Source organism: Schistocerca nitens, chromosome 9 (assembly GCF_023898315.1).
Source record: "Schistocerca nitens isolate TAMUIC-IGC-003100 chromosome 9, iqSchNite1.1, whole genome shotgun sequence".
NCBI classification, from domain to species: Eukaryota; Metazoa; Arthropoda; class Insecta; order Orthoptera; family Acrididae; genus Schistocerca; species Schistocerca nitens.
The window spans coordinates 464,556,376-464,627,924 of NC_064622.1; the positions used below are offsets into that span (position 1 = coordinate 464,556,376).

The window sequence follows — 71,549 nt, forward strand, 5'->3', positions numbered from 1 at the left end:
AGAGCCCTCATAGCTGGTTCCACGAGGCGGAGCAGCTGGTGGGTCGTGGAGTGACCTCCACGAAAACCAAACTGCTCGTCTGGCAGTATGCGTTCCTGGTCCACGTGTTGTAGAAGTCGCCTCACGTAAAGTCTCTCGAAAACCTTCGAGAGACATGGGAGGAGGCTGATTGGCCTGTAGCTGGATGGCAACCGGGGATCCTTGTCCTGTTTCGGGATGGCCACCACCTCGGCATGTTTCCACACCGAGGGGTAGACACCCGAGGCAAGGATTTCGTTAAAGACTGTGGCCAGGTATTGCTCATACTCCTGAGGAAGATTCCTAAGGAGTGAGTTCGGGATGCCGTCGATGCCACCTGCCCTCCGGGCGTTGAGCGATCGGAGTTGCAGTGCGACTTCTTCGGCGGTGATGGGCTGTATGCTGTCACCCTCCTCTCGTGCGTCGAGGAAGACTGGGAGACGTTCTTCCACTAGACGGACGTGGGCCACGTCAATGTCATCTACCACGGGTCGGAAGTTTGCCTCAAAGGTGTCCGCTAGGACACTTGCCTTGGCGTCCGGCTCGCAGAAGTGGTCCTGACCGAGTTTCAGGGGAGGAATGCGCTGCCTGCGGCGCAGAAAACCTCTGACGACGCGCCATGCACTGCCGTCGTCCGGGTCGAGGGACTCGACAAGGTCGGCCCATGCTTGGTTGCGGTGTTCGCGGACGGCCGCAGTGATGGCACGACGCATGCGGTTTACGCGGCGTTTCGTTTCTGGCTGCCGCGTTATTTGCCACTCGCGGAAGAGGTGGTTTTTCGCCACTATAAGCTCCCGTATTTCTTGCGGGAGGCGTCGCGACCTATCTTGCGGCTGACGAGTGCGACCAGGTGTGGCAGTCTCTGCAGCTCGCAGGAGCGCCTGATTTAGGGAGGTGATGGCGGCTTCCGCCCCCACCTCCTCCGGATCAGGGGCCTCTGTGAGGTACTCCCGTACCTCGGTTTGGAAGTGCTCGACGTTGATCTTTTTGAAGGATGGACGACCGGCCCGCACCGCCGCGCCGACGACGTCTATGTCAAAGATCACTGGCAGGTGATCTGATGACAAAGCCGTCCTCGTCTCGGCAGTCGTAAACCGATCGACCCCCCTCAGTATAGCAACGTCGAGAACGTCTGGTTGTCCGCGCACTGGGATGTGGGTTGGGTCGTAGGGCCCTAGAATGATGGCGCCGTGTCTGAGGGCGGCGCGTTCAAGTCGGCGCCCGCTGACGTTTGTGAGGCGGGAGTTCCAGTGGGCGGACTTTGCATTAAAGTCCCCCCCGATGAACAGCCTCCCCTCCATGTCCAGTAGGGTGTCGAAATCGGCCTCTTGCAGAACACCCCGCGGCGGCCGGTATGCCGCCACGAAGGTGATCTTGCCGACAGACGTGTTGACGGTCACGCCGGTGGCTTCAATGTGCTCGAGTTGTGGCAGTTGCACTGGGTAGTGCCGCAAAGACGACCTGACATACGCCGCCGTTCCGCCGCCGTGGGTCGGGCGGTCGGTGCGGTAGCAGCTGTAATTTGCGACCCTGACGTGCACACCGGGTTTTAGGAATGTTTCACAGACGAGGCAGATGTCTACTGCCTCGTTGTGTAGAAATTCCCTAAATTCACCCTGCTGCGGTACAAGACTGTTTGCGTTGAAAACGCAGATAGTCAGGCCATGGGTATGGTCGTTATCCATGACTGGGGGGCTGGGCGATGGCCTGGAGGGCCGTCGCAGCTGCGGTGACTAGCTTGGGCAGTTGTGTCATGATTCCGTTTAATGTTTGCAGTAGCGTCTGCAGATCCTCGGTGATAGCGCTCGCGGCCGCAGGGGCGGGTGGCGCTGGGGCTGTACTAGGCTGGCACTGTTTTGCGACGGGTGTCTGCGCAGCAGGGGCAGCCTGTCCATTTTCGGCGCGGGTCGGGGGGGGCGGTGGGGGCAGCCCAGCAGCACTGGGTTCCGGCTGTGGGATGGTAGGTGGTTGCAGGTTGCGGGTGGGTAGGCGGCGTTCACCGCGAGGCGGGGCCTGCTGTTCAGCAGCCCGTCTCCCGGCAACGGACGCAAAACTGACTCCTGGCTGCACTTTTTTGGCAGCCTTGCCACGCTTGCGTGGTTTGAAAGCGTTACAGCCCCTGTAGCTGGCAACATGCGGTTCACTGCAGTTGCAGCATTTGGGCTGTTCGTCGCGCTTTTTTGCGCAATCACGGCTTTGGTGTGCACCTGCGCACTTCACGCAACGCGCGGGCATGGTGCAGTTGTGTGCAACATGGTCTAGGCCTTGGCAAGAGTAACACTGAAGCCTCTTGCCTTTGGCCTTGAGTAGTTCGACTGAAACGTCGATGTCCGCAATTTTGTCGAGTTGGAAGATTTTCCTGTTGTCCTCGTTGTCCACTAGGACGACAAGGAACAACGGCATCTTTTTGTGCGTGCGCGGCGATGTCATTAATTCTACCGTGCGCGCGGAGAAACCCGACTCCGCGAGTTCGTGTTTAAGGTGGGTGGGGTCCATCTTGATTGGCAGGTGACGTATAACCACCTTTAGTAGCTTCAGGGACTCGGTGTTGTGGGTATAGCAATGGAGTCCCTGTCCCCTAACAAAGTCCATGAGCTTTTTGTGCTCGTCTATGGATGTTGGAAACACCTTATAGACGTCATTCGCTTGCACTTTGAATGTCTTTATTTCCGCCACTCCTTTAATCATGCGGCGGAAGTCCATGAATTCATCGTCCCACTTCATGACTACTGGAGGGGGGCGAGTCTGTTTACGTGCTGGGGCGGCGGGTTCCGCTTCCATGACATCTTCGGTTGCCTCTGCGAACCGATTTGATGTGGCTGGAGGTGGGGGGAGCACCTTTTCAAGCCTTTTGGGCTTGGCAGTGTGCCGCCGGTTTGGTACGACAAAGCCGTCTTCCTCAGCTGCAGGGGGCGCTGTGGGGGCGTCTGCAGCAGCAGCCTTCTTTTTTGTTTGGCGCCCTTCAGGCGCGGTTGCTGTGGTTTGTTCCTCGGAGTCAGAGGTAGCCGGACGTTTCCGTGATGCCTGTTGCACTTCCATCGGCATTTCTGCCGATAGAAGTGTCCCCAGGTTGGCTTCGGGGATATCTAGAAGAACTGGCGTTGTTGGGTGCCGTGAAGGGTTTGGGTGGTCGCTGTCAGTCAGTCCCTGCACGGCGGGGACTGGCGCACTAACGGCCTCTTCACTGGAATTGTCCGTTGGGGCGTTCAGCAGCTCTCTGCCGCCGCCCCCCTATATAGACTCTGGCCCGCCCTCCCCCCACCACGCGCACCGAGGGCATATAAGCGCGGCGCGGGGCCGCGCGGGCCCCCCGGATACCGAGTTAGTATTCCGCTGCTCGACTCGCTGCGACACACTTGCTACTGTCACCGCGCACGTAACGCTATGGCTGTGGAACAGTTTGCCGCCGCACTAGAAGCTCTCCTCCAAGCGATGGGGTTCTCCGGCCGCCGCCAACGTCAGCTACAGCGCAGGCGACCGCAGCGGACCAGGAAGGGCCTCCAGTGCTACAATTGCCAGCAACTGGGGCATACCGCGCGGGAGTGCACGAATGCCGTCGCGTGCTTGAAGTGCGCGGCGGCTCACGACACCCGCTGTTGTACGAAGCCTCGTGGAGTGGCCGGCAGATGCGCGAACTGCGGCGGGTCCCACGCCGCCAATTCGCGTAGCTGCGGCTACCTTCGAACGTCACGCCGTCTGTCCGCCGCACCACGTCCTGCGGCGGCGTCCAGCGCCACGCCGGCCGACCCGCCCTCCCGCTCCGGCGAGGGGTGCGAGCCGCGCCGTCTTGAAGCCGCCACCGACCACGCTATGGCCGGCTTCCAAGCCGCCTTTGCGGCCGAACGGGCCGCGCTGAAGGCGGAGCTCGCGGCCGTGCATCGCCAGCTCCAGCGGCTGGGCGATGAGCTGCGCGCCATCAAGAAGACGTCGGCGGTTCCCGCCGCCGCCCCCCCCGTGCCACGGCCGGTTGGGGTCGATGCGGCCACGCAGACACCCGTCGCCTCGTCCCCTGTCGCGACGCAAGTGGTTGCGCCCATGGACACCGACGATGTGCCGCCACGGACGTCCCAGTCAATTACGCCGTCTGCGAGCCACCGTGCTGTAGCAACGTCCGACTCCTCCCCTGTGGAGCAGTCGCTCGTCACGAGGCTGCAGCGCCCCACGCAGACGTCGGCGGTTCCCGCCGCCGCCCCCCCCGTGCGTCGTCCGGAGGGGGTCGCCGCGGCCCCGCCGCCATCCACCGCTCCCCCTCCCGCATCAATGCAGGAGGTGGCGCCCATGGACACGGAGGATGTACCGTCTCGGCTGCCCCCCTCTCAGGTGGCGGCCGCAAGCCAGGGCCCTCAGGCGCCTCCTGTCTCCTCGCACGCCGAGAAGCCCATGAAGAAGAGGAGGATTAGCCTACCATTCCCCGACGTGCGCAACGTCCAGGTCATCCTGAAAAACACCGCCGCCGCACTGAAGTCTGGGTCCTACCCCTATTCCGACAATCCTTACCCCTTCACCCCGCCGGACCAGCCGATACCTCCCCTTCCCCATCGACCGCTCCACCTTCGCACGTACAGAGACCGTGACATGTTGATGGAAGCGATCACAAGGAAAGAACTCGCCTTGCTCAATTCACACCCCATCTTCACGCCTTCTCAATGGGACAACTTAGTGAACATCATCAGCCTCTGGGTGAACGAAGAGTACCGGTCTGGTAGGAGGAAGATGGATGCCGACACTCTGGAAGCCATGGACGACATAGCCCGTCAACGACGACAGTTCCAGTAACGACCACCTGCGCGGCCGTCGCCCCTGTAGCGGAGCCCCGTGCTCAACCCCACCGGCCAGTCACTTAGGCCGTTCGTTTTCCGTTTCTCTTACTGTCCCTCTTACTATCCTTTCATCTTTCTATCCAAAAAAAAAAAAAAAAAAAAAAAAAAAAAAAAAGCAACATGCACACCGCCACGCCGTTCTCACCGTCAAGACTCCATTCACCACACCGCCATGAGGAAGGCGAAGCGCTCCAGCGCTAGAACTTCCTACTCAAGCCGAGGGTCCACCCTCACCTGTGCAGCGTCTGCGTCTGCGCGCGGGCCCGTTGTCAAGGCAGCACCTGACGCTTCGTGTACCGCACGCACCTCCACGCCGCTCTTCCGCTAACCGCTATGGCCCGCACAAAGCAAACGGCCCGCAAGTCCACCGGCGGAAAGGCGCCGCGCAAACAGCTCGCCACCAAGGCGGCGAGGAAGAGCGCGCCCGCCACCGGCGGCGTCAAGAAGCCCCACCGCTACAGGCCGGGCACCGTCGCCCTGCGGGAAATCAGGCGCTACCAGAAGAGCACAGAGCTGCTCATCCGCAAGCTGCCGTTCCAGCGCCTAGTGCGCGAGATCGCCCAGGACTTCAAGACCGACCTGCGCTTCCAGAGCTCCGCAGTCATGGCCCTGCAGGAGGCCAGCGAGGCCTACCTCGTCGGCCTCTTCGAAGACACCAACCTGTGCGCAATCCACGCCAAGCGCGTCACCATCATGCCCAAGGACATCCAGCTCGCGCGCCGCATCCGCGGCGAGCGCGCCTAGAAACCGCGCCGCGCACGCGCGCCCGCCCAACAAAAACGGCCCTTTTCAGGGCCACTAACATCTCTCCGTCGCGAGCAAAACTTTTGTCGGTCTTGCCGCCCCGCAAAACAACAACAACCAATTCCCCTCCCGTCCACAGCCGCTCTCGCCAACAATCGACGTCGTCCCATCCCTTCACAATACACACACAACAGCCGGACGACGTCACCACACACCACGGGTGGCTGGCCGCCGCCGTCGTCTCCGAGGCGCGCGCACGCTACGCTACACTACACTACAACGTCAACGCCACCGCGCCTTCCCAATTCCCGCCGGCCACTTCCACGTCTCACGTCCCCCCGCCGCTTTCAAAGAGAGAGAGACAAACACACACACAAAAGACACGACATCCGCAAAGCAAGCAAACACACACACAAACAAACAAGAGTCTCCAGAAACATACGCGAGCAACCAAACGTCGGCCGCCGCAAAAAAACAACAACAAACAAAAAAAAAGACCAACAAACGGCCACAACCGCTCCGCTACCGCGCGCCGCCGCCTACCGCCACCGGCACCACAATCCAACCACCACGGCACGCAAACAGTACCCACAAGGGTCACACACAAAACCAACCACACCGGCGCATGCACGACAATCAACGCCTTCCCGACGTCCTTTGATGGCCCTGAGAAGGGCCGTTTTGGGCCGCGCGACAGCCGCAGCCGTGCCATCGCGCGCCACTAAGACGACGCGGGGGAGGGGGGTGGGGAACGACGGCGTCAAGCGCCAACCCCTTTCCCTTGCCTTTCTTTAACTTTACTACTTTACTTCTTCTTCTTGGGCGACGCCTTCGCCTTAGACGGCGTCGTCGCCTTCTTCGGGCGCGGCGCCTTCGGCTTCTTCGTCGGAACCTTGGCGGCCTTCTTCGCCTTCGACGGCGACTTGGCCTTGGCCGGCTTGGCCGCAGCCGCCTTCTTCGCACCCGCGGGAGCCGCCGACGCCGCAGACGCCTTCTTGGCGGCGCCCGCCTTCCGACCGGTCGCCGCCTTCACGCCACCAGCCTTCTTTGCGCCGGCCGCGCGGCCGCCCTTCTTCTCCTTGCTGGCCGGAGCGGCGCGCTTCTTCTTCGCACCGCCGGCACGAGCCTTGCCGCCCTCGGCCGCCCCGCCGCCGGCGCCGGCAAGCTTGAAAGAGCCGGACGCGCCCTTCCCCTTCGTCTGCACCAGCTCGCCAGCCACGACGGCCGACTTGAGGTACTTCTTGATAAAGGGCGCCAGCTTCTCCGCGTCCAGCTTGTAGTGCGCGGCAATGTACTTCTTGATCGCCTGCAGCGACGAGCCGCCGCGCTCCTTCAGACTCTTGATGGCGGCCGTCACCATCTCAGAGGTGCGCGGGTGCGCAGGCTTGGCGCGCGGCTTCTTCGCAGACGCCGCAGACTTGGCCTTCTTCGTCGTGCCGGTGGCGGCGGGTGCCGCAGCAGTCTCGTTCGTAGCCGCCTGATCTGCCATTATTTCGACGGACGACGCGCGTACACACAACAACAGAACAGCGAGAGAGCGGCAAGGCGGCAAGCACGGCAGAGAATAGCCGCCGCGGACAGGCTTTCTGTTTGCACTCTTGTAATGAAGTACCACTGGGCTGTGCCCGTCTGACTTCTAGGATTGCGCTAGGGGGTTCATGAAGATGGTGGTTTGGTTTGTGTGCGTGTTTTTGAGTAACTGTTTGTTTTGGGTGTTTGTTTGTGTGTTTTAAATGTCCCTAAAGCGGCGCGTAAGGGTTAGTTTAGGTCTCTTATGTTGAAGGTCTGGATGTTCGCAGCCTAAATTTCTAATGAGGTGATGGGGCGATGTTTGTGTCCTCTCATAAAGTTTGGAAGATTTTTCCTTTATGAGGGAATAGATGTTGGGGTGTTCTAAGAAGTCTCTGATTTGTGTGTTGCGGACGTATCTGTCAGCACCTGTGATTACCCGAAAGGTTTTATTTTGTAGCCGTTGTAGTCTTGAAAGTGAGGTGTCTGACGCCATTGACCACACTTCCGAACCATACAAGATGACCGGAAGCATGAGTTGGCGCCAGAGAAGCATTTTGCACTTCAAGGTGAGTCCTTCACCCTTCAGAAGAGGGTATAGTTGGCCCAGGAGCGCGCACCCCTTGTTTGCCGCTTTCTTTATGTGTTGTCTCCATGTGAGGCGGTTGTCGATCTCCATCCCGAGGTAGGTGATGCAATTTCGCCAGGCTAGGTCCCGACCACCAATTGTCAGTTGTTGGTCTGGGAGTTTTAGCCTGGTTGTGAAAAATATGGCCTGGGTTTTACTAGGATTGATTTTAATTTTCCATAAATTGCACCACTGCGTTATGGAGTCGAGGTGGGCTTGAAGCTTTCGTCGTATGAAATCAAGGCTGCGGCAGCTCCTGTAAATGGCAGTGTCATCGGCGTAGAGAGCGATCTCTCCGCCGACCTGCTTCGGTATGTCGTTCGTGTAAATGGAGTATAGGACGGGACCTAAAACCGAACCTTGCGGGACTCCGGCCGCAATCGGTCGTATCTGGCTCGATACTGTCCCATTTCTTACGAAGAAGTGACGCTCCGCAAGAAATGAGTCAATGATCTTTATGATATGTTCTGGGCACCCTATGTGATCTAGTTTGAATATTAGGCCATCGTGCCAGACGCGGTCGAATGCTTTCTCTATGTCCAGGAATACTGCTCCAGTGGATTCTCTCTTTGCCCTGGCCAGACAAGCGTGCTCTACCAAGCGCAGGCATTGTTGGACTGTGGAGTGCTCAGCGCGGAATCCAAACTGTTCAGGCAACAGGATGTTGTTGTCAGTAAGGAATTTCTGGAGGGTTGTGAGTATTAGCAGCTCAAGGATTTTACTCATGCCAGTGAGTAAGGAAATTGGTCTGTAACTTTCGGGTAGGAGAAGGTTTTTGTTAGGTTTGGGGAGGGTGATTACCTTAGCAGTTTTCCACGCTGAGGGGAAGTAGGTGAGTTTTAGGCAAGCGTTGAAGACGCTTGCCAGAAATGTTATGGCGGGAGGTGGAAGGTGCTTTAGGAGTGGGGTGCGGATACGGTCAGGGCCAGGAGCCTTGTGGTTTCCCTGTCGCTTGATGAGTGCACTTATTGTCGGCTCGTTAACGGGCACGAATTCTGTGTTTGGGCGCGAATTTCTTATCTGAGTCACTCGTCCGATGACTATTCTTTCCTGCCTCTTACTCTCGTCATCATCGATGACGTGAGTTCGGAATTGTGACTCTAGTGATTTTGCCATTATTTCCGCTTTTTCTTGGTCTTCATAAGCTAGACCGTTCTCGCCGTGGAGTGGCCTGTTCTCTCTGGTGGGGGCTTTCCGCTGCCGGGCTACTTGCCAGATCTTGCGTTTGCTGTTTTCTGCTTCGGCGGTTTGTAACATCTCCTCCCAGCAGCGGCTCCTGTGCTCCTGCAGTCGGAGTTTTACCTGGTCCTCAAGCCTCCGCAGCTGGCGGCGGTCAGCAGGGTCGCGGTGACGCTGCCACTGCTTCCGCAGCCTGCGTTTGGCGACTATGAGGTCCCAGATGTCAGGGGGCAGGTCCCTGGCGCCTGGCTCTGTGGTGAGCCTGACGCTTGTAGCGCGAGCACAGGCGTGGAGGACGTCTGTGAAGTTCGCTATAGCGTCGTCTATTTCTCCTGTTGTCTCCATCTGCGGGATTTCCTCCACGTGCTCACCCACCAGGTATTTATATCGGTCCCAGTTTGTTATCACTTCTGTTTTTGCCATCCTCCCGGCATCGTCTTCGACACTGGCTATGTCCAGAACGACCGGATTATGATCGGAGTTCAGCTCGTGGTGCACAGTGACCGTCGCGTCGAGAGCGAAGTTTTTTACGACAAAAATATCCAGGACGTCTGGATTGCTTGTCGGGTCTGCGGGGATGTGCGTAGGCTCGTCGGGTGCGATGACGCTGAGGGCAGCACGCCGCTCGACGAGTCCATGCAACCTCACGCCACTTCTGTTCTCGGCGCGGCAGCCAAAGGCCCTATGTTTCGAGTTGAGGTCCCCTCCCACAATTACACGAGCGCCAGTACCTAGCAGAGCCTGAAGGTCCTGTTGCAGTATAGTGGTGGCTGGGGAGTGGTATGCGGAAATTACTATATATGTTGAGTTTTTAATTTTGATCTCTATACCGGCCGCCTCGATGCTGGGTGTCTGAGGTAAGTCCACGGTGCGAAAACACCGTCTGCCTTTCACGAGGATCGCCACTCCGCCACGTGGGCGGCCTACGCGGTCGGCTCTATGTATGGCATAGTTACGGACGGAGAAGCGGTCCTCAGGCTTAAGGTGGGTCTCCGTCAGGCACACAACATCGATGTCATGCCGGTCGAGAAACTCTTCTAGCATCTGTTTTTGGGGTTTTACGCCATTTGCGTTAAAGTTTAATATTGACATTTTTCTGGATCTAGGGGGATCCATTAAAAGAATCAAATAATGACATTGCACCCTCAGCGAGGGCCATGAATTTGCTGAGGCCATCAGGCGCCGCCCGCACGCGCACCATGGTGTCCCTAATTGTTAACATAACATTTGCTAGGCTGAAGCCCGCAAACAGTTGGCGCAGCTCGTCAAAGACGCCGAGCGGCGTCCCTGGCTGCTGGCCAGCAGCCGACTGAGGCGGCGCGGCAGCTGCGGGCGCCTCAGTGCGCTGGTGGCGTGGTGGGGGGGGGCCAGGCGGCGGCAGCCGTCGGGGCGCGGGGTGGGGGAAGCGAGGGAAAGGCCTCTCGCCCCAGCGCAGTCGCTCCGCGGCTGCTGGCGGCGGCAGAACTAGCTGCCGGCGCCTTGGCCGCAGGGGCAGGCTGCGTCGACCCCGCAGGAGCGGGAGCGCCTCGCGGCAGCGCCGCGCCGTTTGCCGACCGGGGTGGACGGGTAGACATTAACTGTATGCGCATTGGACAGCGGCTGTAGTTCGCCGGGTGATCGCCCTCACACAGCGCGCATTTTGCCGGAGTTTTGCGACTCTTCTTACATGCGTTCGTCAAGTGCGGTCCGGCGCATTTGACGCATTTTGGGGGGTGGTGGCATTGTTCCGCAGTGTGGAACAGCTGTTGGCATTGGTGGCACTGTACAGGGCCTTCAGGCTGTTGGTACCGTTCAATGGTGACTTTACAATTCATGAAAAGCTCGGTTCTTAGGAGCTCTCGATTCTTTTCATCTGGGTGAAGGATCACCTTGAATTGCGCACGCTTTCTGCGTCCCTCACCGGGGTTGTTGGGGTCAGAGGCGCGCGTTTCTTGCTTCACCTCTATAACTCTGTACTTGCGCTCAATGAGCAGCTCTTTTATTTCGGGGGGATCAGTGTCTCGCGGGAGACCCTTAATCACCGCCTTATATGTGTGCTTTTCCGTTAGCGGATACGTGTGGAAAGGGATTTTTTTTTGAGAAAAGTACTCAACTAAAAACCTGTAGTCAGGGGGTGTCGATGGCTGAAACTTCACCGACGACCCCCTACATGACGTGTTAAGTCCCCCTTTAAGGTGTGGGGCGACCTCTTTTATGATCTTCATTGTCCCATTTTGGATGGTAGCAATGACGGGAGGCACTTTCTCCCGTCTCTGTTTTTGTTGCGCTTGCGCGCCAGAGGTCGAGGGACGAACAGGCGTCGCTTCGACCGCTTCCGCGCCGTCGGAAGCGATCGGCGCGAAGCTGTTTGAAGTGGGGATGTTGGCTACAACGGTTTCCCCCCCTATTTCCATGTTATCACTGTCTGGGCTTTCGAGTTCCTCAGCGAGCCGGCTTGGGGCCGGACGCTTAGGTGCTGGCATCACGTCCGTTTCCTGTAAGCGTGTTTTTGCCTTGGTTATGCCTGTTGTGGATTGGCCGCGGGTACCCAGGGACTGGGTGCCGCAGCGGGCTGGGACTTTGGGCTTACCCAATATGTCTGATCTAGCGGTCCTAGAAGCCTGACATTCACTGCCAAGGGGCACTGGTTGCTCGCTCGTTGGCACCGTTAGGTTTCCCTGAGCAGTGCCAGTCCTAGCATTGACTACGCGCGGGTTACCGGGTAGCACCACGGGCCCTGACGTAGGAATTTCCCTACTCTCGGGGGAGCAGGGAGGATGCCCTGCGGCAGTGTCTGAACGAATCACTACGGAGGCAGATCAGACAACGACTGAACAAGAAAACCACGGCCCTCGCCGCCACCGCGCCGCCAGTAGACCGGCAGCAGCTGCACGACAAAGGGACCAGGCCCGCGTCACCACACGACAATAATGCGGCGCAATCGCAAAGCGTGCGCACCCACACACACGACAATTTTGCTTGCGTTGCGCATGCGCAACACACACAACAATTTTGCCCCGCTACGGCAAGCGTAGCGCGCTCGAAGTATCGTCCGGTAGCGTGCAGCAGCAGCGCGTCCGCACTCGACCGGTCGTCCCCCTCGAATGCGCCGCCGCGCCTACCTACCGTGTGACTCGCGTGCAATCCCTGCACGATTCAAAGCAGGTTAAGCAGGTCCACTGCTGTTCCTGCGTGGAGTATTCTTCGGATCGATGTGTTCCTCTCTTTATGGTAGGTCTTCTCGTTTCACAGTGGTGGTCGTCCTCACTGGGTGCTTGGAATTATTCCAGCAACCGGTCCGGCCATCTGGTCGCTGGGCGCCAGTGGACTTGGTTTCCCAGTCCACTGACCAGCGGGTTCCTCGACGTCCTCGCCGACTCGTAGAAGTTCCGTGCGAGCGCGCGGAAGCGGCGCTTCAGCATCGGAACTCCCGCGATGTCGTGCAGCATACGGGTGTCGTAGTCCCTTGGCAGGTGGAGCGCCAGCCGAAGGGCTTTGTTCTGCACCCGTTGCAGCGTCTGTACGTGAGTGTCGGCGGCATTTCCCCACACCACGGCCGCGTACTCTAGCACTGGCCTGATTAGTGCTAGGTAGAGCGTGAGGCCGCAGTGGGGGGGCAGTGTCGTCGTGGGGTTGAGGAGGGGGTACAGCGAGCGCATCCGTCCAAGCGCCCGGCCCCTCAGCTCCCTGATGTGTGGACCCCAGGTCAGGCGTCGGTCCATGGTGACGCCGAGGTACTTCCCAGTACGCGACCACGGGATGGGGCCTCCCATGATCCGCACTTGCGGCAGCGCGTCGGGTATCCGGCGGCGAGTAAACACCACCGCCTGGCTCTTCCCGGCGTTGAACTTGAGCCGCCATTTGGTGGCCCAGGCTCCAATCTCGGTGCAGGCGAGCTGCAGGCGGCGGCGCATCAGCTGCGCGCTCATGCTGCGCGTGTACAGCGCGGTGTCATCGGCGTAGAGCGCCAGATGGACCCTCGGCGTCGTCTTCGGGACGTCAGCGGTGAAGAGAGAGTACAGCAGGGGGCCAAGGACGGACCCCTGCGGCACTCCAGCACGTATGTGGCGCGCCGTGGACACGCCACCGTCTGCACGCACATGGAAAGTGCGCCCTCGCAGGTAGGACTGGAGGAGGCGGACGTACGACACGGGTACCCCCTGTACCAGCAGCTTATACAGGAGGCCGTCGTGCCACACGCTGTCAAAGGCCTTGGAGACGTCGAGGAGTACCGCCCCAAGGTACTCGCGACGCTCCAGGGCCCCCATCGCCTGCTCCACCAGTCGCAGCAGTTGGTGCTGTGTTGAGTGCCCACTTCGAAAGCCAAACTGCTCGTCAGGAAGCAGGCCTTCTTCTCTGACGTGGCGCTGTAGCCGTTTGGCGAGGATCCTCTCGAAGGTCTTCGAGAGGGAGGGCAGCAGGCTTATTGGTCGGTAGTTCTGCGCCAGCCTGGGGTCCTTGCCAGCCTTCGGAATGGCGACCACCTCAGCGTGTTTCCACGCATCGGGGTAGGCGCCTGTGCGGAGGATGGCGTTAAAGATCGATGTGACAATACGCACTGCTTCCGGCGGCAGCTTCTTCAGCAGTGCGTTGTCGATCTTGTCGCAACCCCCCGCCTTCCTGGGCTGTAGGAAGTCTAGGTGGTGTTGCACTTCCTCTGCGGTGGTTGGCTCGATGACGTCGTCCGCCTCCTGATGGGTCAGGTATAGCGGAAGACGCTCTTGCACCTCCCGAATGGTCTCTTCGTCGACAACATCGTCCACGGTGGAGAAGTTCTCGGCGAAGGTGTCTGCGAGTACGCTGGCCTTCATGTCCGGCTCTGCGGCGACGTCACGGCCAACTTGAAGCGGCGGGATGCGCTGCCCCTTGCGCAGGAAGCTCCTGGTCATGGCCCAGGCACTTCCGTCATCGATCCTGAGCGTGGCTATTTTGCCAGCCCAGTCCCGATTACGGTGGTGGCCGACGGCCGCCGAAATCTCCCGGCGCAAGCGGTTTAGCAGCCGCTTGGTGGCGGGGTTTCTCGTGATCTGCCACTCACGAAAAACCCGGTTCTTCTGTCGGATCAGCTCCAAGATGTCCGGCGGAAGCTGTTTGGAGTTGTCCTTCGGCTTCCGCGGTCCTCGCGGCGCTGCTGCATCTGCCGCCGCAAGTGTGTAGTGGGTGAATGCTGCTAGTGCTGCATCCACCCCCTCCTCATCAGGATCCGGTGTGGCTGCGACCGTCTCCGCCAGGTGCTGTTGGAAGTGCGCCCAGTCGGTGTTGAGGCGGGCGCGGCGGTGCTCAGGAGGCGCCGTACCGTCTGTGTCCAGGTCGAAGATCACTGGCAGGTGATCGGACGACAGGGCACAGCGAGTGCTCGCGATCGCGTTGTGTGCTGCCCCTTTCACAATCGCGATGTCGAGCACGTCGGGACGGCCGCGCGTCGGGTAGTGCGTCGGGTCGAAGGGACCCAGCACCACGGCGTCATGGTTGTTAACGACCCGCAGAAGCCGTCTGCCGCTGATGGTGGTGACCCTGGAGTTCCACTCCGGGTGTTTTGCATTGAGATCGCCGCCGATGAACAGGTTCCCGCGCATCGACAGCAGCGTCTCCATGTCCCCGGAGTGGAGGTGTCCTGACGGCTTCCGGTAGGCCGCCACGAATGTTACGTGGCCCACAGAGGTGTTGACCACGACGCCGGTCGTCTCCAGGGTTGGCGTCACCGGGAGCTGCACCTGGTGGTGGCGCAACGACGTCTTGACGTACACCGCCGTTCCGCCGCCATGGGTGACCCGGTCGGTGCGGTAGCAGCGGAAGTTTGCCGCCCGCACGTCCACGCCCGGCTTCAGCCAAGTTTCTGTGACGAGACAGACGTCCACATGTTCGTCTCGCAGAAACTGGCGGAATTCTCCCGCTTGGGAGCGTATGCTGTTTGCGGTCCACACGCAAACGGTTAGACCCTGGATGTGTCTATCCATGTTTGGGTGTGGGAACAGCTGGTGTGGTGGTGGCCTGGGCGGCCGACTGCACTGCAGACGCAATCATCTGCGGAAGTTGTTGCAGGAGCAGCTTGAAGTCCTCCCTCAAGGCCCTGACTTCGTCCGCGACGCTCACAGCGGACGTAAAGTCAGTGCGGGGAGAGGATGCTGGCTCCTGCGCACGAACAGCTGCTGGCTCGCGGGCAGGGCGCTCCCTCCGCCGTCCGCGCCGGCGGCCGACCCTGGCTGGCGTTGGGTGCTCTCTCGGCGGTCCGCGCCCGCGCACGGCTACCGCCGCTGGCGCAGGCTCAGACTGGCGCTCTCTCGGCGGTCCGCGCCCGCGCACGGCTACCGCCGCTGGCGCAGGCTCCGGTTGTTTGCCACGCCCCTGGACGTCTGCGGGGGCGACAGGACGCTGCTCTACCGATTTGGCGGGTGCCTTGTCGGTGGCAGCAGATGCATAACTCCTTCCGGTTTGCACCCGCGCGGAACGCGCCGGCTGACCTCTTCTTGAAGCGGCGCGCCGGAAGGCAGTGCAGCCGCGGTAACACGCCACATGCTTTTCGCCGCAATGGCAGCATGTGGGCGCGTCGGTCCGCGGGATTTTGCACTCTCGGCTGGGATGCTCCCCCGCGCATTTGACGCAGCGGGGAGGCATCTGGCAGTACTTCGCCACATGGTCCAGGCCTTGGCAATTGAAGCACTGCGCTGAGCCGCGTCTTCTGCGCAACTTCTCCACGGTGACGCCGACATCAGCCACGTGGGTCACCTGGAATATTTTGCGGTTCTCGACGGTGTCGTCGAGAACCGCCAAAAATAGCGGCATGTCGGAGAAATCCCTGGGTGACTTCATACGCGCCGTGGCGCGTATCGGGAAGCCCAGGTCTTCGAGCAGCTCCCGCAAGTATCCCGGGTCCATGCTGAACGGGAGCTTGCGGAACACGACTTTCAGCGTCTTCACCGGCTCCGAGGAGTAGGTGTAGCTGTGAAGTCCTTCTCTCTCTGCGAGGTCCATGACCCCGCGGTAATCTTCTGCCGTCTTCGTGATGACGCGGTTCAGGTCACGCCCCGCGACTCTGAACGTCACATTCCCTTTCACGACAGCTTTCACCTTCTCCCTGAATTCGCGGAAGTCGCCAGTCCACTTGATGACCACGGGAGGTGGTGGGGGCGACTTCTGCTGTTGCTGCTGCTGGCTGTCCATGGGCTCGCTGGCATCATTGGAGAGGCCAGCGAACCGGTTGCCGGTGTGCACCGCCGACTGTTGCGCAAGCACCATAGCCCTGGCTGTGTGCTTGCGGGAGGGCTGCATGAAGCCCTCGTCGTCCACGGTCGGGGGAAGGGTCCTGGATCCCTTCCGCGACGCCTTCCGCTGGGTGCGGAGCGTGGGCGCGCTACTAGTCGTGCTAGTGGCGGTCCTTTTGCTGTTTGTTTCCGCGCTCGCGTCAGCTGGCCGCTTACGCGAGTGCTGCACCACATTCGGGGTAGGAGATGGTTTGGCGCCTGGGATGAGGCCCATCAGGAAGGCGAGCTGCCTTTCCGCTTCCGGCGTGTGGGCTGGGTCCCCGGAAGGCGCTGTCTCCGCCGAAGGTGTAGCCTCAGGTGTCAAGGCCGTCGACTGTGGCTCGCGTGAGGCCGCCGCGCCTACCTACCTACTACCATCTACCTTACGGGTCTGCCCTGACCCGTGCAGGAGCAGGCTAAGCAGTCTTCTGCTATTCCTGCGTAAACCTTACACTTTGGAAGTGCTGCCTCTCGTAATGGATTGGCCTCTGGTTTTCTTGGGTGTAGATGTCCTGTCTCTGTTGCGGAAGTTTTCATTCCCGCAACAGGTCAGGCCAACGAGTTGTTGGCCTGTGGTGTGTAGGGTGGCCCAGATCCCTGATGAGCCGGTTTTCGGACTGTTCGGTCCGCTCGTAGAACGCCCGCGCCGATTGCTTGAAGCGGTCGCGGAGGAGGGGGATTCCCGTCTGCTCGTGTAGCCGAGCGGTCGAGTATAACCTCGGCAGGCGCAGAGCGAGCTTGAGCGCCCTGTTCTGCACCCTCTGCAGCTTGCTGATGTGTGTTTCGGCCGCGTTGCCCCACACCACAGCCGCGTACTCCAGCACTGGACGTACCAGCGCCAGATACAGCGTGATGCCGTGGTGAGGTGGCAGCGCAGACGAGGGATTGAGCAGAGGGTGCAGGACGCGTAGGCGCCCTATTGCTCTGCCCCTGACGTCCTCGATGTGGGGCTTCCATGTCAGCTTGTGGTCCAATGTGACACCCAGGTAGCGGCCAGTCTTGCTCCATGGGACGGGGCTGCCCATGATGGTGACTGGCGGAAGATCAGGCGGCAGTGGTCGTCTCGTGAAGACCACCGCCTGGCTCTTCGCCGCGTTTTGCTTGAGGCGCCACTTGGTCGACCAGGCGCCAAGGGCCTCGCAACCTCTTTGAAGAAGACGGCGCATCTCGACCGCCTTCATGCTCCGCACGAACAGCGCAGTGTCGTCGGCATATAGCGCCAACTTCACCGGCGTCACGCGCGGAGCGTCGGCGGTGTATAGGGAGTACAATAGGGGCCCAAGGACGGACCCCTGCGGCACTCCAGCACGGATGTGTCGATGGGTGGATGTCCCATCGTCCAGTCTGACATGGAAGGACCGCTCGGCTAGATATGAGCGGAGGAGGACTCCGTGCGACGTCGGTACCCCGTGCACGAAGAGTTTGTACACGAGGCCGTCGTGCCACACGGAGTCGAATGCCCTGGAGACGTCCAGGAACACCGCCCCAAGGTATTCCCGAGTCTCCAGGGCGCGCATGGCTTCTTCCACCAGCCGCATCAGCTGGTGGACGGTGGAATGGCCCCTCCTAAAACCGAACTGCTCATCAGGGATGATGCCTTCTGCTGACACGTGGCGGAGCAGTCGTCTGGCGTACAGGCGCTCGAACACCTTCGAGAGCGCCGGCAGCAGGCTGATGGGCCTGTAGTTGGCGGCGTCCCGTGGGTCCTTGTTCGCCTTGGGGATTGCCACCACCTCTGCATGTTTCCATACAGTGGGGTAGACCCCAGAGCGAAGGACCTGATTGAAGATGCCTGCCAGGAACGGGTATGCACCCGCCGGCAGGCTCCTCAGCAGATGGTTGGTGACGCCGTCAGCACCGCCAGCCTTCTTGGTGTTGAGCGCTGTGATCTGCGCGGCCACCTCCTCGTCGGAGATGGGGTCGATTACGTCTGCGTCGTCCCTGGCTTCCAGGAACACAGGGAGCTGCTCTTCAACCCGGTGGAGGTGTTCTTCGTCTACGTTGTCATCCACAGGGGTGAATGACAGCTCGAAGTGGTCCGCCAGGGCACCTGCTTTGCCGTCCGGGCTGCAGACGACCTCTTGTCCGACGAGCAGAGGCGGGACGCGCTGCCTTCTGCGTAAAAAGGACTTCACAGTCCGCCACGCGCTGCCGTCCTCGGGGTTGAGGGAGGCGACGATGTCCGTCCAGACTTGGTTCCTGTGCGCCTCAGCCGCCGCTTTGATTTCTCTCCGCATGCGGTTGAGGCGCCGTTTCGTCTCGGGTTGGCGGGTGAGCTGCCACTCCCGAAAGAGGCGGTTCTTCTCCCGTATTGCGTCCCGGATGTGGGGCGGCAGGTTACGGGAGAAGTCCCTGGTACCCTGTGGAGGGGGAGGGGAGGCCGCGTCGGCTGCTTGCAGCAGCTGGCGAGTGAAGAATTGAAGGGCGGCATCCGCCCCCACTGCCGCGGGGTCAGGTGAGTCCGCCAGAGACGCCAGGACATTGTCCTGGAATTGGTCGCCGTCCAGGCGCCGGTACGTCCGCCGACGTGGCGGGAGCGTGGCTCCAGCGATGTCGATCTCGTAGACCACCGGCAGGTGGTCGGACGACATCGCGCACCGCGTGGTGGCGGTCGTGTGGTGCCCGATTCCTTTGATGACGGCCACGTCGAGCACGTCAGACCGCCCCCTGGCCGGGAAGATGGTGTGTTCCCGTGGGCCCAGGACCAGGGCGCCATTCCTCTGGGCAGCGCGAAGAAGTCGGCGGCCACTGACGTTCGTGAGGCGGGAGTTCCATTCCGGGTGCTTCGCATTGAAGTCACCCGCAATGAATGTCCTACCCCCAAACGTCAACAGCGCGTCGACGTCCGCCTCCTGGAGGTGTCCACGCGGCCGCCTGTATGCGGCCACGAAGGTTATTTGCCCCGCAGCCGTGGTGACGTTCACCCCGGTGGCTTCCAGGGTGGCCATGGCTGGGAGCAGCACCTGGTGGTGCCGGAGTGAGGCGCGGACGTAAATGGCGGTCCCCCCGCCTGCCGTCGGCCTGTCGTTCCGGTAGCAAACGTAGTTTGCTACCTTCACGTGAACACCTGGCTTGAGGTGAGTTTCGCAGATCAGACACAGGTCGATGGACTCGTCCTGCATGAACTGACGAAACTCACCTTGCTGCGGGAACAGGCTGTTGGCATTGAAGCCACAGATGGTCAGACCATGGATAAGGACGTTATCCATGGTGTGGCTTCGTGGGGACGGTAGCGGCCTGGAGGGCCCCCGTTACGGCGGTGACAAGCACCGGCAGTTGCTGCAGCAGGGCAGAGAGGGAGCTCATCAAGGCTCCCAGGTCTGCTGCTACAGCTCCTGGTGTTGCGGCTGGAGGTGCCGCAGTTGCGGCTTGCGGCGTGGCTGTTGTGGGGGGACGGGATTGTCGTCCACCCTGATGTTGGTCCTCCTGGGTGCCGGCTGTCTGGTTAGACGCCGTGATGGCCGGGAAGTCCACCTGCCGCCCCCTGGGGGCGCCCGAAGACTCCCCCTTGGTGGCAGAGGCGAAGCTGGTGCCTGGTTGCACCTTTCGTGCGGGTGCCGCACGTCCTTGCTGCTGTGGGCGGCGCTTGAAGGCGGGCCGCCGCGCCGTTTTCTTTTTTTTTTTTTTTCTTTTTTTGTGTAACGTGGTGTTTTACAGTGCCTTCGGCTTTGCCGAATCTACGTGTATTTGTGTGTGGTTTCGTTTGTTTTTCTCTGTGATTAAATTTTTATTTACAAAAACAAAATCGTGGGCTTTGGAGGGCATGGTCGGTAACAATAAGGCCTTGCGGCCCCCGACCATCCTCGATTTTTGAGGCGTGGGTTCTGTGCAGTGGGTGCAGCTGGTGCTGCTTCCCACTGCTTTCCTTTGTGGAGTTGTGCCAGTCGGCCGCTCGGCGAGATGAGGTCGTCGTTCCGTGGCGGCTGCTGTGCCCGTTGTTTTCCGCCGCTTGCCCGCTGGGTACGGGCGACGTACCATTTATGGTCTGCAGCAGACCTGCGTCTTACTTTAACATTTATTTTTACAACATTTGTCAAGTGTGGTTAAATCTATGTGGCTAAGGGTGGTCGTGCAGCCGACAGAGAGTGGGGGAGGGGCTTAGTGACTACATCTTAGACTTAGTTCTGGTCCTACGCTACTAATCAGCTAGAAAATTTTTAACTAACAATCAATGCACAATATAACTAGACATATTTGTATTCCCTGGTGGTTCCCAACAAGGGAGCATGGGTTTTTAAGGACAATTACAAAGTGTACTAAGCTAAATCGAAATTTTATTAACTATTATGCTTATTTACTATTGTCTACTAATTTCTTACTAGTCTAGTCTATGGGGTCTTGTGTGATTTGGCGTGGCACTCTCTGCCTGTGCCACGTTCGGGGTATCACAGTACCTGTGCCCCTGAGTTGTCTGCAGTTGTCTCTTATTACTTCTAGTTTGTCAAATATTGTTGTCACTAGTCTTTTCACTGTGTCCTGTATCCTCTCGATTTCCACCGTTTCGTGGAGCTCTCGTACGGGTGTCCACGGTGGGGCGTCCAGAATCCACCTTAGTACCTTATTTTGCACCCTTTGCAACTTGTTGTGGTTGGTCTGGCACGTGATTCCCCACGCAGAACACCCGTACGTTAATGCTGGGAGGACTGTTGTTTTGTATAATGTTCGTTTTGTTTCTATCCACATCTCCCTGCTGAGGAAGAAGGGCAGGAGGGCTTTTGCGAGGTTTATACCTCTCTTCCGCTTTTCCCCGATGTGAAGGTGGAACAACATTTTTTTGTCTAGTGTTACGCCCAGGTATTTCACGGAGTCTCTCCACGGTAATTCCTGGGCGTTTAGGGACAGCTGGTTTCTGAGTACCGGCCGCTTTCTTGTGAAATAGACAGCTGTAGTTTTGTCTGCGTTTAATGTCATTTTGTTTCCCCTACACCAGTCTTCTACCATGTCTAGCTGCCTTTGGAGGCGTGCTATGTTTGAATGGTGCTGCCTGCCACTCGTGTAGAAGGCTGTGTCATCCGCGAATTGGGCTATCCTGGCATGCGGTGACAGGGGGATGTCGTTTGCGTATATGTTGAAAAGTGTGGGTGATAGAACCGACCCCTGGGGGATGCCGGCCCTCAGGGTCTTCCTTGAGGAGCGTTTTCCGTCTACCTCAACAAGAAACGTCCGGTCTGTCAGAAAGCTGTCTACTAATCGTGTGTACACATCGGGGATCGTCGTATTGTGGTGTATCTTAAAGATCAAGTTATCATGCCATACCTTGTCGTATGCCTTTTCCCAATCAAGGAATACTGCTGCTGTAGAGTTTGTGTAGTTGAAATTGTGTGTGATGTGCTCTGTTAGTCGAAGGACTTGTAGCTCTGCAGAGACCTTTTTCTGGAACCCAAATTGTTCCGGTCTTATGGTTTCATCGTCTATGAGACATTTGTTGATCCTGTCCAAAACTACTCTTTCAAGTGTTTTCCCCATTGTGGAGAGTAAACTGATAGGACGGTGGTTCGCCGGTAGTTTTGGGTCTTTCCCTGCCTTTGGGATTGTAATAACTTTTGCTGCCTTCCAGGCCGCAGGGAATTTTTGTAGCAGCATGCAGCTATTTATTATGCGTGTTAGCAGGACTAGTGGTTTCCTAGATAGGTTCTTTAGATGTATGTTTGAAATTTTATCTAGTCCTGGTGCGGATCTGCCCTTTCTGCAGGCTATTATTTTCCTTATTTGTGTCGGTGTTGTGAGTTCTGGTGCTGTTTGTGTCGGTGTGTCTCGGAGATTTTGAACTGTTTGTGTGACATTGTCTTCCTCAAGCTGTTCTGCGGCTGTGAGGTCGATCTGTGGTGTTGTGTTTTGCTCCTCGTATGTGTCCGCAAACAGTTCGGCTTTCGACAAGGCATCAAACACGGTACCCTGGGGTCCTAGCATAGCCCTTTTTGCTGGTCGCTGCTGTCGGATGTTTTTGACCAGTTGCCACTCGTCCTGGGTTTGGAGGCAGAATGTCTCCATCCTGTCTTCCCAGGTTTCCGCGCGCCATTCTTTTAGCCGCTTTTCGAGTTCACGAGACAGCCTGTTCATTTCTCTCCGCTCCCGCGGGTCCCTGCTTCTTTGCCACAGTTTTCTGTGTCTGTTTTTCTGGCATCGGAGCTCCCGCAGTAGCGGAGGGAGTTCTGTCTCGTGTCTATCCGGTAGTACTGTGGTTGTTCTGGTCTGTTTGATGGCTTTTTGTATTGCCGATGTAAGGTAGTCGACAGCACCGTCCAGCTTTTCCTCTGACGACAGGTCCAGTGTTGGGTCTATTGTGTCTGTGAGGACCCTGCGATACTGTTCCCAGTTTATGTTTATTACTTTTCTTGGGATGTCCGGGATAGAATTCATCCTGCGGAGCTTCACTAGAACCGGATTATGGTCAGACGTTAGGTCCTGGATCGCATCTAGCGTGACGTCGTCTCCAATATTTTTCGTCAGCAGTACGTCCAGGACGTCCGGTCTGTGACCGGCTATGACTGGGATGTGTGTCGCGTCGTCTGGGCCGCGGACGATGTAGTGGTACGCGTCCTCCAATTGCAGGAGTTTTGTTCCTTTCGGGTTCGTTGTGCGGGAATTCCACGCTGGATTTTTAGCGTTTAGGTCCCCGCCCAACGCCACCCTTTGGTGCCTGTCGAAGATCACTCTGAGGTCCTCTTCCAGTAACTGGCGGTTTGGGGCTAGGTATGCTGCCCCCACCGTCAATTTCCCTCTGTCCGTGTATATTGTGACCAGAGTGACCTCGATGTCCTGCACCGGAGGCGCGTCCACCACATCGTGCGGAATTTTCCGTTTCAGGAACACGGCCGTACCGCCTCCTCTTTGATTTTGTCTGTCGGTGCGGTAACCCGTCATGTTCCGCAGTTTAAAGGTATCGCAGGGCCGGAGGTGTGTTTCGGAGACTAACAGGACGTCCACATTATGGTCCGATATGAACGTCTGTAGCTCCGTCTTTTTGTTTTTAATGCCGTTTGCATTCCAGATGCAAAGTGTTGTGTCAGTGTTTTGTCTGCCTCGTTGCGCCATCTTTACATGAACGCACTAAGCAGACCCTGTAGTATTATTTGTGTCTTTTCCGTCTTGTCCGATGCTTGACGGAGCGCGTTTGCCGTGTGTAATATTGTTGTGACTATGTTTGAGTCCTGCTCGAGGGAACGGATCGTGTTTATGATCACCCATAGGGCGTCCACGAGCAGTCCTTTCTCACTTGTGTGTGGTGTGGCCGTGGTTTCCTGTTTGTTTTGTGTTGTCTCATTTTGTGTCTGCGTTTGTTTTGTCGTGTTTGTTTGGTTGTGCTTTGGTGTTGTGTCGGTCGTTGGTGGTGTCAGTACCTCTCTGAAGGAGCGGCGGCGAGGTGTTGGCGTGTTCTTGTCTGTGCCTGCCGCCTCCGCGTGTGCGGCAATGTCCGGATGGACCTGTCGTCGCGCAGGGAGAGGTGGAAACTGTGGTCTTGTTTGTCGTGAGCGTGGGGGGCGTGCGCCCTCTGTTGGGTTTGTATCTGGTCTGTCTGCTCTGCGTGTCGTTCTTTCGGTTTCGTCATTTGTCACCTGGTGCATTGTTTCCCCTGGAGTGGGGACTCTTGCTGGGAGGTCGTTTCTGTTTGTTTGGCCTTGTCTTGTGTGTGGTGTGTTTCCTAACTCCTGGTTGGGGTCAGTTCTCGTCTGTCTTTCGCCGTTATTTTTGTTTTGTCGGGGTTGTTTGTTTTTCGAGGGCGCACGCTGTTTGTGTTGTCCCTCTGTCGGCTGTCTGGGACGGTGTATGTACTTTTGGTGTTCCGGGCAGCCTTTCCAAGATGCTGGATGGTCTCCGGAGCACAATACACATTTTGGCGGCTCGCTCTCAGGTTTCCGGCAGTCCTTTGTGGCGTGGAGGCCCGCGCACTTTACGCACCTCGCCGGCATGTTGCAATAGTTTGCCGTGTGCGTTAGGCGCTGGCAGCGGTGACACTGCGCGCGACCTTCCTTGGGACGGTAGGTTTCTACCGTCACCTTTGTGTGGAGGATATACCGCACTTCGTATATCCTCTCACCGCCCGAGCCCCTGGGGAGGGAGACTTTGTACGTTGGCTCACGGATGAGCCTTCGTGAATTGCGTGCTCGTTTTTTGAACTGGTGCACGTATGTAGGGCTGAACCCTATCTCTACAAGGGCCTCTCGTAATTCCTCCTCTAGGACTTGGGCTGGTAGGCCGTGGAAGACCACGTGCAAATCCTTTTTCTCGGGCGGTTGGTGATTAAAGTGCGGTACCTCCCTTTCTCTTAGAAAGGCTGCCGCGGCATAGTAATCGCTTAGGGACTCGAAGTAGTACTTGACCGAGTCACCCCGGAAGATGGCCTTTAAGGGGCCTGATATCTTGCTCTTTATATCTTTGTTTAGTTTGGTGTACCCCTCTAATTGGTACACCACTATTGGAGGTACATTCCTCGGATTTGTCTCGTCCTCTCCGCTGACGGTGGGCTGTTGTCGACCCGCGACGGCGGGAGTCGAGTTGTCGTCGTGTGATGTAGAGGTGCAAGGTGCAGGTGTATCCCCTGGTGGTGCTTGTTGTGGTGGCGGTGGCGGGTTGACGTCTGGAGAGACGGTTTTCTCGCCTTCTTCATCCGAGTCCCCTAGGGCCTCAAATCGGTTGGGACTCTCGAAATTGTGTGGAATTCTTGTGGGTATTTGTGATTTTCTCTTCCCTGCCCCTTGCTGTTGTCGTGGGGTGGAGTTTTCTGGTGTGTTTGTCGCCGTCGGTCTGTTCGCAGATGCGGAAGTCGACGCGACGCGGTTGGTTGGGCTTTTGTGCGTGGGTTTCGTGGTGCCGACGCGGGTGCCCGTTGTGTTCTTTTGTGTCGCGGACAGAGCGCGGTTTTGGCGGCTCTGTCGGGTTGTGAAGTATTTGACGCTCGCCGGTTTGGCGAGTTTCTTTTTTGACATTTCTTTCGCTAATATCTCACTCTCCTTCTCTCGTCCCCGCTGTTCATCGGGAGAGAGGAGTCGTGTTGTTGTGTCATTTGGCACGGTCGTGCCGTCTGTTTGGGACTTTTCCCCGTCTGGTGATGTGTTTTTTGCCAGTTTTGTATGGGGACCTATTTTCCCCATATTCTGGCTGGTGGAGGTGGTTGTTGGTATACCTCACGGGGAGGGCATTTTCTCCTGTGGTTAGGATATTGTGGGAGATTACTTCTCTATTCCCGACTTTCACTTTGCCCTAATTTATTAAGCCTGTCCTGGCAAAGCGCGGGCTTGTCCCGCCGCAGCAGGGGCCCTGACCTTGCAGCGTTCCCTATGCTATCAGGTCCCTACTATTCCGGCTTTCCAGAATATCTCGCCTATCTTTTTCGACCTGACTGGACACGAACAATTTTGCCTCTTCTCACGGCGTCCCCGGCGGAGTAGGCGGCGGCTGAGAGCGCCCCCAGCTGCTGCGTGGCGGAGCGGCGCGGCGTGCGGACGACCTCACGCTACGGCGGCTCGGCCGCGAGTGCGCCGCGCCGCCAGGCCCAGCCAGTGTCGCGGGCGGGCGCGGACGGCCGAGAGAGCGGCCGCCACTCTGCGCGCCGCCGCGCCGCGCCTCCCGCGCTTGCTACCGCCCAACGTCCGACAGCCTGTGCGGACCAGCCCCAAACCTGCGCCGCAACCACCCGCGCCATTCAAACCACCGAGGATGGGGCTACACACGGCCACACCACAGTCGCCAACCAGTCGCCACGGCAGCGCCGCAAACCACGGCCAAACTGCAGCTACCGCGCGCCACAGCCTTGCTCGGCCCGCCGAGAATCGCCGCCCCCGCCCAAATGCCGCCCCCACAGCCCCAGCCGACGACCCGCCACAATGGCCAAACCTTCGGCAAAACTGGCGCACCGTCGCCGCGCCAGCCCGGCCAGCGCGGCCGCCGCCACAGCCACACAAGCGGAGGCGTGCGGCGATGACGGCCGTGCAAACGCACCTCCGCCGCCCCATCGCCCTCCCACCGTTTCCCGATCGGCCCGCGGCCGTCGGGCCACCTCGCCCGCCAACATTCGCGCCCGTTTCTCACAAAATTGCCCGCCGCAAAACAAAAACGAGCGCCGCCTGCGCAACATGGGCACCGGCCAACCGAGGGAGGCGCCGCCGCCCCTCGCCGCTTTAAGCGAGGGTGGCTAACCGCCATCCGCAACTACAGACGCACCGAATCTGCCTTCAAAAGCACACACCGACAGCCGACCTCTAACATTTAGACTCCGCAAGCCACCCAACGGTGTGTGGCGGAGGGCACTTCACGTGCCACTGTCATTTACCTCCCTTTGCTGTCCCAGTCGCGTATGGTTCGCGGGACGAACTGACAGTCTGCAAAAAAAAAAAAAAAAAAAAAAAAAAAAAAAAAAAAAAAAAAAAAAAAAACGCCTCCGTGCGCGCTCGAATCTCTCTAACCACATCCATTCGTGATCTCCTCGGGAGGTATACGCAATATATTCGATACCCCATCCAGAAACGCAATATCTCGAAACCTGGCGAGCAAGCTACACCGCGATGCAGAGCGCCTCTATTGCAGAGTCTGCCGCTTGGGTTTGTTAAACATCTCCGTAACGCTATCACGGTTACCAAATGACCCTGCGACGAAACGTTGGATCGTCTCCGTCGCCTCCGTCAACGCGACCTGGTACGGATCCCACACTGATGGGCAACACTCACGTATAGGTCGAACGAACGGGTGTTTTGTAAGCCACCTCCTCCTTTGTTGATGGACTACATTTGCTACGCATTCTCCCAATGAATCGCAACCTGGTACCCGCCTCACCAACAATTACTTTTTTGTTTTGTTTTTTTATGATGATCATCCCACTCCCAATCACTCCGCACGCATACTCCCAGATATTTTACAGACGTAACTGCTACCAGTGTTTGTCCCGCTATCATCATATAATCAATCATACAATAAAGGGTCCTTCTTTCTATATTATTCGCAATACATTACATTTGTCTATGTTAAGGGACAGTTGCCACTCCCTGCACCACGTGCCTATCCGCTGCAGATCGCCCTGCATTTTTCGCTGCAACTTCTCTGTATACTACAGCATCATCCGCGAAAAGACGCATGCAACGTCCGACACTATCTACTAGGTCATTTCTATACATTGTGTGTGAAGAGCAATGGGTCCCATAACACTCCCCTGTGGCACGCCAGAGGTTACTTTAACGTCTGTAGACGTCTCTCCATTGATAACAACATGCTGTGTTCTGTTTGCTACAATCTCTTCAGTCCAGCCACACAGTTGGTCCGACATTCTGCAGACTCTTACTTTGTTTATCAGGCGACAGTGCGGAACTGTATCGAACGCCCTCCTCCCGGATGTCAACCAAAATGGCATCCACCTGGGAGCCTGTATCTAATATTTTCTGGGTCCCATGAACAAATAAAGCGAGTTGGGTCTCACACGATCGCTGTTTCCGGAATCCATGTTGATTCCTACATAGTAGACACTGGGTTTCCAAACAACGACATGCTACTCGAGCATAAAACATGTTCTCAAATTCTACAACCGATCGACGTCACAGATATAGGGCCTATAGTTTTGCGCATCTGCTCGACGACCCTTCTTCAAGCCCGGGACTACCTGTGCTCTTTTCCAATCATTTGGAACCCTCCGTTCCTCTAGAGACTTGCGGTACACGGCTGTTAGGAGGTTCTGTCGCGTACTCTGTGTCGAATCGAATTCGTATCCCGTCAGGTCCAGTGGACTTTCCTCTGTTGCTTTTCTATTCCTCCTTGGACACTTATTTCGATGTCGGCCATTTTTTCGTTTGTGCGAGAAGGAACTGCAGTGCGGTCGTCCTCCGTGAAACAGCTTTGGAAACAGGTGTTTAGTATTTCACAGCTTTACGCGTGTCATCCTCTGTTTCAATGCCATCATCATACTTTCCTAAACTTTGGTTGTTGTACCGCGGTGGGTTTTTCCCATCCCTCACAGTTTTACTCGGCACGTACCTGTCTAAGACGCATGTTACGATTGCCTTGCACTTTCTCCATAAACACTCAACATTGTCAGTGTCGGAGCAGACATTAGCGTTTTCATCTGTCTGGTAGTCTCAAATCTGCCTTCTATTACTCTTGCTAAACAGATAAACCTTCCTCCCTTTTTTTTTTTTTTTTTTTTGTATATTCCTATTAACGTCCATATTCAGCGATGCTGCAACGGCCTCTTGATCACTGGGTCCCTGTTCTGCACATACAGAGTCGACAAGTTCGGGGTCTGTTTGTCATCGGTAGGTCCACAGATGTTATCTCCACGAGTCGGTTCTCACTCTGTTTAATTGCTCGCGGTAATTTTCGTTCGGATAGTGCACTCAGTATAATGTCACTCGATGCTCTGTCCCTACCACCCGTCCTGAACATCTGGCACATTGAAATCTCCACCTAAGACTGTAACACGCTGAGGAAAGGAAAATGTATGTCCACATTTTCTCTCACTTGTTCGGCCACTAATGCTGCTGAGTCGCGAGGTCGGTAAAAGGAGCCAATTATTAACCTAGCTCGGCTGTTGAGTGTACCCTCCACCCACAATAGTTCACAGGAACCGTCCACCACTTCTACTTCACTACACAGGATAAACTACTACTAACAGCGACGAACCACTCCACCACCGGTTGCATGCACGCTATCCTTTCTAAAGCACCGTCTGTACCTATAACGATTGCAGCTTCGGTGCTTTCTATCAGCGCTTGACGTTCCGGTACTTTACCAACGCAGAGCTTCGACAGTTGACAGTTGCAATACCGATTGCCGCTTGGTCCCCGCATGTCCTGACCTTGCCCCCGCGCCCGTTGAGGCTGTTGCCCTTTCCGTACTTGCCCAAGGGCCATCCAACCTAAACAGAACCGCCCAGCCCACGCCACACAACCCCTGCTACCCGTATAGCCGCTTGTTGCGTATAGTGGACTCCACCTAAGACTATAACATGCCTTAGACATTCGCGGTGTACACCACCCTAAGGTGAGGTGAGGTTAGGTTAGGTGGACGTGGGTTAGGTTAAGGGTTAAAGTTAGGTTAAGCGTCAAAGTTAGGTTAAGCGTTCGGACGTGAGGCGTCAGCTGGCCGCACCTACCTTACGGCCGGACATCTTAGGTTAGAGGTTAGGTTAGGTTAGGTTAGGTTAAGGCGCCGAGAGGTCCGCGGTCAGGTTACGTTCACCTTCGGGCGCCACACGTAGGTTTCAAAGGTATGTCGGTCGGTCGGTCGGTCGGTCGTCGGCAAGCCGCAAAAACTACAGACGACGTCGACCAAACCGCCGCAAGACCGAGCAGGAGGCAGATATATATATATATATATACACACACACACACACACACACACACACACACACACACACAAAATTAAACACCACCCACCGGCCAAAGGGCACCAAAAACCACAAACCCGAGCACCACGTCGACCAGAGGCAACCCGCCGCTCACGCGACATGGCTGGCAACTAAGGGGCAAACGGCAACGGCGCTTTCCGCACCGGGCCGGATGCACGTACGACAACACCGCTACCCGTACGCAGGCCTCCCATTGCACACAGCCGCTCTGTGTTTGAACATCATCAATGGCGCGCCCGCGGCTCGTCGCGGTCGCAGCCATAACGCCGCCACTTTTGCACCAACACATTCACGCACCGCAAAACAGCTCGCCGACACAGCACAGCCGACAAACAAAAACAACCCGCGACACGCGGGCGGCAACGACAACGACAACAGCAAACAACTCGCACCAAGCGTCCAACAGGTAACAAACGGACAAGCACAGCCTCTGCTAACGGCCACGACGCCAGCGGCACACTGCTCCTTTCCCGCCACACTCGATTCACAACGCACGCACGCGACCCCGTCAACGACACGACACGACACGACACGACACACGACGGGCTCCCTTCCCCGCAAACCTACACCTTTCCGCCACTACGCACAGCTCCACCCGACGCGCCCGTCGCAACGACACTACTGCACGCACTATCCACCCGCCTCCTCATCTCCCCCCCCCCCCTCTTCCCGTACACAACACAACACAGCCAAAAACAACACTCACGACCCAAACATAATAACGACATGGCACGTGCATCGGCGCACACCCCAACCAGTCACCGTCGACAACCACACGCAAGGCACGAAACCGGCGTCCTTCCACGTTGCCATCAAAGCTGCACAAACAACCACAGGAGGAACCACCAACAACGGCCGGCCCGCCCGCCCCAATATTCTCCCACCCTCACCTCACGCCGCAACCACCAAACGCACATTCCCGCTCGCTACCACACACCTCTCGGCAGCCGCTTCGCAAAAACATGACATGACATGACATGACATGACGTGACGTGACGTGACATCATCACATCACGGGCTACGCACGCACACCGACCCACTTTCCTGCCCTTCGCCCTCTTCTTTCCGACGCCTGCCTTCGGCCGAGCACACGTACGTGGCACAACGCCCAACACAGGTCACACACAGTCGACAGGCGCACGCCCAGGCACGCAACGACGCAGCGCCAGCAAAGGCGCCCGCAACACACACCTCCTCTCTCTTCTCGCCGCCGACCGCCAGCCAGCCAGCCAGCCAGCCAGCCACTCGCAATGTGCACTGCCAACCAGCCACACGTCCACCGCGCCGCCTCCGACCACCCGCCAGGGGGCGCTCACGTCGGCGACAACAGCGCGGCCCGCCGCCGGGCGGGCCCAGCCGAACCCAGCCCAGCCGGCGCGCGCTGCTCTGCACTCGGCGCGCCACACATCCTGCTGCAGACCGGGCTCGTCTCTCTGTACGCGTCTGCCCGCATCTCGTCTTCCTGCGCATCAACACAACAAACCCCCGTCACAACGCCACATCACGCACTGCCTAGTCTACCGCCTAAATGCACTCACCAGCCATCCGCTTCGTCTTCGTCTTCGTCTTGTTTACTCGTTGTTGTTGCAGCGGCGCACACAGCCCCGGCCGGCCGCATCCGAGGGTGGCCCGCCGCCAGCGTCTCCTCCTTGGGCACAGGTGCGGTGCCGTGCCGTGCCGTGCCGTGCCGTGCCGTGCCGTGGCGTGGCCGCCCATCCATCCAACCTCACGCATTTGCTGGCCGCCTCTGCTGCAGAAGAAGACAAAAAACGAAACGTACAAACATACACGCACCCACAGCGTGGCCACACACGGACGGGACCGACAGGCTCCAAGGCGACCAAAGGATAAAAACAAAATAAAAAACAAAAAGACGCAAGCAAGCAACAAGCAGGCTGTCGCCTCGCGCCTCTGTCCTTCCGCCCCCGCCCTTCTCTCCCACCACATGCCCACAAACACCACCGCCTCCCCCTACCCGCACCTCCACATTCGCCCCCTCCATTTGTTCCTTTCTCGTTCTTCCTTTCTGTGTGTCTGCGTGCGTGCGCGGGCGGCGCCTCTCAACATCCGCCGGCCGTCCGTCCCGTTTTCGCCGTACCACACACGCCACCGCCTCGCCTCCTCCCCGTCCACCACCGCCGCCCCTGTCCGCCCCGCACAACACCATACACCGCTGCTTGTCCTGGCCGTTGCCACCAAAGGCGCCAGCCGCAAACCGCGCCAACGCCGCAGCGCGCGTGCGTCCTTCCTTCTTGCGCTTCCTTCTCCGTGCCGACGCGGCCTCTATTCCCGCACCCATTCGGCCGACGACACAGCCGTTGGGCTCCGCACTGCGCGTACCGGCGTTACGCACGCACACCCACCCCCCCCTCGCGAACGCACGACTCGTTGTCTTTGTTGTTTCTCCTCTTTCTTAACGTCTTTGTTTGTTGTTTGTTGTTTGTTTGTTTTTTTTTTTTTCGTTTTTCCCCACCGCCACATGTGACACAATGCCTCCCTCCACCTTTCGTTCGTGGTTGCTTGCTTTGTTTCTCTTTCTCATTGGTACAACGTCCGACGCGCTCCATTTCCACCACGCCACGGCCATCAGCCTCCTCAACGGGCAGGCGCAGTGTGCCATTCTCCGGCGCACAGGCACACCGCGCGGTACTGGCGCGGCTCGCTCTCCTCGCCCCCGCGCCACCACGCCACGCCACCGGTGCGCAGCAGCACATATGATGTCACGCAACACGACACGCGCGGTGCGCACACCCCGACCACGCGGCTCTAAAGAGGCATGGCACCGGCGACATGCGCCGCCCCAGCCACGCATCCGTCGTCTCACGTTGTTCACTGCCAGCCGCGTCTGAGGCTACAACCGCACCACCACAACAACGGTCCCCCCTCCCGGCAACACATTTGTTGCACAAACAAACACAACCGCCGAGCGCAGCGCGAACCACCCACACGCGCCCTCCGCGTCTCCTTTCTCCTTTCGCCCCCTCCCATCTCCCGAATATGCCAGCAGCGCAGCGTTACGCGTGCCCCTCACCCGTCCACACTACCGCGAAACGAACACGCCTTCCGGGCCACATGCAAGGGCGCCGTTCGCAACACGCAACGCACTCTCCACCTACCTTCTTTCTCTCGTCCCTTCTCTTTAAAATCAAAACAAACACACAAACCGACCACGGCTAACACACTTTTTCGCGACACCTTTGACTGCGTTATCTTGACCGTGACGGCAGCTATCGACCATCCATTCCCCACCACACACACACACACACACACACACACACACACACACACACACACACACATCATTCGCTACACCGCACACGAAACGGCAAGGGCAAGGCACTCTCTCATAGATTCTTCCTCCGAGCCATATCGGGCGAACGTTGCATCCGGGAAGGCAATGCAATTCAGCCGTCACCACGGCCGACACTTGCAGCCGCGCCGTAAACGCATTTCCGTGCGGCTGCAATGCACGGGAACGTTCCGTTGCTCTAGACAGCGCCTCTCCGTTTTTCCCCTGTTTCGTTTTCCGGTGATTGCTTCTCCTTCTTCTTTTTCTTCGTTTCGTTTCATTATTTTCGTTCCCCTCCTCCACCATTGTTTCCGTCCCCACAGTTTTTTTTGTTGTTTTTTTTTGGCTCATTCCACACGTTCTGCCCAGACAAGACATGACATTCGACCGATCACAGTCAGCCTTTCGTCACCGTTCGCAGCGCCGACGGTGCCACAGTGAGACGGGTGTTCAGACCGACACGTTGCCATGATGCCGATAGACAGCTACTCAGAGCCGCCGGATCGGATCACATCACCGACAAACCGGCCATTTCACCGGGGGACACACAGACAACCGCGTGTACGCCCATAACAACAAACAACGACCGTCGTCGTCTACCGTCACTGAACCGAACACACGTGCACCTTGAATGACGACACCGGCGGGCGTGCGTGCGTGCGTGCGTGCGTGCGTGCGCACAACAATCAATCATTCAATCAACTGCAGAAACGGCTATCAAAATCAAGGGCCAAATAAATATGTACACCACCGTGCGTGTCGCCTACCCCACCCGCCCGTACAATTCTTGCGTCTTCTTAATGACTAGTAAAGACACGTCCATTTTAAAACGTCACCAACACACCTCCACGCCGTACAGCAAAGGGAATAGTAGACGGCAACACAACATTTCACCCTCGCCATCATGTATGTATGATGTGACAACAAACAAACCCGCAGACGGCCCTAACGGTGACATCCAACAATCGCGAGGGGTTTCAATTGCAGTCACGTGACTAACCGGGCAGACAGAGACAAAGAAAGAAGGAAAGGAATCAGCGACACAGACAACACCTCCTGTCTATGTGTCGACAAACAACCAACCAACCAACCAACCAACCACGCCAAGACTCGTGCACGCATAACCACATTCGAGACCACGGCACAACACCACCACCACCACCACCAGCTGCTTCGCAACCAACCAAACCGGGTAGCTATGCGCCGCCTCACACAAACAACAATTCCGCTCTTCCCGCAAAGGCAATTTGGTGGCCCTGAAAAGGGCCGTTTTGCCGCTCTCGCAACGGAGGGGAGCTCCCTACAGCCTTAACCCCCTCACTTGGAGCTCGTGTACTTGGTCACCGCCTTCGTGCCCTCGCTCACGGCGTGCTTGGCCAGCTCGCCAGGCAGCAAGAGCCGCACAGCCGTCTGGATCTCGCGGGACGTGATGGTCGAGCGCTTGTTGTAGTGCGCCAGGCGAGACGCCTCGGCCGCAATGCGCTCGAAAATGTCGTTCACGAAGCTGTTCATGATGCTCATCGCCTTCGACGAGATGCCCGTGTCGGGGTGCACCTGCTTCAGCACCTTGTAGATGTAGATGGCATAGCTCTCCTTCCTCTTGCGCTTCTTCTTCTTGTCGCCCTTCGAAATGTTCTTCTGCGCCTTGCCAGCCTTCTTGGCGGCCTTCCCGCTAGTCTTGGGCGGCATCTCGAACGTACAGCAAGCAGCAAGCGCTCCGCTCTAGTCAGCGTCTCCCCACACAGTGGCACCCGCCGCTACCGCAACACCGCACCTTTACCAGCTCGCCCTGTTGCGGCCGCCGACCAATGGGGCGCGCGCGCAACCGGCCGCCGCACCCGAGCCCATAAAGGGACCCCCACCCTAGTCCCGCCGCAAGGCAAGGAATCGTGCTGCAACTGTAGAGGAGCACACCCTGCCAGCTACCTAGGGTGCCCTGCATATCGGCACGCCAGGGATCGCCACAGGGGAAAACATACCTACGGTGACCGCTCTCAAAGACCGGCAAATAAAACGGCACCCCAACAACCGCCCCCCTACCGACAATTTAGACAGCCAACAACAAGAGTGTACGCATCGCGTACATACTCAGCAACAGTAGGCGATCCCAACAAACCACCCGACCCAAACCAGGTTCCTGGAAACGGAGAACTGCCTAGGGAAGCCCTTCAGCGCCCCCCAAAGCCCAGTCTGCATCAATCAACCGAGGACGCAATTATTCAGGGACTCGCCTCGTCGATCAAAATGCTGCAAGAACAGATGACCCACTTGGTCAACGTTCTTGCCAGCATCACGCGCCTTCCAGCCGAACTCGCTTCGGCAGCCGAGCAGTCGCAGATCACAGCGACTACCACAGGAAACCCCATTCCCCACCATGGATAGACGACCTAATATACAAGGTCTCAAAATCTGCGTCTTCAACGCAGACGGTCTATTCAACCAAGCCCTCGAATTTAGAGAATTCATAAAAGAGGAAAACATTGACGTATGCCTAGTAGCCGAAACACACCTTAAACCAGGGGTAAGGGCATCTGTACCAAATTACAATTGCTACAGACGCGATCGGCCCACTGCAGGAGGCGGGGTCGCAGTATACGTCAAACGAGGCATAGAACACCACCGGGTGTACCCACCAGCAACCCAACAGATAGAAACGGTCGCAATACAAATAGCCACCGTAACAGGACCCCTCACAGTCGTTGCAGCCTACCGCCCCCCTTCCCCAACGCTTGAAGAGGACGACATAGCTGCATTAAGCCAAATAAGAGGCAAGCTCCTAATAGGAGGAGACCTCAACGCCAAACACGCAGACTGGCACTCAAGAGTAAGTAATAGAGCTGGTCGACAACTGCAACGACTCGCGCGCACGCATCAGTTCCAAGTGTGGGGCCCAGAGGAACCCACCCACTTCCCGAAAAACGGGAGCAGGGCGGACGTCCTCGACATTGCCCTCACAAAACACATCATGGGTTTTGTGTCCGCAAGTTCCATGAACAGAATGTCGTCGGACCACAACCCTGTCATTCTCGAGGTCGATATGGGAGAATGGCTCTCTATCCCACAGCTAAGAACCTCACACAAACACACAAATTGGGAACAGTTCCGCGCCAATATAGCTACAGAACTGACCCAAGCCCCGCCTCCAACAGCAGACACTGTCGAGCAAACGCTGGAAGACCTCACGAAAGTGATCCTGCAGGCAGCTGAGGAAGCCACGCCTGCGCCAGCGGGACTCCCCCGCCCCAGGCAACTTCCCCAGCACCTGCTTGCACAAATAAGGCACAAAAACAGGATCGCCAAAGAGTGGAAACTCACAGGCAACAGAAACACAAGGAGGCTGCTCAACAGACTACAAAGAGAGTTGAAAGTTGCGCTCACTGAGCACCGCAACCAGCAATGGTCCGAAAGACTATCAACTCTCAACTTAGAAGACCACAGTCTATGGCAAGCCACAAAACAGTTCACGAAAAGACGCGCAAAAATGCCGCCTCTGCACGGCGAACGTGGACTGCAGTTCAGCGCCGTAGACAAAGCAAACGCGCTAGCCGACGTGTTCGAGAAACAATTCACGCCAGCAGAGGCACAGGACAGGGAACACGTCGAAACAGTTCGCAGACAACTGGCCACCTTTTTAGCAGCAGAAGACGAAGATGAATACACGCCACTCTTCAGCCCAGAAGACGTGGCAGGAGCCATCAAGTCACTGCCAACAAAAAAGGCACCAGGCCACGACCAGCTCACCAACGAACTCCTAAAACATATCCCGCCACTGGCAATAACCCACTTAGCTGATATCTTCAATGAAATTACGCGATCACTAAAATTCCCGACCCAGTGGAAACACGCAGAAGTAGTCGCGATCGCAAAACCAGGGAAAGACCCGGTGTTCCCGCAGCACTACAGACCAATTAGTCTCCTGCCCACCCTCAGCAAACTGTACGAGCGCCTCCTCTTAACGCCGATTCAAGATCACATCAGAAGAGAGCAAATTATGCCAAAATTTCAATTCGGTTTCCAGCAACAACACTCAGCCCCCCAACAAATAATGAGGGTAGTTGAAGCAGCTACAGAAAGCTTCAACCGAAAGGGCTACTGCGGGATTGTCTTATTAGACGTTGCCAAGGCTTTTGATTCAGTCTGGCACACCGGAATCTTGCACAAAATGTACACACAAGGCTTCCCAGGGACGATAGTAAAACTTATACAGAGCTATCTAACCAGTAGGACATTCTCCGTTAAGATCGACAGATCACAGTCGAGCAGGAGAAGGATACGCGCTGGAGTGCCCCAAGGGTCTGTACTGGGTCCTACCCTGTACAACCTCTACACAGCCGACATCCCTGTCACGCAGCACGTACAAACAGCGCAATATGCAGACGACACCGCATTCTTCTCCTGCTCCACGAACAGGAACCTGGCAACAAGACGACTACAAACAGCACTCAATAGGACTGACTCATGGGCCAAGAAATGGCGCATCTCATTGAATACTGAAAAGACCCAGGCACTAATGATAACAAGACGCCTCGGAAAACGCCGCCCCCTAAGAAGACCCATCCAACTGCTGCAGCTACAAGGGCAAAATCTCCCCTGGAGAAACACGGCGAGATACCTCGGTGTGACACTGGACAAGCGCCTAACTTGGAAGTGCCACATCGAGGAACTCCGCAAGAAAGCCCTTGGCAGGATGCAAGTCCTCTACCCTGTATTAAATGAACGCAGTTCACTAGACCCCAGCACTGGAGTAGCGGTCTATAGAAGCCTTATTAGGCCGATACTGGAATACGCATGCCCCGTATGGGGATATGCAGCCAGATCGACAATAGGCCGCCTACAAAAAATACAAAACAGAGCCCTCCGGAGGGCCCTTCACGTACCTCCACGATTCCCCACAGCAGATCTACATGCTGCTGCGGATATCGAATCGCTACAAACACGGTTCCGACGCCTGGCAGAACAGTTTTATGCCACAGCCGGTACCGCACAAAACCAGCTCATCAATACACTAGGTCAATATGACCAAAGAAATGACAAATACAAGAGACCAAGATCAATACTCTCCTGAGTAAAGAAACAGAATCACACAACTCTCACCAAAACAGAAAAACAAAAGAACAGCATATACCAACACACCAAGTCAAAGCGAAGGAAATGTCCCCAAGGGACAACAACCTTCTACGCAACACTTCCAACAGGAGGAAGAAATTAGAGAGAAGTGAGAGAGTCCCGCCGCATTCGCCGAGCGGCAGTCGGGCGTTGAGCGAGTCTCCGTCAGTCTGTTACGCGAAGCCATAGGCCCCCGCTTGTACGGGTGACAAACCAGGGGTGTTTTCGGATGCGTCTTTATTAAGGCGTAAACGAGCACTCGCAGCAGATTGCCGATGTCGATGTCGAGCGAATCGTCGATTGCGATGTCGAGTTGCAGCAGCGCCTTGGGGCCCCAGCAGCCCGCTGCTGGCGGCAACGACGCCGTCTCTTTGTTTCCGCCGGCCGCTTTTCCGGCTGGCTCGAGCGCCTCAGCTGCCGCAGAGAATAGCTCTGCTCCCCCGAGCGTTAGGGCATTCGCAGGTCAGGGCCTGGCCTCTGGCCAGTGTCCCGCGCCTGTTAGTGTGATAGGACCAGGTTCTGCCGCCGGAAACCTAACGGTGTCGGCAACAAAGGCGGCAACTGGTAGTCCCACGGCAGCCATTGACTTTGCCTCCCTTACCTGCGTGCGGCATGCAAACGGGGAATACACGACGAAAAGGAGTTCGTCTCTTCCACCAACCAGCGGTAGGATGTCCATGGCCACCCTGATGATTTCCACAGGGCAGGCACAAGCGCTGGCGCAGCACCTTACCCCAGCACAAAGAAGGCATCTCCCAGTCAGCATCCTCCCCAAACCCACACCCAATGCCCAACCCAAAAAGACCGCTCCCGCACCTAAACCCTCTCCTCCCGAACAAACCAAGACACAACATCCATCTGCCCCGTCCAAGCGCATCAAAGACGTGGTAAAAAGTGCCAGAAAGCACAAAACCACCGTCAGGCGGAAACCACCTAAGAAAGCAACATCAATCCCACCGCCAACCACCAAGGCACGTACTCCCTCCCCCTCAGGGAGCGGGGACGAGACAGACCGCCCCCTCGTCATCGACGAATCCCGGGAACCCACCCCCGCAGACACTACCGAGCCCCAGACATCAGGCACCGAGGGCGACGGTTTTCAGAAAGCGCGGAAAACCGCCCGCCTACCCGTCACCCAGCAGGCAAGAGGCATTGCTTCTACAAGCAATAAGTTCTTGCCGCTGTCTGACGAGGACGAAGCAGTACCCGTGAGTGGTGATGCGCCACAACCCACACACACACCAAGACACCGACTCCCCCCCATAATCGCTGAATTCAGCAAAAATTACGAGGAGCTTCACTCCCTCGTCAGTAGCTGCTTAGGCGAGAAGCAGTTTACTGCAAAGTCCGCCGGAGGGGACAAAATTAAACTTATGTTCAGAGAGCTGGACGATTACACCGCCGTGAAGGCCCTGCTCTCTGAACACAAAGTCCCCCATTACACCTTCCCCACAGCCAAACAACGGCTGATGAAGCTAGTAATCAGGGACTTACCCCGCAAAGTGGGCACCGACGCCATTAGGAAGGACCTGCAGAGGCAGGGCTACGAAGTTAATGGCGTCACCCACATGCGAGAAGTATACAGTGGCAACAAATGGCCACTGTACCAAGTCAACTTGCCTGACACCCCTCAAAACAGGCTAAAACAAATTACACACGTCCTGTCAGTGCCGGTCACCATCGAACCGCTGCGCAGGAAAAGTGGCAACGTGCAGTGCTACAACTGCCAGGGATTAGGGCACGTTGCCAAACACTGCGACATGCCAACCCGGTGCATGAAATGCGCAGAAGGGCACCCCACATCCGAGTGCTCCTTAGAGAGAGGTGATCCGAAGAGCAAGTGTGCCCTATGCGGCGAATCTGGACACGGCGCCTTCTACCAAGGCTGCCGTGTACAAAAGGAGTACCGCCTACGCGCACAAGGCACCAAGCCCCCCGCCACACAGAAACCCAACCGTGGCGCCAGCTCTACGATCTTGAGAGCGCCGGCCAACCCGCAACCGCACCAAACACGACCGACAACAACCCGGTCGAGACCGCGAGGTAGCGCAAGCTACGCGACCGTGGCAGGCACTGACAGGAGTCAACAAACGACTCCAACTTTACACTCAGCCCAGCAGCCGTTCCCCGCTAACGGAGAAACGTCCAGGGAAGCCTCCTCCCCTCAAACTCAAAAGGCCAGTCTGCAGCCAGTAGAGGCAGTTGAGTGCCTGTCACAAGGCCCTCAGCCCAGCACTTCTGAAGAGAGTGCAAATGCCCTACGGCCGTCTGGTGTCGTGGAGCAAACGTTAGGCCTCCTAACGCAACTGCTCCACGAAATCAGGCAACAGAACGCCCAAATTCTAACCGCCATTAATTTGGTGCTCCAAGGGTCGCATAACAATGCGACTACAGCAGAGAAATCCTCCCCCCAGTGATGGATAGACGACCCCACATCCAAGGACTCAGAATGTGCGTCTTCAACGCCAACGGCATCGTCGGACAAAACAATGAGTTCCGCGAGTTCCTACGTGACGAAAACATAGACGTATGTATGGTGGCCGAGACACACCTAAAACCGGGCGTAAGGGTGTCGGTACCCAACTACAACTGCTATAGGACCGACCGGCCCACCGCTGGAGGCGGGGTAGCAACATACGTCAAACGCGGAATACCCCATTATCAGGTCCACCCACCAGCAACTAGGCAAATAGAAACAGTGGCAATAGAGATTGCCACTGTCACAGGGCCCCTCACTGTCGTTGCAGCATATCGCCCTCCCTCCTACGCTCTGGAAGAGGACGACATAGCAGCCCTAGGCCAAATCAGAGGAAAACTCCTCATTGGCGGTGACCTGAATGCCAAGCACGCAGACTGGCACTCGCGAAACTCAAACAGAGCTGGTCGTCAACTGCAACGACTCGCGCGCACCCAACACTTTCACATATGGGGTCCAGAGGAGCCCACCCACTTCCCCCGAAACGGGGGGAGGGCGGACGTCCTCGACATAGCGCTCACCAAAAGAATCACGGGATTTGTGACCGCGCATTCGGTCAATCGAATGTCCTCCGATCACAATCCCGTGATTCTCGAGGTTGACATAGGAGACTGGGTACCTCTCCAGCAACAACACATCTCGTACAAGCGCACTAACTGGGAGCAATTCAAAGTTGACGTAACTTCAGCAATTGCCCAGGCCCCGCCTCCAACTGCAGATTCTGCAGAACAGGCGCTTAAAGATCTCACCAGCACGATCCTGCAAGCAGCAAAGGATGCCACACCACGGCCACCGGACGGCCCTCCCCCTGCTAAGCAACTCCCGCCGCACCTGCTTGCTCAAATTAGAAACAAAAATAGGATCGCCAAAGAGTGGAAGCTCACAAAGAACCCCGTAACTAGGAGGCTACTGAACCGCCTACAAAGAGAGCTGAAGGTGGCACTCACTGAGCACCGCAACCAGCAATGGTCGGCGCGGCTTTCAGCCCTCCGCGTGGACGACAATAGCCTCTGGCAGGCGACCAAACAGATCACCAAAAGACGCGCCAGACTGCCACCTCTGCACGGTGAGCGCGGACTTGTCTTTAGCACCACAGATAAGGCAAATGCCCTGGCAGATGCCTTTGAAAAACAGTTCCGCCCCGCAGAGGCGCAGGACAGGGACCACGAAGCCGTCGTTCGACGTCAGCTCGCCACATTCCTCGCGGCGGACGACGCCGACGACGACGAAGAAAACACACCGCTCTTCACACCCGACGACGTGAACAGAGTAATCAGGTCGCTACACAACAAAAGAGCCCCAGGCCACGACCAGCTCAATAACGTAGTAGTGAAGCACCTCCCACCCCCTGCCGTAGCCCACATCGCAAACATCTTCAATGAGATCACGCGTTCCCGCAAGTTTCCAAGGTGCTGGAAACACGCAGAAGTCGTCGCGATCGCGAAACCCGGTAAAGACCCGGTTATCCCGCAGAACCACCGACCAATCAGCCTTTTGCCAACCCTTAGCAAAATTTACGAACGCCTGCTACTTATTCCCATTCTCGACCACATCAAAACGCAACAAATCCTGCCTGACTTTCAGTTCGGTTTCAGGCAGGAACACTCCGCGCCCCAGCAACTAATGAGGGTCGTCGAAGCAGCTACCGAAAGCTTCAATCGTAAAAGTTACTGCGGGGTAGTGCTACTTGACGTAGCCGCTGCCTTTGACTCTGTCTGGCACACCGGGCTTCTCTACAAGCTATTCTCCCAAGGCTTCCCAGGACCGATAGTGAAGCTACTCGCGAGCTATCTCTCCCAAAGGACTTTCTCCGTTAGGATCGAGTCGTCGCTTTCCACAAAACGGCGCATCAGGGCGGGCGTGCCCCAGGGGTCGGTACTGGGCCCGGTACTGTACAACCTGTACACTGCCGACCTCCCGACCGTACCGTTGGTGCACGCTGCCCAGTACGCCGACGACACAGCGTTCTTCACGCGTAACCCGAACAGAGACAGGGTTACGCGAAGATTGCAAACAGCGCTGGACGAGACCGGCCGCTGGGCTAAAAAATGGCGCATCACACTCAATGAGACCAAAACTCAAGCCATAATGATCACCCGGAAACTGGGCAAGCGGGCTCCAGCCCGTCAGCCGCTACTGCTCAAGCTGAACGGCCAAGAACTCCCATGGCGACGCACCGCCAGGTATCTTGGAGTCACTCTCGACACCAGGCTCACCTGGCGGGCTCACATCGAGGACTTGCGCCGCAAAGCCAGTGGTAGGATGCAAATGTTGTATCCTATCCTAAACACTCGCAGCACCCTAGCGGCTGACATAGGAGTGAGAACGTACTGTTCACTCATTCGACCGATTATGGAGTACGCTTGCCCTGTCTGGGGATACGCGTCACACTGGCATCTTCGCAAACTCCAGTCTGTGCAAAACCGAGCGCTTAAAAGGGCATTACACCTTCCCTTCCGCTTCCCCACTGCTGACCTCCACGAGGCAGCGGGACTACCTACGCTCCACGAGCGCTTCAAAGACCAGGCCGAAAGTTTCTACGAAAACACGGCCAGATCAGACAACAGACTTATCAAAAACTTGGGACAGTACGACTCAACACTTGACAGACACAGACGACCAAAAACCATAGTAACAAGCTAAGACAGCCTATAAGGCAGCATAGAAACAATAAACACACTGCACCTTAAAATGACATACCACACAGCAAAGACAAACTACCGACAAAGCATAGAGGAGGAAATGTCCCAGAGGACAATACCCTCCATCACATACGCTCTCCTCGAAAGCGAGGACAGCACAAATGCAGTAGTCTAGTCCCGCCGCCACGCACTCCGCTGCTCGACTCGCTGCGGCTCGCACCGTTACGTTACGTGTTTCAACTAGCCAAACGCCATGTCCGGACGCGGAAAGGGAGGCAAAGTCAAGGGCAAGTCAAAGTCCCGCTCAAGCAGGGCTGGGCTCCAGTTCCCGGTCGGCAGAATCCACCGCCTCCTGCGCAAGGGAAACTACGCCGAGCGCGTCGGCGCCGGGGCGCCCGTCTACCTCGCCGCCGTCATGGAGTACCTCGCGGCTGAGGTGCTCGAGCTGGCCGGAAACGCGGCCCGCGACAACAAGAAGACGCGCATCATCCCGCGCCACCTGCAGCTCGCCATCCGCAACGACGAGGAGCTCAACAAGCTCTTGTCGGGCGTCACCATCGCACAGGGTGGTGTCCTGCCCAACATCCAGGCCGTCCTGCTGCCAAAGAAGACCGAGAAGAAGGCCTAAACAGAGAGCGCGGCGCTGCGCTTGCGTGCTCCCTGCACGCAAGCGCGCCTTTGCCTTGCCGGCTCGGCTCACAACAATCGGCCCTTTTCAGGGCCACCACACAAACCTACGTCCAAAGCAAAGTTTCCGTCGTCCGTGCTCGCCGCACTTTAACACAACACGTCCACATACACACATTGCACAGCCAGCGCCGGCGCACGTCCGCCATCTTGTCCACAGCCCGTGTGGCCGAACGCGCACACATTTTGTGGTTTCTCTCCTTTTTGTCTTTTCTTTTTTTTTTCGTTTCTGCACCCCTCCGCGCACGCACAGAGTCGCGTTCCAAACGACGACATCAATACACCGATAATGTGATGATCATTGTTAGCATTATAATGTTTTAATTAAAGGGGCGCGCGTGGCACACACAGCGCGTAAACGGTCCGACGAAGACACGCCGGCCGCCGCGCGCTCCAAACACACAGGCACAGACAAAACCAAACAGCTGATCCGATCGATCGATCCGGCCCGCCCGCCTATGCCCACGCCACAAACAAACAACATACCACGCTCACACTGGACTCAGCCGCGCCCATCGCGTCAAACTCAAAAACTAACGCACGCACACCACAACAACAACAACAACAACAACAAACAACACGCACAGGCAACACAGACTCTTTCGCACTTTTCAATCTCCGAACAGTGTGGTGGCCCTGAAAAGGGCCGTTTTCGTCTCTCCCACCAAGCACGGGCACGGCACGGCCGCGGGAAGGCCACAACGCAGCACAGCACACCGGCTGGCCGCCTGCCTGCCTGCCTAACCGCCGAAACCGTACAGGGTGCGCCCCTGCCTCTTCAGGGCGTACACCACGTCCATGGCCGTCACAGTCTTGCGCTTGGCGTGCTCAGTGTACGTCACCGCGTCGCGGATCACGTTCTCCAGGAACACCTTCAGCACTCCGCGGGTCTCCTCGTAGATCAGACCAGAGATGCGCTTCACGCCGCCCCTGCGAGCCAGGCGGCGGATGGCGGGCTTCGTGATGCCCTGGATGTTGTCGCGCAACACCTTGCGGTGCCGCTTGGCGCCACCCTTGCCCAGCCCCTTTCCTCCCTTGCCGCGGCCTGTCATTCTTCTTCCTTCCTCCTCCTCAAGCAAGCAAGCAAGCGAAAAAACACAAGCGCCAGCTCCTCACCCGGCGCTAGCGAGTCGGCTACGGTGCGAGCTCTCTGCCGCCGCCCCCCTATATAGACTCTGGCCCGCCCTCCCCCCACCACGCGCCACGCACTCGAGTTCGAGATGGCGAGCATGGAGGACGTATGTGACGCGCGCGCGGCTGCGGCAGCTGCCGCCGCCGCGCCGGAGCTGTCTGATCGCCGTCCGGCGGCGCCTGCGCCGTTGGCGGCCCCATTGGACGCTCCACCTATGACGACCCGGCAACCCCAGGCGGACCACGAGTTTATGACGACTACGCGCGACCCGGACGATGAGATGGAATACTCTACAGACCCTCCCCGTGAAGACTGTGCTGCCGGTGCCCCGCAGAGGGTGCCTCAGCGCAAGAGATCGGCTGTCACGTCGGCCAGTGACGACCAACACACTTCTGGTACGAGTGACGCTGGATTCAAGAAACCGCCACCTAAGAAGAGGGCGGCTCCACGACAGCGCACGCCCGTTGCCCCTGTATCTACTGCCAATCAGTACGACGCCCTCCAGGATGGCGCCGACTCTGAAGATCCCGACGGGCCTCCACCGGCGGCTGCCGACGATGCTTCCCGTCGTTCCGGCCCTAAGCTGCCGCCGATTGTTATCGACTACCCTGACGACTATATGACGCTTCGGGACTGGCTCCAGGCCAACCTAAAGGATGCTTTCACCGCCAAACACTGCGGCGAAGACCGTCTGAAGCTGACCGTCGCCACCACTGAAGATTACGTGGCTGTCATGGACATGGTTGGTGCACGTGGGATCCCCAATTACACCTTCCCCACTGTCCGTCCCAAAGTTCTCAAGGTTGCCATGCGTGGCATACCGCTGAAGATGAAGGCGGACGCCTTTAAGGACGGCCTCATCACTATGGGTTTCGCGCCTACTGCAGCCACGCGGATGAAGATGCCTGGTACTCAGCGCCCCATCCCTTTGATGGAGATCGTGTTGCCTGATACGCCAGATAACAGGCAAATCTACCAAGTCACCCGGTTTTATGACCTCTCGGTGACTGTCGAGAAGTTACGCGCACGGAAGGGCCTTGTCCAATGCTACAATTGTCAGGAGCCGGGCCACACTTCCCGCCTATGTCGCATGCGGCCCCGTTGTGTCAAATGTGGCGAAGGTCACCTCAGCCAGCAGTGTACCCGGTCCCGGGACGAACCGGCCACCTGTGCCCTGTGCAAGCGGGCTCATCCTGCGAGCTACCGCGGTTGCGCTGTTCACAAGGCCGCCAGCCGCCGCCAACGTGGATTACCTCCCTTGCGGCAGCCGTCCCGCTCCGATGGACCACAGCAGCGGCGCCGGGCTGCGCCCCCACCTGCTCCACCTCTTACTCCTCCGCGGCAACCCGCCCAGCGGCGTCTGCTTGCTGCTCGGGCGGACCTTGGCTATGCCGACGTCCTCCAGGGCCAGACGACGCCTCCTTCTGCCCCTGCTGTTCCGCCTCCGCGACACTCTGAAGACGGGCCCGCTCCACCTGCTGCGGCTGCTGATTTCATCGCGGTCTTGAAAGAAGTCCAGGCCACCCTCGTTGCTGTCTCCGCCGCTCTGGCCCAGCTGCCGACCGCCATCACTGCTGCAGTCCATGCAGCCCTCCGAAGTTTCCCCACCGCCACGGCGTTTGCATCCACTGGCCATGGCTCACAACCTTAGGCGCCGCCAGAATTTCACGGCTGTCACGTGGAATGCGAATGGCCTCTTCCCTGCGCTTCTCGAATTCCGGCAGTTCCTCCAGGATTACAGCGTGGATGTGTGTCTCCTCACCGAGACGCACCTCAAACCTGGCCTTCGAGCGAACGCCCCGAATTACGTCTGCTACCGCGACGACAGGCTGACGGCTGGCGGTGGGACGGCCATCTATGTCAAGCGGACACTCCGGCACTATCGTGTCCCTCTGCCGCGGCTGGACTCCTGTGAAGCCACGGCCGTTGCAGTGGAGACGTCCCTCGGCACGGTCATCTTTCTCTCCGTGTACCGGCCGCCACGAGGCCACCTCACCGTCCACGACGCAGACACTCTCCTTCGTGCTGGGGTGAAGCTCTTCCTCGCTGGAGACCTGAATGCCAAGCACCAGCTCTGGAATTCTCGGACACTCAACATCAGTGGGCGGCGGCTCTATCATGCTGCTGAGCGGGCGCGAGCTTCTGTCTATGGACCTGATGAGCCAACGCACTATCCTCTGAACGGCAATGCTCCCGACGTCTTGGACATTTGTCTCGTCAAAGGTGTCAACTGGTTTGTCACCCCTGACGTTCTCCACGTCTTGAGCTCCGACCACTTGCCGGTGCTCTTTCGACTGCATGTCACTCCACTTCCTCCGGCAGCTAAGCTTGATACCCGGAAGACCGACTGGCCGCGCTTCCAGCGGCTTGTTCTGGAACGCCTCCCGGACGAGCCGCCACCACTGGACACGGATGTCAATGCTGCTCTCCACACCCTGACTGCGGCTCTCACCACAGCTGTCGCTGACTCCACTCCGCCTCCGCGGGTTTCCTCGGTGGCTGCTCCCGCTCTTCCTGCAGACGTCCAGGACCTTATCCGGGAACGCAACCGCCTCAACAGAGTTTGGCATGAAACACGCCAGCCTCTGCTGAAGCGGCGTATTAATTATCTCCGCCGCACCATCAAGGCTGCCCTTGCTGCTCACCGTATCCGCCAGTGGGAGGAGAGGCTTGCCTCAGTCGATCCTGGGGCCGACACGTGGGAGTTGGTCCGTTTCCTCACACGGCATCGCCCACACCTGCCGCCGCTCACAACACCGGATGGTCAAGCCTACACGCCTGCCGCTAAAGCCGAGGCCCTAGCGACGACTTTCGAGGCCAACTTCCAGCCCCTTGCGGCGCCGGTCAACCACGAGAACGTCCGCATGGTTGAGACCCGACTTGCCGCCTTCCTCCACGGCGACCACGGTGACGCCACCATTGTCCCGACGTCGGAAAGGGAGGTCACTGACCATCTTCGACGGCTTCCCCAGAAGAAGGCCCCGGGGCACGACAACGTTGACGGGAGAGTCCTCCGCATGCTGCCCCGGCTTGCCATCTTGTATGTGGTCGCTCTCTTCAACGCCATCTTTGACCAACTGCAGTACCCAGAAGCTTGGAAGAAGGCTGTCGTTGTGGCGGTCCCGAAGCCGGGCAAAAACAGGACAGTACCGGAGCATTATCGCCCCATCAGTCTCCTCCCGACGTTGAGCAAAGTTTTCGAGAGAATCCTCCTCTCTCGGTTCGGCCGGCTGCTTCACCAGGACAACATCATTCCTCGGGAACAGTTTGGCTTCCGCCAGCACCACTCCACCACTCAACAGTTGCTCCGCGTCGTCGAGGAGGCGACACTGGCCTTCAACAATCGGGAGTTTTGCGGCCTTGTCCTGCTTGATGTGTCCAAGGCCTTTGACACCGTCTGGCACCACGGCCTGCTCTTCAAGTTGTTCCATCTCGGCATCCCTTCGTGCTTCGTCCGCCTACTTGGCAACTACCTTGAGGGCCGTACTTTTGTCGTCCGAGTTGGAAGCACGACTTCCTCTGTTCGCCCGGTCCTTGCTGGAGTGCCGCAAGGGAGCGTTCTGGGCCCGATATTGTATACTGTCTACACCTCTGACCTGCCGATTTCCCCGAGGGTTGGTCGTGCCATCTATGCTGATGACACGGCCCTCTTCTCGCGCCATCGCAACATCGACGCCGTCCTCCGACGTCTGCAAGCTGCTCTGCAGGACCTCGAGCGCTGGGCCGCCGACTGGAGGATCGGCTTCAACGCTGCCAAATCTCAGGCGATGCTCCTCACTCGCCGTCTCCCGCCTGACGTGCCGCCGCTGGTGCTTTGTCATCAGGCCATCGCCTGGACCACGACTGCTACCTACCTCGGGGTCATTCTCGATCGCACCCTGACATGGAAGGCTCACGTCACTGCTGTACACCGGAAGACATCTCAGAGGGCTGGGGCATTGTACCCCATGCTCAACGAAACCTCCTCCCTCCCTGTCGCCAACGGCCTGCATCTCTATCGCACGTGCATTCGTCCGGTCATGGACTATGCCTGTGCAGTCTGGGGCAATGCTGCCCCCTCTCACATTCAGAGGCTTCAGCAACTACAAAACAAGCTCTTGCGCCGGATTTACCATGTGCCGCGTGATTTCCCTCATCGCCCCCTCCATCAGGCGGCTGAGGAACCCCTCGTCCGGGAGAGATTTCAAGACGCAGCGCGCCGGTTTTATACTGCCACCCGCACTTCAGACAATCCCCTCGTCCGGAGGTTAGGACGCCATAATGACATTCACGACCACTATAGGCGGCCCGTTGCCCTGATCGAATAGTCAGGTCAGCCCCGAAGCCTCACCACCACTTATTCCTCTCTGCGATTTCCAGTTATCACCCGCGCTGACCACCACCACCCACACCCTGCAGCCTTGGTAGGAAATGCCTCTCGGTAAACCCTACGTTCACAATAGCCTGGGATGTTCCACACCCAGTCCAGACGAAAGGAGGCCGAGCCCCCACCACGCGCACCGAGGGCATATAAGCGCGGCGCGGGGCCGCGCGGGCCTTCGCATGCACCGGCCAACTCAACTCATGCCGATTACCTACCTCACACCATAGATCATCCCCCCAACATGTCATGTCATTCGCTCCACCACCACGCCCCCCCTTCCTCCCACACTACCCCCACTGTTGGCCTAATCATGGTAGGCCCTCCCCCCCTTTTTTTCCACTTCATCTGTCACCCTCTTACTTCTTTCTCTTCCCCTCCCCCCAACCACTGCGCCATTTGCTGACTGACTGCCGCCACCACCAAGGAGCCGCTATGCAGAAGAAGAACTTTCACTAACTCTCACTCTTCCTTCTCCTATCCTTTATTCTGTCACTAATTGCAATTCCCGGCCAGTCAATTGGGCCGTTCGTTTTCCGTTTCTCTCACTGTCCCTCTTACTATCCTATAATCTTTCTTGTGGCGGCGACTGCGACCGCGGTCCTTCCCGATCGCATCGACCAGGAGTTCGATCGCGGCCGCAATCTTGCTGCCCTTTCTGCGTCCAGCCATGTTCGCCTGCGTGTGGAGGTGCGCGCGCGCCGTCTTCTTCTGCTGCCACGTGTACAGCGTGCCCGTGCGCTCCGTCCGCAGTCTCGGTGGAGGATGGTGGGGTGCGAGCTCTCTGCCGCCGCCCCCCTATATAGACTCTGGCCCGCCCTCCCCCCACCACGCGCACCGAGGGCATATAAGCGCGGCGCGGGGCCTTCTTTTAAAAAAAAAAAAAAAAAAAAAAAAAAAAAAAAAAAAATGGCCAGTCAATTGGGCCTTTCGTTTTCCCACCTCTCTCACTATCGCTCTGACTATTCTTTCATCTTTCAAAAAAAAAAAAAAAAAAAAAAAAAATGCACAACAAGCCATGCAGCACTACAACGCCAAGAACTTTTTCGCCAACCCGTCATGCCAGAAGGTGAAGCGCCTCGTGCGCTAGTACTTCGTTCCCAGTCGAGGATATCTTCCTCCTTATATTGTGCCGCTGCTGCTGCCGCGCGGGCCCGTTGTCAAGGCAGCACCGGACGCTTCGTGTACCGCACGCACCTCCACGCCGCTCTTCCGCTAACCGCTATGGCCCGCACAAAGCAAACGGCCCGCAAGTCCACCGGCGGAAAGGCGCCGCGCAAACAGCTCGCCACCAAGGCGGCGAGGAAGAGCGCGCCCGCCACCGGCGGCGTCAAGAAGCCCCACCGCTACAGGCCGGGCACCGTCGCCCTGCGGGAAATCAGGCGCTACCAGAAGAGCACAGAGCTGCTCATCCGCAAGCTGCCGTTCCAGCGCCTAGTGCGCGAGATCGCCCAGGACTTCAAGACCGACCTGCGCTTCCAGAGCTCCGCAGTCATGGCCCTGCAGGAGGCCAGCGAGGCCTACCTCGTCGGCCTCTTCGAAGACACCAACCTGTGCGCAATCCACGCCAAGCGCGTCACCATCATGCCCAAGGACATCCAGCTCGCGCGCCGCATCCGCGGCGAGCGCGCCTAGAAACCGCGCCGCGCACGCGCGCCCGCCCAACAAAAACGGCCCTTTTCAGGGCCACTAACATCTCTCCGTCGCGAGCAAAACTTTTGTCGGTCTTGCCGCCCCGCAAAACAACAACAACCAATTCCCCTCCCGTCCACAGCCGCTCTCGCCAACAATCGACGTCGTCCCATCCCTTCACAATACACACACAACAGCCGGACGACGTCACCACACACCACGGGTGGCTGGCCGCCGCCGTCGTCTCCGAGGCGCGCGCACGCTACGCTACACTACACTACAACGTCAACGCCACCGCGCCTTCCCAATTCCCGCCGGCCACTTCCACGTCTCACGTCCCCCCGCCGCTTTCAAAGAGAGAGAGACAAACACACACACAAAAGACACGACATCCGCAAAGCAAGCAAACACACACACAAACAAACAAGAGTCTCCAGAAACATACGCGAGCAACCAAACGTCGGCCGCCGCAAAAAAACAACAACAAACAAAAAAAAAGACCAACAAACGGCCACAACCGCTCCGCTACCGCGCGCCGCCGCCTACCGCCACCGGCACCACAATCCAACCACCACGGCACGCAAACAGTACCCACAAGGGTCACACACAAAACCAACCACACCGGCGCATGCACGACAATCAACGCCTTCCCGACGTCCTTTGATGGCCCTGAGAAGGGCCGTTTTGGGCCGCGCGACAGCCGCAGCCGTGCCATCGCGCGCCACTAAGACGACGCGGGGGAGGGGGGTGGGGAACGACGGCGTCAAGCGCCAACCCCTTTCCCTTGCCTTTCTTTAACTTTACTACTTTACTTCTTCTTCTTGGGCGACGCCTTCGCCTTAGACGGCGTCGTCGCCTTCTTCGGGCGCGGCGCCTTCGGCTTCTTCGTCGGAACCTTGGCGGCCTTCTTCGCCTTCGACGGCGACTTGGCCTTGGCCGGCTTGGCCGCAGCCGCCTTCTTCGCACCCGCGGGAGCCGCCGACGCCGCAGACGCCTTCTTGGCGGCGCCCGCCTTCCGACCGGTCGCCGCCTTCACGCCACCAGCCTTCTTTGCGCCGGCCGCGCGGCCGCCCTTCTTCTCCTTGCTGGCCGGAGCGGCGCGCTTCTTCTTCGCACCGCCGGCACGAGCCTTGCCGCCCTCGGCCGCCCCGCCGCCGGCGCCGGCAAGCTTGAAAGAGCCGGACGCGCCCTTCCCCTTCGTCTGCACCAGCTCGCCAGCCACGACGGCCGACTTGAGGTACTTCTTGATAAAGGGCGCCAGCTTCTCCGCGTCCAGCTTGTAGTGCGCGGCAATGTACTTCTTGATCGCCTGCAGCGACGAGCCGCCGCGCTCCTTCAGACTCTTGATGGCGGCCGTCACCATCTCAGAGGTGCGCGGGTGCGCAGGCTTGGCGCGCGGCTTCTTCGCAGACGCCGCAGACTTGGCCTTCTTCGTCGTGCCGGTGGCGGCGGGTGCCGCAGCAGTCTCGTTCGTAGCCGCCTGATCTGCCATTATTTCGACGGACGACGCGCGTACACACAACAACAGAACAGCGAGAGAGCGGCAAGGCGGCAAGCACGGCAGAGAATAGCCGCTGCGCCGCCAGGCCCAGCCAGTGTCGCGGGCGGGCGCGGACAGCCGAGAGAGCGGCCGCCACTCTGCGCGCCGCCGCGCCGCGCCTCCCGCGCTTGCTACCCAGTATTCCGTCGAGAGCAGACGTGTCGCTCGTGAGCTCGTGATGTTTACGGACGCTACTTCGGCTGTGGGTGTGGCGGATCGCCGTCCGGCGGAGGAAACTTCGTCGGCGGCCTCATCCGGCCCCCCACCTATGATGACCAGGCAACGGCAACGTGGGAACGATCTGTTGACGACCTCTGCAAGGACCTTGGATCTCGGTATGGATTGCACTCGTGACTCGTCGGGAGAAGATGACGACGGCCAGCAGCAGAATAGTCGGAAGCGCACCGGCGACGCCGCCACCGGGGGAGATGACGGTTTCCGGAAGCCACCTAAGAAGAAGGTCTCCAAGCAGCCGCAACAGCGGCCTGACACGGATGCGGTGCCAACGTCTAACCGCTATGACGTCATACAGGATGGCGCGGACGACGTTTCACCGCCACAGCAGCAACAGCAACAGCAGGGGGCGCAGCAGCAACCGTCCCAGCCTCAACTGCAGCGGAAGGTGCCGCCTATTGTGCTGCAGTTTAAGAACTCCTACAAGCAACTGCACACGTGGCTGAAGGAACATTGTAAGCAGTCGTTCACTGCGAAGCAGACTGGGGGTGATACCCTCAAACTCAGCCTCTCCTGTACTGAGGATTATGTGGCTGTAATGGATATGGTTGGGCGAGAGGGTATCCCCATGTATACCTATCCTGCGGTCCGTCCACCGACCTTGAAGGCACTCTTGAAGCATGTTCCGGCGTCTCTCACACATGAAGACCTGAAGGAAGAACTGGAGGACCTCGGCTTCGTGGCGACGGTGGTGGACTACCATCGTATGCCCGGGACCAATCAGCTTACTGGCCACCGCGTTGTCGTCCTGCAGGACACTCCTCGGCATCGGGAAATATTCCAGCTTACCCGGATTTACGATCTGTCCATCACCGTGGAACGTCTGCGGAAGTCCCGTGGCCCGGTCCAATGCTTCCGGTGCCAAGGGTTCAACCACGTGGCCCGTCACTGCACTATGCCGCCCATGTGCGTCAAGTGCGGTGCTGACCACGACAGCCGCCTTTGTCCACGAAGCAAGGATGAGCCGCCCGTCTGTGGCCTGTGTGGAGGCAGCCACACTGCCAATTTTCGTTCCTGCGCGAAGCATAAGGAGGCTAGTCGTCGGCAGAGGGGTCTACCGCCTGTCCCGCCCTCCCGACGTGCTGATACCCGACGGAGGCGCCAACCGCCGCCCACAAGGCCGGACAATGACAAGCGTACGTGGCCCTCCCTACTGGAACGCCGATCGGCGAAGATTCAGCCCGGTGTCACAGTGGCAGATGCTCTGAAGGGCGTCTCCCACCCACGAGCGACCGCGGCTACCGCGGTGCAAAGCGTCCCGCCGCCTCCTCCACGCCAGGACCGCCAGCCAGCTTCTTCCTCGCCCACGGCAGTGCCTACTGCTGGGCTCCACGACGTTTTCCAGCTGCTGCAGCACTTGACCAAGATGGTGACCGAGTTGACCACCGCCATTGTCAACCTGCCTGCAACCATCGCCGCCACAGTCGAGGCGACGATCTCACGCAGCCTCCGGGCTACCACTGACGTCACTTCAGCAGCCCAGCATGCCTAGACGCCGACGCTTGGATGATTTCCGCATCGTGGCTTATAACGCCGCCAACCTCACCTACGACCTCGAGGAGCTCCGGCAGTTCTTGTTTGAACATGACGTGGACATTTGCCTGGTCAATGAGACCTTTCTCAAACCAGGCATCCGCTCGAACATCGCCAATTACCGATGCTTTCGGACCGACAGGCCGACTCAGGGGGGTGGTACGGCGATCTTCATACGCTCCTCCATCAAGCATTGTGAAATTCAGCCGCCTGCCATCGGGAGTATTGAGGTCACTGCTGTCCAGGTTGACACAGCCACTGGCCCCGTCACCTTTATGGCTGTTTACCGGAGCCCTCGCCGCCAGCTCCTCATCGATGATGCCCGTCTCCTTCTACGGACTCCTGGCAAATATTTCATCGCTGGTGACCTCAATTGCAAACACGCCGCCTGGAATTCCTTGGTCACCAATCTTAATGGGCGGCTTCTTCTCCAGGCCACTGAAGAGGTGAATGCGTATGTCTGTGGTCCCGAGGAGCCGACGTGCTATCCCAGCAGAGGGAGGCCCGATATTCTTGACATCGCCATTACTCGGGGACTTAATCAGTTCCTGACGGCTGAAGTTCTTCACGCCCTGAACTCCGACCATCTGCCGGTTCTCTTTCAACTGGACGTCGCCCCGGTGCAGACCCCGGGCCGCCTCAATCTCAACCGCACGGATTGGCCCTGCTTCCAGCGGCGAGTTACTGCAGCCCTGCAGCAGCAGGTGGATGGCGTCGGCGATCACGAGGCCTCGGCAGACGAGTTTGCTGATACTCTCACCGCAGCTCTGGAGGGGGCGACGCCCCGCCCGGGCCCCAGCACATTCGCATCTTCCGCTCTCCCTGCGGAAATCCTCCAGGACATCCGCACACGTAATCGCCTCTGCAAGGATTGGCGCGTGACCCGGGACCCACAGCTGAAGCGCCACATCAACAGCCTGCGCCGTGACATCAAGGCGGCAATTGTCCGGCACAAGAATGAACGCTGGGCTGCGAAGTTGCAGGCGTTCACCCCCGACCCCATGCACTGGAATGCGGTCCGCTTTTTTACGAAACGCAGGACACGGATACCGCCTCTAGCAACGCCGACTGGGATGGCCTATCTACACGCAGATAAGGCGAATCTCCTTGCGGACATCTTTCAGGAGAATTTTACCCCCCTTCAAGATGGTGTGGACCAGCAGCATGTCGCCCAGATTGATGCAGAAGTGCAGACCATCCTCCACGGGGACGGGGAGGAGGACCACGACGACATACCGCCTATTTCCGTCGCCGAAGTCCGTGCTGGCATCAAGGCTCTCCCGGCGTCCAAGGCTCCAGGTGTTGACGACATTACTGGCCGGGTCCTCAAGAACCTGCCGCTCCTGGCGGTGGTTCGTCTCACTGCCATCTTCAATTGGGTTCTGCGGACTCGCACCTACCCTGCAGCGTGGAAGCACTCCATCGTCATTGCTGTTCCAAAGCCGGGCAAGGATCGGAAAGACCCAAAATCCTACCGGCCTATCAGTTTGCTTCCACACATCAGCAAGCTGTTCGAGCGGCTTCTTCTTCAGCGACTTCGGGCCATCCTGGATATTCGGGAAATCCTCCCCCCGGAACAGTTTGGCTTCCGCAGCGGCCACTCCACGACCCAGCAGATTGTACGTGTTGTGGAGTACATCACCCGCGCCTTCAATAACCGGGAGTACTGTGGAGCGGTTCTTCTTGATGTCACCAAGGCCTTTGACAGTGTTTGGCATGCTGGACTTCTCTGGAAGATGGACCACCTTGGCTTTCCCCGGGCGTACGTGCGCCTCATTGCGTCGTACCTGCAGCACCGCACTTTCGCTGTCCGCGTTGACGCGGCCCTCTCCACTGCCAGGCCTATCGTCGCCGGGGTGCCGCAAGGCTCCGTCCTGGGCCCCGTCCTGTATACTATATTTACTTCGGACCTTCCGACGTCGCCACGTGTGGAGAAAGCCGTCTACGCCGACGATACGATGCTCTACACCAGGAGCCGGTGGCATGCCGCCATGCATTCCCGGTTGCAGCAGGCGTGCGACGACCTGGAGATCTGGGCAGCTCGCTGGCGCATCCGGTTCAACCCCCTGAAGACACAGGCCATCGTCTTTACGCGGAAGACGACGATGCCGGCCCCGCCGCTTCGACTTTATGGGACCGCCCTGCCCTGGCAGAAGACTGTCCGGTACTTGGGCGTCATCATGGACGATCGCCTACTCTGGAAGCAGCACATCGACGCCGTCCGTGCCAAAGTTCACCAGCGGATGGGTGCGCTGTACCCATTCCTTAATGAAGGGTCTGACCTCTCCATCCGGAATGGCCTCCTCATCTTCCGATTATTTATTCGGCCGATTGTTGACTATGCGTGTGAGGCTTGGGGCAATGCAGCCCCCACGCATATCCAGCGTCTTCAGGCGCAACAGAATAAGGTTCTCCGGCGGGTCTTCCATGTCCACCCGCAGTTCCCGCATCGCTACCTCCACGACGCAGCTGAAGAATTGGACGTGATGCGCCGCATCCAGCAGACTGCCGGCCGTTTTTACCGACGGTCGCACGCCTCTGCCAATCCTCTCATTCGAGACGTTGGCGCTCCACAAGATGTTCGTGACCGCTATCAGCGGCCTGTTGCACTCCTCGCCCGATGACTACCAGGGGGTGCACCACGCGGACGCTGCTTGCAGCTCCGTTTCTGTGATTTCCTTTTTATGATCCCGCATACACCGATGCCATACCACAAATAAAGAAGTTCAAACTAACCTCTCTCCTCTGACGAATGCAGGCAATGCCGTCAGGTAAAATCCTGTGTTACTCTCCTCTCCTTGGGACTTACGAAAAGGCGGATGGGCGCTTGCTACCGCCCAACGTCCGACAGCCTGTGCGGACCAGCCCCAAACCTGCGCCGCAACCACCCGCGCCATTCAAACCACCGAGGATGGGGCTACACACGGCCACACCACAGTCGCCAACCAGTCGCCACGGCAGCGCCGCAAACCACGGCCAAACTGCAGCTACCGCGCGCCACAGCCTGGCTCGGCCCGCCGAGAATCGCCGCCCCCGCCCAAATGCCGCCCCCACAGCCCCAGCCGACGACCCGCCACAATGGCCAAACCTTCGGCAAAACTGGCGCACCGTCGCCGCGCCAGCCCGGCCAGCGCGGCCGCCGCCACAGCCACACAAGCGGAGGCGTGCGGCGATGACGGCCGTGCAAACGCACCTCCGCCGCCCCATCGCCCTCCCACCGTTTCCCGATCGGCCCGCGGCCGTCGGGCCACCTCGCCCGCCAACATTCGCGCCCGTTTCTCACAAAATTGCCCGCCGCAAAACAAAAACGAGCGCCGCCTGCGCAACATGGGCACCGGCCAACCGAGGGAGGCGCCGCCGCCCCTCGCCGCTTTAAGCGAGGGTGGCTAACCGCCATCCGCAACTACAGACGCACCGAATCTGCCTTCAAAAGCACACACCGACAGCCGACCTCTAACATTTAGACTCCGCAAGCCACCCAACGGTGTGTGGCGGAGGGCACTTCACGTGCCACTGTCATTTACCTCCCTTTGCTGTCCCAGTCGCGTATGGTTCGCGGGACGAACTGACAGTCTGCAAAAAAAAAACGCCTCCGTGCGCGCTCGAATCTCTCTAACCACATCCATTCGTGATCTCCTCGGGAGGTATACGCAATATATTCGATACCCCATCCAGAAACGCAATATCTCGAAACCTGGCGAGCAAGCTACACCGCGATGCAGAGCGCCTCTATTGCAGAGTCTGCCGCTTGGGTTTGTTAAACATCTCCGTAACGCTATCACGGTTACCAAATGACCCTGCGACGAAACGTTGGATCGTCTCCGTCGCCTCCGTCAACGCGACCTGGTACGGATCCCACACTGATGGGCAACACTCACGTATAGGTCGAACGAACGGGTGTTTTGTAAGCCACCTCCTCCTTTGTTGATGGACTACATTTGCTACGCATTCTCCCAATGAATCGCAACCTGGTACCCGCCTCACCAACAATTACTTTTTTGTTTTGTTTTTTATGATGATCATCCCACTCCCAATCACTCCGCACGCATACTCCCAGATATTTTACAGACGTAACTGCTACCAGTGTTTGTCCCGCTATCATCATATAATCAATCATACAATAAAGGGTCCTTCTTTCTATATTATTCGCAATACATTACATTTGTCTATGTTAAGGGACAGTTGCCACTCCCTGCACCACGTGCCTATCCGCTGCAGATCGCCCTGCATTTTTCGCTGCAACTTCTCTGTATACTACAGCATCATCCGCGAAAAGACGCATGCAACGTCCGACACTATCTACTAGGTCATTTCTATACATTGTGTGTGAAGAGCAATGGGTCCCATAACACTCCCCTGTGGCACGCCAGAGGTTACTTTAACGTCTGTAGACGTCTCTCCATTGATAACAACATGCTGTGTTCTGTTTGCTACAATCTCTTCAGTCCAGCCACACAGTTGGTCCGACATTCTGCAGACTCTTACTTTGTTTATCAGGCGACAGTGCGGAACTGTATCGAACGCCCTCCTCCCGGATGTCAACCAAAATGGCATCCACCTGGGAGCCTGTATCTAATATTTTCTGGGTCCCATGAACAAATAAAGCGAGTTGGGTCTCACACGATCGCTGTTTCCGGAATCCATGTTGATTCCTACATAGTAGACACTGGGTTTCCAAACAACGACATGCTACTCGAGCATAAAACATGTTCTCAAATTCTACAACCGATCGACGTCACAGATATAGGGCCTATAGTTTTGCGCATCTGCTCGACGACCCTTCTTCAAGCCCGGGACTACCTGTGCTCTTTTCCAATCATTTGGAACCCTCCGTTCCTCTAGAGACTTGCGGTACACGGCTGTTAGGAGGTTCTGTCGCGTACTCTGTGTCGAATCGAATTCGTATCCCGTCAGGTCCAGTGGACTTTCCTCTGTTGCTTTTCTATTCCTCCTTGGACACTTATTTCGATGTCGGCCATTTTTTCGTTTGTGCGAGAAGGAACTGCAGTGCGGTCGTCCTCCGTGAAACAGCTTTGGAAACAGGTGTTTAGTATTTCACAGCTTTACGCGTGTCATCCTCTGTTTCAATGCCATCATCATACTTTCCTAAACTTTGGTTGTTGTACCGCGGTGGGTTTTTCCCATCCCTCACAGTTTTACTCGGCACGTACCTGTCTAAGACGCATGTTACGATTGCCTTGCACTTTCTCCATAAACACTCAACATTGTCAGTGTCGGAGCAGACATTAGCGTTTTCATCTGTCTGGTAGTCTCAAATCTGCCTTCTATTACTCTTGCTAAACAGATAAACCTTCCTCCCTTTTTTTTTTTTTTTTTTTTGTATATTCCTATTAACGTCCATATTCAGCGATGCTGCAACGGCCTCTTGATCACTGGGTCCCTGTTCTGCACATACAGAGTCGACAAGTTCGGGGTCTGTTTGTCATCGGTAGGTCCACAGATGTTATCTCCACGAGTCGGTTCTCACTCTGTTTAATTGCTCGCGGTAATTTTCGTTCGGATAGTGCACTCAGTATAATGTCACTCGATGCTCTGTCCCTACCACCCGTCCTGAACATCTGGCACATTGAAATCTCCACCTAAGACTGTAACACGCTGAGGAAAGGAAAATGTATGTCCACATTTTCTCTCACTTGTTCGGCCACTAATGCTGCTGAGTCGCGAGGTCGGTAAAAGGAGCCAATTATTAACCTAGCTCGGCTGTTGAGTGTACCCTCCACCCACAATAGTTCACAGGAACCGTCCACCACTTCTACTTCACTACACAGGATAAACTACTACTAACAGCGACGAACCACTCCACCACCGGTTGCATGCACGCTATCCTTTCTAAAGCACCGTCTGTACCTATAACGATTGCAGCTTCGGTGCTTTCTATCAGCGCTTGACGTTCCGGTACTTTACCAACGCAGAGCTTCGACAGTTGACAGTTGCAATACCGATTGCCGCTTGGTCCCCGCATGTCCTGACCTTGCCCCCGCGCCCGTTGAGGCTGTTGCCCTTTCCGTACTTGCCCAAGGGCCATCCAACCTAAACAGAACCGCCCAGCCCACGCCACACAACCCCTGCTACCCGTATAGCCGCTTGTTGCGTATAGTGGACTCCACCTAAGACTATAACATGCCTTAGACATTCGCGGTGTACACCACCCTAAGGTGAGGTGAGGTTAGGTTAGGTGGACGTGGGTTAGGTTAAGGGTTAAAGTTAGGTTAAGCGTCAAAGTTAGGTTAAGCGTTCGGACGTGAGGCGTCAGCTGGCCGCACCTACCTTACGGCCGGACATCTTAGGTTAGAGGTTAGGTTAGGTTAGGTTAGGTTAAGGCGCCGAGAGGTCCGCGGTCAGGTTACGTTCACCTTCGGGCGCCACACGTAGGTTTCAAAGGTATGTCGGTCGGTCGGTCGGTCGGTCGTCGGCAAGCCGCAAAAACTACAGACGACGTCGACCAAACCGCCGCAAGACCGAGCAGGAGGCAGATATATATATATATATATACACACACACACACACACACACACACACACACACACACACAAAATTAAACACCACCCACCGGCCAAAGGGCACCAAAAACCACAAACCCGAGCACCACGTCGACCAGAGGCAACCCGCCGCTCACGCGACATGGCTGGCAACTAAGGGGCAAACGGCAACGGCGCTTTCCGCACCGGGCCGGATGCACGTACGACAACACCGCTACCCGTACGCAGGCCTCCCATTGCACACAGCCGCTCTGTGTTTGAACATCATCAATGGCGCGCCCGCGGCTCGTCGCGGTCGCAGCCATAACGCCGCCACTTTTGCACCAACACATTCACGCACCGCAAAACAGCTCGCCGACACAGCACAGCCGACAAACAAAAACAACCCGCGACACGGGGGCGGCAACGACAACGACAACAGCAAACAACTCGCACCAAGCGTCCAACAGGTAACAAACGGACAAGCACAGCCTCTGCTAACGGCCACGACGCCAGCGGCACACTGCTCCTTTCCCGCCACACTCGATTCACAACGCACGCACGCGACCCCGTCAACGACACGACACGACACGACACGACACACGACGGGCTCCCTTCCCCGCAAACCTACACCTTTCCGCCACTACGCACAGCTCCACCCGACGCGCCCGTCGCAACGACACTACTGCACGCACTATCCACCCGCCTCCTCCTCTCTCCCCCCCCCCCCCCCCCTCTTCCCGTACACAACACAACACAGCCAAAAACAACACTCACGACCCAAACATAATAACGACATGGCACGTGCATCGGCGCACACCCCAACCAGTCACCGTCGACAACCACACGCAAGGCACGAAACCGGCGTCCTTCCACGTTGCCATCAAAGCTGCACAAACAACCACAGGAGGAACCACCAACAACGGCCGGCCCGCCCGCCCCAATATTCTCCCACCCTCACCTCACGCCGCAACCACCAAACGCACATTCCCGCTCGCTACCACACACCTCTCGGCAGCCGCTTCGCAAAAACATGACATGACATGACATGACATGACGTGACGTGACATCATCACATCACGGGCTACGCACGCACACCGACCCACTTTCCTGCCCTTCGCCCTCTTCTTTCCGACGCCTGCCTTCGGCCGAGCACACGTACGTGGCACAACGCCCAACACAGGTCACACACAGTCGACAGGCGCACGCCCAGGCACGCAACGACGCAGCGCCAGCAAAGGCGCCCGCAACACACACCTCCTCTCTCTTCTCGCCGCCGACCGCCAGCCAGCCAGCCAGCCAGCCAGCCACTCGCAATGTGCACTGCCAACCAGCCACACGTCCACCGCGCCGCCTCCGACCACCCGCCAGGGGGCACTCACGTCCGCGACAACAGCGCGGCCCGCCGCCGGGCGGGCCCAGCCGAACCCAGCCCAGCCGGCGCGCGCTGCTCTGCACTCGGCGCGCCACACATCCTGCTGCAGACCGGGCTCGTCTCTCTGTACGCGTCTGCCCGCATCTCGTCTTCCTGCGCATCAACACAACAAACCCCCGTCACAACGCCACATCACGCACTGCCTAGTCTACCGCCTAAATGCACTCACCAGCCATCCGCTTCGTCTTCGTCTTCGTCTTGTTTACTCGTTGTTGTTGCAGCGGCGCACACAGCCCCGGCCGGCCGCATCCGAGGGTGGCCCGCCGCCAGCGTCTCCTCCTTGGGCACAGGTGCGGTGCCGTGCCGTGCCGTGCCGTGCCGTGCCGTGCCGTGGCGTGGCCGCCCATCCATCCAACCTCACGCATTTGCTGGCCGCCTCTGCTGCAGAAGAAGACAAAAAACGAAACGTACAAACATACACGCACCCACAGCGTGGCCACACACGGACGGGACCGACAGGCTCCAAGGCGACCAAAGGATAAAAACAAAATAAAAAACAAAAAGACGCAAGCAAGCAACAAGCAGGCTGTCGCCTCGCGCCTCTGTCCTTCCGCCCCCGCCCTTCTCTCCCACCACATGCCCACAAACACCACCGCCTCCCCCTACCCGCACCTCCACATTCGCCCCCTCCATTTGTTCCTTTCTCGTTCTTCCTTTCTGTGTGTCTGCGTGCGTGCGCGGGCGGCGCCTCTCAACATCCGCCGGCCGTCCGTCCCGTTTTCGCCGTACCACACACGCCACCGCCTCGCCTCCTCCCCGTCCACCACCGCCGCCCCTGTCCGCCCCGCACAACACCATACACCGCTGCTTGTCCTGGCCGTTGCCACCAAAGGCGCCAGCCGCAAACCGCGCCAACGCCGCAGCGCGCGTGCGTCCTTCCTTCTTGCGCTTCCTTCTCCGTGCCGACGCGGCCTCTATTCCCGCACCCATTCGGCCGACGACACAGCCGTTGGGCTCCGCACTGCGCGTACCGGCGTTACGCACGCACACCCACCCCCCCCCTCGCGAACGCACGACTCGTTGTCTTTGTTGTTTCTCCTCTTTCTTAACGTCTTTGTTTGTTGTTTGTTGTTTGTTTGTTTTTTTTTTTTTTCGTTTTTCCCCACCGCCACATGTGACACAATGCCTCCCTCCACCTTTCGTTCGTGGTTGCTTGCTTTGTTTCTCTTTCTCATTGGTACAACGTCCGACGCGCTCCATTTCCACCACGCCACGGCCATCAGCCTCCTCAACGGGCAGGCGCAGTGTGCCATTCTCCGGCGCACAGGCACACCGCGCGGTACTGGCGCGGCTCGCTCTCCTCGCCCCCGCGCCACCACGCCACGCCACCGGTGCGCAGCAGCACATATGATGTCACGCAACACGACACGCGCGGTGCGCACACCCCGACCACGCGGCTCTAAAGAGGCATGGCACCGGCGACATGCGCCGCCCCAGCCACGCATCCGTCGTCTCACGTTGTTCACTGCCAGCCGCGTCTGAGGCTACAACCGCACCACCACAACAACGGTCCCCCCTCCCGGCAACACATTTGTTGCACAAACAAACACAACCGCCGAGCGCAGCGCGAACCACCCACACGCGCCCTCCGCGTCTCCTTTCTCCTTTCGCCCCCTCCCATCTCCCGAATATGCCAGCAGCGCAGCGTTACGCGTGCCCCTCACCCGTCCACACTACCGCGAAACGAACACGCCTTCCGGGCCACATGCAAGGGCGCCGTTCGCAACACGCAACGCACTCTCCACCTACCTTCTTTCTCTCGTCCCTTCTCTTTAAAATCAAAACAAACACACAAACCGACCACGGCTAACACACTTTTTCGCGACACCTTTGACTGCGTTATCTTGACCGTGACGGCAGCTATCGACCATCCATTCCCCACCACACACACACACACACACACACACACACACACACACACACACACATCATTCGCTACACCGCACACGAAACGGCAAGGGCAAGGCACTCTCTCATAGATTCTTCCTCCGAGCCATATCGGGCGAACGTTGCATCGGGGAAGGCAATGCAATTCAGCCGTCACCACGGCCGACACTTGCAGCCGCGCCGTAAACGCATTTCCGTGCGGCTGCAATGCACGGGAACGTTCCGTTGCTCTAGACAGCGCCTCTCCGTTTTTCCCCTGTTTCGTTTTCCGGTGATTGCTTCTCCTTCTTCTCTTTCTTCGTTTCGTTTCATTATTTTCGTTCCCCTCCTCCACCATTGTTTCCGTCCCCACAGTTTTTTTTTTGTTGTTGTTTTTTTTGGCTCATTCCACACGTTCTGCCCAGACAAGACATGACATTCGACCGATCACAGTCAGCCTTTCGTCACCGTTCGCAGCGCCGACGGTGCCACAGTGAGACGGGTGTTCAGACCGACACGTTGCCATGATGCCGATAGACAGCTACTCACAGCCGCCGGATCGGATCACATCACCGACAAACCGGCCATTTCACCGGGGGACACACAGACAACCGCGTGTACGCCCATAACAACAAACAACGACCGTCGTCGTCTACCGTCACTGAACCGAACACACGTGCACCTTGAATGACGACACCGGCGGGCGTGCGTGCGTGCGTGCGTGCGTGCGTGCGCACAACAATCAATCATTCAATCAACTGCAGAAACGGCTATCAAAATCAAGGGCCAAATAAATATGTACACCACCGTGCGTGTCGCCTACCCCACCCGCCCGTACAATTCTTGCGTCTTCTTAATGACTAGTAAAGACACGTCCATTTTAAAACGTCACCAACACACCTCCACGCCGTACAGCAAAGGGAATAGTAGACGGCAACACAACATTTCACCCTCGCCATCATGTATGTATGATGTGACAACAAACAAACCCGCAGACGGCCCTAACGGTGACATCCAACAATCGCGAGGGGTTTCAATTGCAGTCACGTGACTAACCGGGCAGACAGAGACAAAGAAAGAAGGAAAGGAATCAGCGACACAGACAACACCTCCTGTCTATGTGTCGACAAACAAACAACCAACCAACCAACCAACCACGCCAAGACTCGTGCACGCATAACCACATTCGAGACCACGGCACAACACCACCACCACCACCACCAGCTGCTTCGCAACCAACCAAACCGGGTAGCTATGCGCCGCCTCACACAAACAACAATTCCGCTCTTCCCGCAAAGGCAATTTGGTGGCCCTGAAAAGGGCCGTTTTGCCGCTCTCGCAACGGAGGGGAGCTCCCTACAGCCTTAACCCCCTCACTTGGAGCTCGTGTACTTGGTCACCGCCTTCGTGCCCTCGCTCACGGCGTGCTTGGCCAGCTCGCCAGGCAGCAAGAGCCGCACAGCCGTCTGGATCTCGCGGGACGTGATGGTCGAGCGCTTGTTGTAGTGCGCCAGGCGAGACGCCTCGGCCGCAATGCGCTCGAAAATGTCGTTCACGAAGCTGTTCATGATGCTCATCGCCTTCGACGAGATGCCCGTGTCGGGGTGCACCTGCTTCAGCACCTTGTAGATGTAGATGGCATAGCTCTCCTTCCTCTTGCGCTTCTTCTTCTTGTCGCCCTTCGAAATGTTCTTCTGCGCCTTGCCAGCCTTCTTGGCGGCCTTCCCGCTAGTCTTGGGCGGCATCTCGAACGTACAGCAAGCAGCAAGCGCTCCGCTCTAGTCAGCGTCTCCCCACACAGTGGCACCCGCCGCTACCGCAACACCGCACCTTTACCAGCTCGCCCTGTTGCGGCCGCCGACCAATGGGGCGCGCGCGCAACCGGCCGCCGCACCCGAGCCCATAAAGGGACCCCCACCCTAGTCAGTAACTGCCTGGGAGAGAAGCAGTTTACTGCAAAGTCCGCCGGAGGGGACAAAATTAAACTTATGTTCAGAGAGCTGGACGATTACACCGCTGTGAAGGCCCTGCTCTCTGAACACAAAGTCCCCCATTACACCTTCCCCACAGCCAAACAACGGCTGATGAAGCTAGTAATAAGGGACCTACCCCGAAAAGTGGGCACCGACGCCATTAAGAAGGACCTGCAGAGGCAGGGCTACGAAATTAACAGCGTCACCCACATGAAGGAAGTCTACAGTGGCAACAAATGGCCACTGTACCAAGTCAATATGCCTGACACTCCACAAAACAGGCAAAAACACATAACACATGTCCTGTCAGTGCCCGTCACGGTTGAACCCCTACGCAGGAAAAGCGGCAACGTGCAGTGTTACAACTGCCAAGGTTTAGGGCACGTTGCCAAGCACTGCGACATGCCAACTCGGTGCATGAAATGCGCCGAAGGGCACCCTACCTCCGAGTGCTCCTTACAGAGAGGAGACCCAAAGAGCAAGTGCGCCCTATGCGGTGAATCTGGACACGGCGCCTTCTACCAAGGCTGCCGTGTACAAAAAGAGTACCGCTCACGCGCGCAAGGCACTAAGACCCCCGCCACACAGAAAACCAACCGTGGCGCCGGTTCTACGACCTCGCGTGCGCCGGCCATTCCACAACCGCGGCAAACACGATCAACAACAACCCGATCGAGACCGCGAGGTAGCGCAAGCTACGCGGCCGTGGCAGGCACTGACAGGAGTCAACAAACGACTCCAACTATACACTCAGCCCAGCAGCCGTTCCCCGCTAACGAAGAAACGTCCAGGGAAGCCTCCTCCCCTCAAACTAAGTCCAGTCTGCAGCCAGTAGCGGCAGCTGAGTGCTCGTCACAAGGCTCTCAGCCCAGCACTTCTGATGAGAGTGCAAATGCCCTACGGCCGTCTGGTGTCGTGGAACAAACGTTAGGCCTCCTAACGCAACTGCTCCACGAAATCAGGCAACAGAATGCCCAAATTCTTACCGCCATTAATTTGGTGCTCAAAGGGTCGCATAACAATGCGACTACAGCAGAGAAATCCTCCTCCCAGTGATGGATAGACGACCCCACATCCAAGGACTCAGAATGTGCGTCTTCAACGCTAACGGCATCGTCGGACAAAACAATGAGTTCCGCGAGTTCCTACGCGACGAAAACATAGACGTATGTATGGTGGCCGAGACACACCTAAAACCGGGTGTAAGGGTGTCGGTACCCAACTACAACTGCTATAGGACCGACCGGCCCACCGCTGGAGGCGGGGTAGCAACATACGTCAAACGTGGAATCCCCCATTACCAGGTCCACCCACCAGCAACTAGGCAAATAGAAACAGTGGCAATAGAGATTGCCACTGTCACAGGGCCCCTCACTGTCGTTGCAGCATATCGCCCTCCCTCCTACACTCTGGAAGAGGACGACATAGCAGCCCTAGGCCAAATCAGAGGAAAACTCTTCATTGGCGGTGACCTGAACGCCAAGCACGCAGACTGGCACTCGCGAAACTCAAACAGAGCTGGTCGTCAACTGCAACGACTCGCGCGCACCCACCACTTTCACATATGGGGTCCAGAGGAGCCCACCCACTTCCCCAGAAACGGGGGGAGGGCGGACGTCCTCGACATAGCGCTCACCAAAAGAATAACGGGATTTGTGACCGCGCAATCGGTCAACCGAATGTCCTCCGATCACAATCCCGTGATTCTCGAGGTCGACATAGGAGACTGGGTACCTCTCCAGCAACAACACATCTCATACAAGCGCACTAACTGGGAGCAATTCAAAGTTGACGTAACTTCAGCAATTGCCCAGGCCCCGCCTCCAACTGCAGATACTGCAGAACAGGCGCTTAAAGATCTCACCAGCACGATCCTGCAAGCAGCAAAGGAGGCCACACCACGGCCACCGGACGGCCCTCCCCCTGTTAAGCAACTCCCGCCGCACCTGCTTGCCCAAATTAGAAACAAAAATAGGATCGCCAAAGAGTGGAAGCTCACAAAGAACCCCGTAACCAGGAGGCTACTGAACCGCCTGCAAAGAGAGCTGAAGGTGGCACTCACTGAGCACCGCAACCAGCAATGGTCGGCGCGGCTTTCAGCCCTCCGCGTGGACGACAATAGCCTCTGGCAGGCGACCAAACAGATCACCAAAAGACGCGCCAGACTGCCACCTCTGCACGGCGAGCGCGGACTTGTCTTTAGCACCACAGATAAGGCAAATGCCCTGGCAGATGCCTTTGAAAAACAGTTCCGCCCCGCAGAGGCGCAGGACAGGGACCACGAAGCCGTCGTTCGACGTCAGCTCGCCACATTCCTCGCGGCGGACGACGCCGACGACGACGAAGAAAACACACCGCTCTTCACACCCGACGACGTGAAACGAGTAATCAGGACGTTGCACAACAAAAGAGCCCCTGGCCACGACCAGCTCAATAACGTAGTAGTGAAACACCTCCCACCCCCTGCCGTAGCCCACATCGCAAACATCTTCAATGAGATCACGCGTTCCCGCAAGTTTCCAAGGTGCTGGAAACACGCAGAAGTCGTCGCGATCGCGAAACCCGGTAAGGACCCGGTTATCCCGCAGAACCACCGACCAATCAGCCTTTTGCCAACCCTAAGCAAAATTTACGAACGCCTGCTACTTGTTCCCATTCTCGACCACGTCAAAACGCAACAAATCCTGCCTGACTTTCAGTTCGGTTTCAGGCAGGAACACTCCGCGCCCCAGCAACTAATGAGGGTCGTTGAAGCAGCTACCGAAAGCTTCAACCGTAAAAGTTACTGCGGGGTAGTGCTACTTGACGTAGCCGCTGCCTTTGACTCTGTCTGGCACACCGGGCTTCTCTACAAGCTATTCTCCCAAGGCTTCCCAGGTCCGATAGTGAAGCTACTCGCGAGCTATCTCTCCCAAAGGACTTTCTCCGTTAGGATCGAGTCGTCGCTTTCCACAAAACGGCGCATCAGGGCGGGCGTGCCCCAGGGGTCGGTACTGGGCCCGGTACTGTACAACCTGTACACTGCCGACCTCCCGACCGTACCGTTGGTGCACGCTGCCCAGTACGCCGACGACACAGCGTTCTTCACGCGTAACCCGAACAGAGACAGGGTTACGCGGAGATTGCAAACAGCGCTGGACGAGACCGGCCGCTGGGCTAAAAAATGGCGCATCACACTCAACGAGACTAAAACCCAAGCCATAATGATCACCCGGAAACTGGGCAAGCGGGCTCCAGCCCGTCAGCCGCTACTGCTCAAGCTGAACGGCCAAGAACTCCCATGGCGACGCACCGCCAGGTATCTTGGAGTCACTCTCGACAACAGGCTCACCTGGCGGGCTCACATCGAGGACTTGCGCCGCAAAGCTAGTGGTAGGATGCAAATGTTGTATCCTATCCTAAACACCCAAAGCACCCTAGCGGCTGACATAGGAGTCAGAACATACTGCTCACTGATTCGACCGATAATGGAGTACGCTTGCCCTGTCTGGGGATATGCGGCGCACTGGCACCTCCGCAAACTCCAGTCAGTACAAAACCGCGCGCTCAAACGGGCACTACACCTTCCCTTCCGCTTCCCCACTGCTGACCTACACGAAGCGGCTGGAATACAAACGCTCCACGAGCGCTTCGTTGAACTGGCCGAAAGTTTCTACGAAAACACGGCCAGATCTGACAACAGACTAATCAAATACCTGGGACAGTACGACACTACTCAGGACAGACACAGACGACCAAAAAGTATACTAACTAACACAGCCTAAAAGGCAGCACAGAAACACAATACACACTGCACCATAACATGACATACATCACAGCAAAGACAAACCACCGACACAGCATAGAGGAGGAAATGTCCCATAGGACAACACCCTCCACCACACATGCTCTCCTCGAAAGAGAGGATAGCACAAATGCAGTAGTCTCTCTCTAGTCCCGCCGCCTTTCCCCTTAGGCGGTCCCTAGCTTTACGGAATTCCGGGCACCCCAGGTAGCTGGCAGGATGCGCGCCGGCACAATTGCAGCACTTCTCCTTGCCCTCCCCCTGCGGTACCGGGCATTCCTCGTACTTGTGCTTTTCGCCGCACCTAACACACCTCATTGGCATGTCACAGTGCCTAGCCATGTGCCCCACTTTTTGGCAATTAAAACATCGCCCTGGGCCCGATCTTTTTTTCAGCTTCTCTGGAGTGACTGTTACCCTCATTATCATTGTCACCTCCCATATCTTTCTATTTTGGGCAGAGTCAGGTAAGGTGACTGTGTGCAGTGGCCACGGTCTTCTCGGGTTTGTCTTGACGACCGAGCTCACTTCGAAACCCTCCCTTTCCAGGTAACTTTTTATGTCCCCAGTGTCTGTCTTGTGTGGCATGCCCCGGAATACTATTTTTATAGGTTTTTTGGCAGCTATGGGGAAGGTATAGAAGTGGGTTTCCTTCTCTTTTAACATGGCCTTTACCGCTTTGTAGTCGTCAACTGTCTTTAGTGTGATCTTGAGTTGGTCCTCCCCGGTTGTTTTCGCGGAGAATTTGTTTTCTCCGAGTGTTGCATTGATGTTGTCATACAACTCGGAGTACGACTTCTCGTAGTGGATTATAAGAGGAGGGATCCGAAATCGTCTCTCCTCCGTGTCTCCGTCTGTGTCGGCTGGCTGCATGGTGTTGTCCTGTGTGTGGGGGTGGTCTTCTATGGGGGAGAACCTGTTACTTGTTGTTACCGGGGAGGCTGTGTGCAGCACAGGGGAGCGGCCGGCGGTTCTTTTGGGCCGCCGGAATCCGTCATCGTCGTGTGGTGTGGCAGCTTCGGCGTCAGCCACGTCCGCGCACCGCTGCCCGCCCGCCGCTGCATTCTCATGCCGCGGCGTGCCCGCAGCAGCGCGCCGCACGGCGGCCGCCGGTTCTGGCGTGGTACCTGCGTCGCGGCTTTCTTCCCGCGACGGGCCGGGTGTCGCGGCCGGGCCATTGTGCTCGCCTCGCACCTCGGCGCATTGTTCCTGCGCGGGGCCGCCCGCTCCGTTACCTGGGCACGTGGCGGCCTTTGTCCGCTCGGGCGCGTCCTGCGCTGGCTCGGTCGGCTGTGCCTCGCTCGAGCTTGCCGGTCTTTCCGCGCGCTGAGTTTTCCTCGTCTTTGACGATGTTTTCCTCAGCGGCGACTTTCGCTTTTTCGCGGGGGTCTTTTTCTTGTTGGATTTGGGACTCGCTTTTAGAGGGCGTGGACGAGGTGGTGTCGTTTGGGTTCCGCCCACAACATTCGGCCCCCCAACAAATAATGAGGGTAGTAGAAGCAGCCACAGAAAGCTTCAACCGCAAAGGCTATTGCGGGATCGTCTTACTAGACGTGGCAGAAGCCTTTGATTCAGTCTGGCACACCGGGCTTCTCCATAAAATGTACACCCAGGGCTTCCCCGGAAAGATTGTGAAACTTATAAAAAGCTATCTCTCCGGTAGGACATTCTCTGTAAAGGTAGAAACATCACTGTCAAGCAGGAGAAGAATACATGCAGGGGTACCACAGGGTTCGGTTCTTGGTCCAACCCTGTACAGTCTCTACACTGCGGATATACCAACCACCCAACACGTACAAACAGCACAGTATGCTGACGACACCGCATTCTTCTCCTGCTCAACAAACAGGAACCTGGTCACGAGACGTCTCCAAACCGCCCTAAATAAGACAGACGAATGGGCCAAACAATGGCGAATCTCACTGAACTCTGA

The 71,549-nt window shown here is 57.7% G+C and overlaps 1 protein-coding gene across 1 annotated transcript; it reads left to right on the plus strand.

Annotated features, from left to right (window-relative positions):
- The first annotated feature begins 38,514 nt into the window (after positions 1-38,514).
- LOC126204338 (proteoglycan 4-like) lies at positions 38,515-46,431 on the plus strand. The gene is made up of 3 exons (XM_049938717.1): positions 38,515-39,051; positions 45,016-45,720; positions 46,048-46,431. The coding sequence occupies exons 1-3, from the start codon at positions 38,515-38,517 to the stop codon at positions 46,429-46,431; spliced, it is 1,626 nt and encodes a 541-aa protein (XP_049794674.1).
- The last annotated feature ends 25,118 nt before the right edge of the window (positions 46,432-71,549 follow it).

Excerpts from the sequence above, each read along its gene's own strand:
- LOC126204338 (XM_049938717.1), top strand. The coding sequence starts at position 38,515 with ATGTCCATGGCCACCCTGATGATTTCCACAGGGCAGGCACAAGCGCTG. Across the intron at positions 39,052-45,015 it reads ACGAGGACGAAGCAGTACCC|GCGGACCACGAGTTTATGAC; the intron begins GTGAGTGGTGAT and ends CGGCAACCCCAG. Across the intron at positions 45,721-46,047 it reads CCATCCCTTTGATGGAGATC|CCGTCCCGCTCCGATGGACC; the intron begins GTGTTGCCTGAT and ends CCCTTGCGGCAG.